General features: G+C 44.4%; 2 protein-coding genes across 3 annotated transcripts; one reads left to right on the top strand and one right to left on the bottom strand.

The window, feature by feature from the left end:
• The first annotated feature begins 1,281 nt into the window (after positions 1–1,281).
• On the top strand, positions 1,282–5,645 carry LOC143099696 (uncharacterized). Of its 2 annotated transcripts, none has more exons than XM_076262623.1 (4): positions 1,282–1,633; positions 3,327–3,399; positions 3,958–4,096; positions 4,799–5,645. In XM_076262623.1, the coding sequence occupies exons 2-4, from the start codon at positions 3,339–3,341 to the stop codon at positions 5,028–5,030; spliced, it is 432 nt and encodes a 143-aa protein (XP_076118738.1). In that variant the 5' UTR covers positions 1,282–1,633; positions 3,327–3,338; the 3' UTR covers positions 5,031–5,645. The 2 variants fall into 2 exon arrangements, with proteins under 2 accessions (XP_076118738.1, XP_076118737.1); XM_076262622.1 differs by having other exon boundaries at positions 1,282–1,638.
• A 7,591-nt stretch (positions 5,646–13,236) lies between these two features.
• Positions 13,237–66,285, bottom strand: slc4a3 (solute carrier family 4 member 3). The gene is made up of 23 exons (XM_076263729.1): positions 66,217–66,285; positions 58,219–58,371; positions 39,071–39,233; positions 33,931–34,181; positions 33,209–33,387; positions 31,650–31,870; positions 25,065–25,210; positions 24,048–24,228; positions 23,301–23,436; positions 20,394–20,556; positions 19,490–19,592; positions 18,983–19,167; positions 18,649–18,871; positions 18,073–18,291; positions 17,838–17,986; positions 17,518–17,712; positions 17,171–17,365; positions 16,946–17,035; positions 16,519–16,685; positions 15,891–16,144; positions 15,461–15,630; positions 14,865–15,038; positions 13,237–14,435 (listed from the first exon to the last, which is right to left on the bottom strand). Exons 2-23 carry the CDS (start codon positions 58,270–58,272, stop codon positions 14,358–14,360), a joined length of 3,696 nt encoding a protein of 1,231 aa, XP_076119844.1. The 5' UTR covers positions 58,273–58,371; positions 66,217–66,285; the 3' UTR covers positions 13,237–14,357.
• Positions 66,286–72,089: the final 5,804 nt, after the last annotated feature.

Here is a 72,089-nt window from a genome sequence, read left to right as displayed (position 1 = left end):
GAGAATATATGTAGGCCTCACCAAAGGAAGCATAAACAGCAATCGCTTAAAGGGTAATAAAACCAAGAGTGACTCGTACATATCACCCTGCTGTCTGACCCCTTCCAGGAGGGAGGCCACTGCTAATATTCAATGTTGCTTTTTATAGACCATATGTTGTTGACACACTGTTGGATAAGCTTCAAGTGTGTGAAAGCAATCTAAAATAATGTTTTTGTAGGCCCCTGGGTCACAGAGGCACTTTAAGTAATCGCAAGAATAAATGCATACAGTGGGAAAAAGTCTTAGCAGTAGTTGGATTACAATAATGTTTGCTCTTTTGTCCCCTGGGTAGAGAGAAAGAACAACAGAGAGGTGATGAAAACTGCATTGTAATTGTTTGCCAAGCGTACAGCTATGGTTTTGTGTCATGCTGTTGTCTCTGACAGTATTTGGAATGAAGTCAGTCATGAAGATAAGAGGTTTCCAAGCGGCCGTCATCATCTGAGAGGCACGCTAGCGACTGTCAGTCCAGTCCCTCCTGACCGCCTCCTCATCAGCACACAAATACCACACAAATGAGGGTTTGGGCTGGGCCCGAGCGCAGCCTGCGCCATGTTGGCAGCTCTTGGCCCCTTTTTATGATCTTATCCTCGGAGCTGGGGAGAGAAATTTGAATGCAATGGCTCTATCTCTGCCCTGCAGATGATTTTGCAACAAAGAGAGTGCACGCCGCACGGTGCATTCCAGGCCCGTGGACTTTTCTCCCATCAGGCGCTCCCACGCGCATGCTCTGGCAGGGTGCTCTCCTCCTCGAAGGTCACCCAGAGGTCTATTTTTGGGTCAGATTTATGGAAAACAGTCATGTGTGCAGCACCACATTCATCAGTGTTAGTTGAGCTCCGAAATCACTTCACACTCTTGCCACACTCTGAATGTGTCTTTGGCAGCTGTCGTAATGAGCTTGTGTTGTGGTTGAACTTTTCCGCTCAGACTTTAAGTGAAGCATCCAAAGTCAATTCAGATCTGGTAGATGACTGTGTTGCAATATGTGCTTGTGCATACTTGCTCTGTTGAAAGTGCATATATTTTTTTCAATCTCTCTGTCTCATGCAGTATGTGGTGTATGTGTGTGTGTGTGTGTGTGTGTGTGTGTGTGTGTGTGTGTGTGTGTGTGTGTGTGTGTGCGTGCGTGTGTGTATCCAGTAGTGTGGGAGGATACATGTGTGGGTTACCACCAGCTGTTTGAGTTGATGGATGCAACAACAGCTTGACAGTTGGTCAGCATGCACTCCTCTGCAAAATTGTCCTTTTTAAAACAGTGAGATATTCTGATCACATACTCAAGGGGCCTGCATGTCCTTGTCGCCCAGGAATTGCCGGAGCCTAGAGTCTGGAACTCATGCCTGGGAAATGGAGGGAAGGACGAGAAGTTGCATGGGAAAGGAAGCCCAAATCCAGAGGGCTAGCGCAGTGTGTTGCGTAAGAGCTCTCCCATTCCCATTGATAACACCCCAGAACGCCAGCGGGTTTAACTAAATGTTATGGAAGCCCTGCTCGTCAACAAGTAAAGATTCTGACCAAGGCTACGCCGTTTCTCCACTTCGATGGATAGATCTTCGAAGTGCCATGCTGATTTAGAGAGACCACAAATGTAAGGTATGTGAGAAACAGTGAAACAGTTAGTTGAGAAGTACCATGATATATGCTGTGATATACTGTAATGTACTGATACACTGAAAGCTGATATTGTAGCATACACATTAATATTGCAATAAAGCATTGGTATTTTTAAGAGTTGCAGGATAAGATAGTTAGTAGATAGAAACATTCTGTTGCTGATGGCGTATTCTCACAGTTTGTGGACATGACATGAGTTGTAGTAAGGCCAGTATTTTTAGGAGATTGTGTTATGAAATTAAGATAAGTCATGTAATTCACAATCTTAAATTGTAAGTGAACAATGCAGAACAGCAGCAATGTGTTCCACATCTGTTTTAATGCGCAGCACTATCCCCAGGGATACATGCATTAACTGGCATCTTGTAAAAGCAGAGGGGAGAAATGTGCTAGAACAGTATGTGCTATATGTACAATATGTTTGAGAAAAAAATGGGAATGGTAACACACAATGTAGCGTCTGACTATTCAAGAATATGTGGCCTCAGCTGCAGTTATCTAATTACTCACATTTATATGAGGCCATGGCCACAGTTCATATTACACTTTCGGAAATTGAAATGTCAGTGTCAAAGAGAATGCTGGGACATCCTGCTTAGAGGCAGCATTGAGCAACCATGACATTAAATACAATGCTGCCCTTTCAGATTTATGTTCCGTAACATATTGAGGACAAATTCAAAACAAGGATCTCATTGGTTGAGGCCTGTGTGTGTGTGTGTGTGTGTGTGGAATTAACATTTTCCAGTGAAAGCTAATTTTCTAAAGAGGTGATTAATATTTACTTTAAAAAGGAATACACTGTATGGATTTACAGGCCAAGATAATTTACAGTTTATTCTCTGCTTGGTTTGAAAAAGACATTTTTTGCTCTGTAAGCCTCAAGTGTTTGGGCAAATAACTCTGGCCTCACATCTAATGGTTTATAATTTATTATTTTGGAAAAGCAGGGAATTGGCATTCAACCTGGGATTGTGTTCCAAACAAATGAAGAAATGCACGCTGCCTTTGAAGACAGCATGCCTTTTAGTTTATTATTCCGAAGTAAGATCATGCTCAAAGTATTCCCCAGATAGCTATTACAACCATCGTAGAGAAAACTTAATGGAGCTGTTCAAGCGATCATATTTTTGAGCCATGCCAATGTTACGCGGAGGAATATGGCCCGGTGTGATTGAATCCCTACAAAGTAAACGGCACCAAATCCACTCTGATGGTTCCAAGGTCTTCGTCCCACATTTAAGTCATGCTGGAACAAAGAGTCCGCAGACAAAGCCAAATGCATATCCTCGGATTGTTTGTGGATGTCAGATCTACTTTCGATCTAACTCACAGAAGCATGTAGACACACACTAAACAGAGGCCTCTCTGAAATGTGGTAACACTAGCTGATGGAGTGCAGTCATAACATTGTCTGGACAGCTTAGAAATCATTTAAACACGCATCTTTATGAGTCTGCATTTTGGCCTCCTCTCGTGCATTTTTTCTTGAGTGACAGAGAGATTCTTCCATGGTCCGTTTTTTTCCCTCCGAACCGAACCCCCAGCTACGTTCCCGGCCAAATGCAGAGTGCAATCAAGCTGAAACTCTAGACTGCAACTTTGACCCAGCTCATGGTAGTAAAAAATAAATAATTTGTTTTGATTATTATTTATTCTTTTTCCAGAAATCTTCTGGGATGGTGAATTATCTGTCTTCCCTGTCTACACATAGCCTCATCATCTGTTTGGCGATTATTGGTATGTTGTGACACATATTTAAGCGGGGGTTGAGTAATCTTCAGAATAGAAAACATTCTTGTCTAGAACAGCATGTAATAAACTTACAAGGGAAAGATAAACTTAAAGTTTGGAAGTACTGCGTTCACCAAACAACTTGTACTTTTTCTCAAAACATGTACAGGTTTTTTGTTGTGTTTTTTGGAATTTAAGAAATGTTGACAGGAAAGATTTTCATTTGACGTGCATATCTGTTTGGTCATATAGATACTACAGCAAACCATGTACAGTAAATCAACATTATGCGATATGTGTACAGGAATCTGTTTGAATTCCCTCATATTCAATGAGAGACCTCAGCTCCTGGCCCCTCTATGGACTAAGATTTTCTCAAAAGCATTTGTTTATAGAGTAAATTAATATTTACAGACATGAAATCACCCACACTCTGTTATTTACAGCTCTATCTAATAGCTGTTTTCTAATACATTTGGGAAGCATTGGCTTCAGTTAAATCTGTTTACTTATTCCAAGACCTTTATCAAAATATTTTTTTTTTCTTCCTTTTTTTCCTCTCAGGGCACATGGAAGCGAAGCATTTGGCTGTGTGTGACACACACAAGTTTCACACATACGTCCATCATTGTATTTCTTACTTCAATAACACCATGGAGGCCAGCGGCTATCAGAATAAATGTCCTTGGCCCACCAAGCGAGGGTAAATGTGCAATGCTTTGCTTATGGGTTATCTCTGGTGTTACTCCTCCCTGTCTGCACCAACATTAATATCAGGGGGTAGCAGACTATGACCTCACTGATGACGTCCTCAGGGGTGATGACTGAGGGCAGAGGACAGCCTAAAAATAACGCCACTCTGGCATATTTACGACACCTCATTGAAGATATATGATCTTTAGTCATGGGAAAATCATGGATTTCCGTTCTCTAGGGTGCTTTTTTTTTACCCTCCCACCAACCCCCCCATCCGCCCCCTTCCACGGTACTCTCCAGCTTTAACTGCAGGCTTTAATTACCGAGAACCACACCAAAACACATGACTACTTTGTTTGGACATTGAGCATAAGACATTTGCGTCATATGTTGTTCGAAGCAAAGATGTTAAGATGTTACTGGCGCTACTGGTTTGACTCATTAGACTTAGAAGTGGATGAGTCGATGCCGTTCCTGTTATTTTGCATCATGGCGTGAACAGAGCAGGGTGGTGTCAGTGTGTGTGTGTGTGTGTGTGTGGGGGGGGGGGGGGGGGGGTGGAAGGCGGGACAGCCTACATGACACACGCTTCTGATGTCTGATCTGGTGTGTGATTGTTGAGTGCATGCCCTTTAATGAGCCCCTGTGATTTCCGGCCCCTTTCGCCTACCCCTCCACTCCTCCTCCTCCTCCTCCTCCTCCTCCTCAGGGAATACATTGTGCTGATCCGTTGTCTGGAGCGCGTGGCCACCCACACCAGGTGTGTGGAGCCGTCCCTGAGGGATGGCATCTTCGTGCGGCTGCACCAGGCCTACTTCTCGCTGTGTACGCGTCTGCCCCAGGACCCGGCGCTACCCGTGCTTCTGCTGCTCATCCTGCCCTGCATCGTCACCACGCTGCTGCTGCCCTGCTGCTGCCTGCATATCGCCAACAACCAGTGATGTGCACACACCGCTACGCGCCGGAGCCCCAACTAACACACACACACACATATATCTACACACGCACACACAAACACACATACTGTACACACACACGCACACACAAACACACACACACATATACTGTACACACACACACACACACACACACACACACACGTATGGGGCGCCAAATGTAACATGCCTTATTTCGTGGACAGAATGACTTTCGTGTGACGAAATACATATATTCATTACGAAACCATGTTACATCGTAACGCCTTTTGTCCACGGAATGCACAAACTGGTTTGCATTGTGTCCACGAAACACTGAAGAGAGTACATAATTTCGTGGACGAAATTGACTGGTGGCCTTTTCCTTTCGTGGACATAATGCTGAATGCAGTATTCACTGACGTAGACGAAATGTTTGGTCAAAAGTAATTCTGTCTACGTAAATACGGAATGCACCTACACGCACCATTCTGTGCATCCTATTTCAATTTCGTCCACAGAAGTATTGTGTTGTGTTACAGAAATGCATTCAGTGACATATGCTCATTCTGTGGACGAAATGCATAAAAGAATCACGAAATCAGTTTTGTGACCTGCTACAATACATTACGTGAGTCAGCAGTTTACCAAATGAATTACGTGTCAGGATAATTTCATTATGTGCACGAAATGCATGACAGAATCACGAAATCAGTTTTGTAACCTGCTAAAATACATTTCGTGAGCCAGCAGTTTGCAGAATGAATTAGCCAGTGGGTCCCATTTAGAAGTGGCACTCGCGCCTCCCGTTATTCACAGAGCTGCGTGAAATGTATTGCAACTTTTCGCCACGAGGTGGCAGCTTAAGTCCGTGGTAAACGGGACAGCTGGCTGCATTTAGAGGCTTTGCAACGGCAGTGTGATTGGCAATCCGCGAACCGGTGCCAGACCGTGCTGGACCTAGCCTAGGTCCGCGAAAAGCAACTGCATAGGCTTTCTCTGAATTATCTATGGTCTATGATCTTCAAACTATGAGCCTCTTCGACGAGTAGCCTAGATTGCTGGTCCACTGGACCACGAATTTAGGCTAGATTAGGTCTATGCCCGGTGCTTCTGTCTGTTAATTTTGCGGCACAACTGCTGGAACCGTGGACCGAAAGAAAAAGAAACTGAATGTTTCCCTGATCAATGCATACGCTTAATTCATCAAATATAGAGGCATAATATTAGCGTGGTAGTGGTAGGCTGTGAGTGCTCATTCAAAGTCTGTGCGTGTCTGTGCAAGTGAAACTGACAAACTCGTGGGCTAAGCAACGATATTTAAAACAATGAATGAAGTGGATTCCTGTAATGTTAATGAAAACAGTATAGCGTGTGTGCATATGTGTGCATGTAGGCTACTAGCCTACATGGGGTGGTCGGGAGGATAGCTTCATTCGTCCATTACAAACAAGCAACGTGAAAGTCTAGGATTGGGGAGAGCGCCTAGTATGTGTATAAGCATGAAGTTGAACCTTTAGATGAAAAACAACACTTTAATAATAGGCCTACAATAAATAAACCACATGACATTTAGGCTACTTTTGACCATCCCATTTATTGCCTGTAACTCCGTGATAAGGACCTAACAGCAAAGTATTTGGCTGAGCAACGTAGGCTAGTATAGGTTATATGTTCTGTTTTGTCCACATGATATAGGCCTATGTCTAATCATTGTTGCACTCGAACACTCTGAATCATTGTTGCACTTGTTGCATCATTCGTCCTCCCTTTCAATCGTCCCGAGCGGTCGTTCTCTCTCCAAACTAACTTTATTCTCAAAATGTTGAGTTTAATGTCGACACGTCGAGATTAAAGTCGACATGATATTTCAACTTAATTCTCAAAATGTTAAGTTTAATGTCGACATGGCGACATTAAAGTCGATACGTCGAGATTAAAGTCGATATTACATTTCAACTTTATTCTCGAAATGTCGAGTTTAATGTTGACATGGTGACTTTAAAGTAATCTCGTCATGGCAAAAATATTTTTTCCTTCATGTGTGGCCCTAATACTCCGTCGTATGTTATGCATTTCGTCCACGTAGGCCTAATGAAATTATCGTGACACATAATTCATTTCGTAAACTGCTGACTCACGAAATGTATTGTAGCAGGTCACAAAACTGATTTCGTGATTCTTTTATGCATTTCGTCCACGTAATGAAATTATCCTGACACATAATTAATTCCGTAAATGCTGACTCACGAAATGTATTGTAGCAGGTCACAAAACTGATTTCGTGATTCTTTTATGCATTTCGTCCACAGAATGAAGCATTTTAACTCTGCAGGCCATGATGCCAACATGCAAGCAATAACTTAATTAAGTTTATGGGCTTAGAGTTTGTCAATCGGTCTCCAAGACGGGGAGGCCGTGAAAACCGCCTCCTGCAGCGAGAGGCTTGGTATATTTTTAACTTTAACACATGTATCCCGAATGGGATGAATGAAGAGCTGTCACTAAGCTGTTTCCTATGAATTCATATGTGGATTGTATGTTCACTTTTAATATGTTCAATAATCTTTGTATTTAACGTGTTTGAAACATGGTGACATTATTGGAATGTGTATCACTTTAACAGCTTTGGCGGGTGTTTATATGGGTGTGTTAATGGGTGTGGGTATATAAGATGGGCTACATTGTTACCCACTGAAGAAGGCACACGCCGAAACGCGTATGTGCAAATAAAAGAGTATGTACCGTATGCATAGTGCGGCCTCTCTCCTATTTTTCTTGTATGTCCACAGAATGAAAGCATATGTCACTGAATGCATTTCGTAAGTTGTTAAGTTACTAGGCCTATTGCGTGGACGTAATGCCTTCTGTAACACAACACAATACTTCTGTGGACGAAATTGAAATAGGATGCACAGAATGGTGCGTGTAGGTGCATTCCGTATTTACGTAGACATAATTACTTTTGACCAAACATTTCGTCTACGACAGTGAATACTGCATTCAGCATTATGTCCACGAAAGGAAAGGCCACCAGTCAATTTCGTCCACGAAATGATGTAGGCCTACTCTCTTCAGTGTTTCGTGGACACAATGCAAACCAATTTGTGCATTCCGTGGACAAAAGGCGTTACGATGTAACATGGTTTCGTAATGAATATATGTATTTCGTCACACGAAAGTGATTCTGTCCACGAAATAAGGCATGTTACATTTGGCGCCCCATACACACGCACACACATATCTACTCACACACACACAGGCGCACACAAGCGAGCCTGTGTGTGCGTACAAACAGATAGCACTAATTCATATCGGAACTCCCCCTATTACCGTCGGTCCCGTATTTCCGCCGTCTTGCGTGTATGTGTCACTTAATATCAATTTCTATACAAACCAAGACGGCGGATTCCTAAAGAGACGAAAGCACCCACACCATAAGTGTATCTAAATAAGCTATGTACCAAAAATTACATTTTACCATGACTCGAAGAGCTGTAAACAGTGTACTGCGTGTACACATCCGCTTGGAGCTCCAGTGGAATTTTAATTTCATGACGAGAATTCTCGGTCTAACCGTTAATGTGCCGTTGAAACGGTGTAAATAGGCGACCCATCAGGCCAGCACTACAACTCCGAGCATGGTAAACAAAATCGGATATTTCAGGCAGTAAATGCTCCCGTTAAGAACCAACCCTAACACACCTATGGCTACTGAAAAATGTAAGGTTCATTTAGCAAATGTTATTTTGAAGTGTTAAAAACATAGTTGTTTTAGAATTTCCGAACAAAAGTGGTGATAATTGGGGGTGTTACGATACAGATGTGAGACAAACACACCGATTCATCATGTCAAAACACGTACACATATTCTTTATGTAGGCTACCTAAAGAAAAACACTCACACATATTCTTCATGTAGCCTACCTAAAGAAAAACAACACATCCAGGAAACCCAACACAAAGCTGAACTCATTACAGACACTTTTTTTTGTTTGAAACACATAATAAATATTTATTTTCAGACAAAAAAATAACAATTTGTTTTACAGTGGTTTGAAAACGTCTTTACAATAATAGCATGTTTATCTGCTATTAGAATATCCACATAACATTAGTATTTCTGGTATTGCTAATGCTAAAGTAATACATTATTTACCATATATTAACTTACAAGAAATGTTTGTCTTTTTTATTTTATTTTTTTCTCACCGACAGACCACACCTCTTAACAGGTTGAGATTAACAAGAATTCTGGTTGTCACTCACATGTTCAACAAGGTGTCAGACAGAAAACCAACACACTGGTATTGCATGTAAAGCATCACTTTTTTCTACATAAAAGATCACCCCTCCTGGAGTGTCTGGAGTTTGTCCATTGTGGGGAAATGGTGGTCTTTAAGTGCTAGCTCTAGGGGCGGCCTATGCAAGACTTCAATAAATGTGTAAGTTACTAAATAGATAGTAGTTATTCCCTGCTATATATTAACAATCAGAAGTCTAGGCCATCGGAAATACACATAAATTACACTTGTTATAGCCTAGGACAGATTATCAGTTCCCCACACACTACTGTGAGGCTGTGGGGTATCAAGTGGAGTGAATTGCCAGTAAAACAAAAAAGAGGAAAATTAACAAATCTTTGCTTTTTGACAGAGTTGATGTATCTCACAATTCCCTGTGTGTACACTGTAATGATGAATGGTAAGTGGACAATTAATGTAATCTAACTGCTAACATTTTCTCTGATTGTCTATTTCTTACCAAACATATAAAAAATAGAAATATATATCCGACAGAACAGTAGGGAGCACATTCCGTGTCCACAGTACTCAGTGAAATGAGAGGAAACTTGAGGAACGGCAGCTGATCCAGAAAGCAGAACAATAACACATCACTTCGTTTCTTGAGTGGGTGGTCTGTGCTACCAGGGTGGTATCAGCCAATGAAACACAACTCATTCAGATGCTGTGCATGCCAGGTACTTTCACCAGGCCCACTCTTTCCTTTTTTATCTCCTGGTTCCAACGTTTGAAATAAAAAGAAGAAAGAAATCACACACACTTAGGAAATGGCAATGCTATACCTTTTATTATCTCAAATAATAGCTCCACTTTTCTCTGGGCTATTTTTCTTTTATTTCTTGAAAAGGAGAAATATGGGTGTTCGTTTACACCACTGCTCTGCACCACGACCTTGACGTGACTGAAGCAGGTATGACTGTTGCAACTCCGCACACCCTCCAAAACCCAAAGACCCCTTCACCTCCCCGAGGGGCCCGACTCCCTGGGCTATTCCCAATTTCGGGGAAAAGCAACCTGTCTACAGCCATGGCAACCATGACTGCTGCTTAAGATGTGTCAGATGTGATGCCAACAGCTACCATTCTCTCAGAGAGAGCACCTAGACTGATTCAGCCAATTTTTTTCTGTTTACTCGAGAAATTCTGTCGACATTTCGAGACATTTCCCTGTAGTTGATGCATTCACAACTCAGGTTTCACAAGGGTGGTGCTCGCTAATGCCATCTCTCAGCAAACTGCAAAGAGTGCCACAGCCTTGGTGTGAAAGCCCAGGCAAAAAGTGACAAGTCAAGAATAACAATATCTGTATGTCTGCACTATATACATTCACTATGTCACACCTGCTGTGTGCCTAACCACAGTCTCTTTGTTCAAGGGCCAAAAATGCTGGACTGCCTTTTTCTACTCTACAACTCACCAAAACCACTTCCATCATAATAACAGGTGAAGTCACACCTCTTAAAGCGTGAATGGGTGCTTTGTGAAAAGTAATATTGAAACAATAAATAGTATAGATTAAATAATGGTATAAAACAAATAAATAAGTTCCAATTCTAAAAGGCGCCGATTTCTCACCATATCCTCCTACCTAGAAGGTTGGTACTATAGATGCCAGGCTATTTCAAACCCCCTTCACATGTATACAAACCACAAGTATAAAAAATCTGCTTGCATTTTGTGTTGCTCCATAGGCAGAGGCTGCTGATTTAGAACTGAAAAACTTGAGGTATTGTCTCTCTCACTCTGTGCATAGTGGCTCATGCAGTGGAGGAAAGTCCCCTGCCAAGCAGGAGAAGTACAATGGCAGTGTTGTGTTAGTAACCTGGGCCGGCACATAGGGGGGGGGGGGTGATGCACGCGCTCATGCACACACACACGGGCCCAGCTGTAATCAGGGCCCAGAAATGAGATTACATCAGAGGAGGCATGACCTTGGGCAAGCTCTCGGTTTTCTCTGCAGAATAATCCAATCCAGCGCTTTAAGGCAGGGAAAGAGTGGCTTGAGCTATCTAATAGTAATGTAAACTTTGTCTTGCATCTAGTGGATCCAACACATGCCCTGTCCTCATTGGAGCTATAGCTCCTATCAGTTCTGAGATAATGTTGGTTTTAGGGTGTCTTAGCATGAAACAAACATGCACAAAGATATATTGCAGTGTGAAAAATGGAAACGACATAAACAACACCTGGAAAACACAACAAGGCAGAAAACATCAGGAGAATCCAGTCCGTTGTGTAAAATATAGTCATCTGTAGATTGTGGAGCTAGCAACCCCGTAGAACATCCACTGTTTCATGTTCATCAGACTGAACTGGTCCAAACAGTGCAAGAAAAAAGCAGGCCCAAGTTTTTTCACTCTATTAATGTGGGATGGAAGAGGGGATTAGCATATCTTGCACCCTAACTGACAGGAGAATTGTGCCGGCCCTGTAATTAACAATGCACATCCTCAGTATTGCCATTTCTCAGTGCCTGCAAACCTCTCGAGTTCATCATGTTCCTGTCAGAACGCACAAACCAGATAGCCACTGAGGAAGCTTGCCACACTAGCCTGAGCCGTATCATTTATTTTCTGGTTTGGCAGGCACTCCTAAAATTTGAGCTCATTCAAACATCATCGCAAGCCCATAAATCAACTGGCGTAACAAACTCGCTCTGACCTCCACTATGGCATCAGCGGTACAGTGAACACAATGAGCGGGGATCTTTTTGGCGTCCGAACCGTGCCCCGAACCCCAGTGGAAGAGAGTGCGGTCACACAGCTGGGGGATGCTTTGTGGACTGACTGGCCCGGGACCATACGCAGCACTGCCATACCCTGCTGAGCAGCAAACAAATCCAAACAATGCAAAAGCAGTCATTTTCTAATGTGCTTTACCAAACACCAACAGCCATGTTCCTCCCAAACAAATGTACAGTAACTCACTTCTAGTCCTTTCATGTCTAGTCCCTGTCACCTCGTAAAACAAATACTCATTGCACAAGCTGCCCTGACACTCTTCGCTGGGGGAAGAGGACCAAACAGTAACACTTGGGTGTGTAAAATGCTTTGCAGTAGGTTGGATCGGTCCGTGTGCAACCTGAAAGATCCTCTGTGGGACAAGTCCCAGGTTATGTACACAACCACACAAAACGGACGGCAAACCCATGGACATAAACTATTTACAGTCTAAAGGGCAACTTTCTCTGACTCATGCTGTTAGTTGTCACACCAAGAAGGGTAGCTTGGTCTGTATCTAGAAAGCAACCCACACTACTGGCACCTACGTGGAGGTTTTGGACAGGAAAGCAGCAAGGAGACACAAAATGAAGTCTCTCTATATAATATTTTTGACCACACCACTGTGTGAAAATGACAAAACCACTCGACCCTGTGACATGTACATTTCTCAGGCTCACACCTCGACACCGACTCAATTCTGTCACTGATTGAGAGAGCAAAGACATCTAGACAACACATCTCCAGAGGAGGCTGAGGGAACTGCGAGTGATTAATCAAGAAACTACATTCACATTCTTTGTCACACTCACAGGCCTGGCCACGGCATCGGCGAAGGCCTCATTTTCCAGCAGTGGGGCTCTGCATCCAGAATGCAAGACCATAAATCTTTTGGCTGTGCAAAACCAGGGTCTGGAATATGGTCTGGTCACACAACTCCTTCACTGCAGTTAAAGTCTGACAGATTAGACGGACGCCAAACGTGTACCCTCAGTGACCCCTTTCGGTGATCTGACAGGCCGGGCGCGGTGGAGCCAAGTACGGTGCCAAGGCGAGACAGGCGGGAGAGAGCGGGAGCCATTCAGTGCATCATTCAAAATGAATCATGTGAAAAAGTCACGGTGACGACTGATTGATGAAGCAAACCAAATTATCCACATAACAGCCCAACCCCCCCCCCCCCCACCTACCTGTATTACTATGGCTTCAAATTATTTTGGCAGGACAGTACTATCAAGTTATTTACTTAAGCATACAAAGTAAAAACAGAAACTCATTCAGGGTATTACATGTAAAGTTAACTCACACCATTAAGACAATGGTGGTGACTTCAAAATCTCATATGGGAATCTAAATGCTGACCGTTTTTTAATAAAGAAAGACACAGTAAAAGCTACCACACACAAGAATGTACGTGTCTAAAAAAACATGCAGTGCATCTGTTTTGGGTGGAGCTGCACTGGAATATAATGGCAGAGGAATTAGTATAAATGCTCTATGGTGAGTAAAAAAGAGAAGCTTAATGTGTCGAGCCTAAGGGAACGACCTCAGTCCAACTGCACAGCACTACTGCATAAAACCCACCATACCGCACTAAGGCATACCGTCACAGGAATTGCACACAGAGACTGGCCTAGTCCTTCCCTTACCAATGGTATTACCATTAAAGTTCAAGTGCTACAGAGACATTCAAACCCTATGGCCAGTGCATACAGTACATAAGAAAGCACATACTGGGCTTTAGATTCAACAGACTCAACTGAACACGTAGAAACATGTTCAGTGGTTTTCCAGTTCACTAACTGCCTTACCTATATATGGTCGAACAAAATCAAACAAAACAAGAGCCGATTGAGAAGCCGAGTATTTTGTTTACGTTGCCATGACGCCATACTCAACGGCTCCAAACAAATTTAGTCACTGACCAGAATTAAATGAGAGTCTGTTTGAACTATGGCGTAAGGAGTTTAAGGTGCATGGTCCATATCTAATGCTTCTAAATTGGGAGGCCACTTCTTTGGACAAAATACGTATTTAAAAAACAGTAAAGAAGTAAAAAGACATAAGCAAAAAGGAACAGTGAAACATGGTACTTCAATTCTTCATTTTCTTTTTTTACATGGACTAATTACAAGCTGTGAAGATTCACACTCAACTTCCCTGTGTGTAGGAGTGTTGCTACAGGCTTTGATGGTAGTCGTCGCATACTTCCATGAGATACACATACCCGAGTCACAACAAGAGTTCTCGTTCGGTGGCTTGCTTGGATTAGTCAGTGTTGGTGGTAGAGAGGCTAGCTCACGAGGGCTTGGGCTGTGACTGTGGCTGTGGCTAAACAAGCATGTGAATCTCGTTATACTCATCGCGGCCGTCCTCGTCGAAGTTGGGTGAGTCCTCATCGCCGTCCAACTGCAGAGAGAGAGAGAGAGAGAGAGAGAGAGAGAGGGAGATAAAAAGGGAAGAACGGTGGCTTTTCATTACCCAATCCCGTGCGTGGCTGCGCTTAACAAACATACTCCCCATAATCACATCAGCATGCAGGCCTGACTCAAACTCACACCACCGAACAGCCAAAATTATGTGAGACACACACACACACACACATGTACACGCACACACACACACACACACAGAGAGAGAGAGAGAGAGAGAAAATGAGTGAAAGAGAGAGCAAGAGAGAGAGCGAGAGCGAGAGAGAGGGAGATAAACACGAGAGAGAGGGTGAGGAAGAGAGATGCCAGGACAGCTACTTAGCATGTGTCACACACACCCTCCCTCCCTCCCCCAAAACCCACACCCAGCCACATGAAGCGAGACCGGGGTTCGGGCTCCACCCACCGCCTGGAGCTCGCGCTCCTCGAAGATGCGCGCGAGTATGAGGCGTCGCAGCGGCACGGTCATGATGAGGATGAAGGGGAATGCCAGCGACGCCACCGTGGACTTCACCACCCACAGCAGCACGATGCACAACAGCTGGATGATGGTGAACATGTTCATGCGCCAGGTCTTCACCTGTGGGAGTGCGACAGGGCACACGACTCATGTGATCATGGCTAGAATATGGCCTCGGATGGGAGAGACATCAAACACACCCAAAACCTCATGTGCTCAGATGGGTGAACCATCCTTTAGAGCTGAACTGGTGAGCAGACTGCTAAACAAGGTTGACTGTGTGAAAATGTCATGCGTTGGGCACCACCTAGTGGGTACACTTACAAAGTTTCCTCTCTGCTTGGGGCATGTTTGCCACAAGCACAATTATGCTGAAATAATTCATTCATTTTGAAATGAACACACAAGTTAAAAATGAATTGTCATAAATCATGCAACAAGCTTGAGCTGGTTAGCATTTGCTTTACCACAGTATGTGTACAATCATGGCTCAGATTGCAGTGTTTGTTTACACAATCTCATTTGGGAGGTCTGCCACCTACCTTGGTTACATAAATGTGATCAGGGTGGTGCTTGGCGGGTGTGCACATAAGGGTGATGCGCTCATATAGCTGGATACCAGTCAGAGATGTGACCCCCATGTAGAGGAAGATACCAAACAGCACAGCCAGGGGGATGATCCGCAACAAATCCGACAGCACAATGGACATGCCTGCAACCAGGACGCAGTAAGGGGGTCATCGGAAGTCATGTGATGTTCTGAGAAATGTTTTACTAAACAACTACATTCTTGACTGGTACTATGTCACAAAATGGCCGCCTACCCACTAGTATAGTCAACTCTTCTGGGGGACTCTTTATGTTAGACTTTTGAAAGTTAAACATATAAATTTCACCCTAAATTAATTTTTTATCTAGCTAATGTCACAATTTGTCTTCAAATGTCACAATTTTTGGAAAATGGCCACTTACCCACTAGAATGGACACCAACATCCCTGTCACCCTCTGCTCTTTGACCTCTTGGATCATGGGCTTCTCCCCAGGAGCTGTGGCCTTGCTCATGACGGTCAGGGCGTTGACGTGAGTCACGGAGCGCACAGTGGCTGCGGTGAGCCAGGGCAGGCCAAACAGCGGGCAGATAGCACCCAGGATGACGATGAGCAGCAGGTCCAGGTGGAAGCCAGAGCCCTTCACCAGCCGACGCTCCTTCTTGCTTACGATGAGCCTGGAGGGGCGGGGGCAGAGCAAACAGAGCGACATGGCAGAGAGCAGCAGCATAGCCTTGCAGAACGCGGCAGTGGAGGTGCAGAGCAATGGCCTCCAGCTAAAGGCTGTGTTTGAGATCATGTCTCACACAAGAGCAAACATGCTGTGATGCTACATGGAGCAGAATATGGCCCAAGGTCAGGACCCGACAGAACACTGTGACATGGAAGGACTGAAAAAAATGTGCTTTATCCTAAACTAAACAAGTGGTTAGCAGTTTTAAAAAAAGACCCTTCGGACCAATCATGCACAAACAGCTACACAGAAATAGAGGCCAGGTTAGCGTGAGAGGCCCCAGCTGGTCAGGAGGGCCTTTTGTGGAGGGCTACTCACGTGGTGATCTGTGTCTCCATGAAGATAAGGATGAAGACGAGCAGGGCTGGCACCACCGACGCACCCATCATCCAGACAGGGAAGGGCTGTTTATCGCCGAAAGGGCTGATAAACCAGCCTCGCTTGTCGGGAGATGTGACCGAGAAACCCGAGGGCACGTTGAGCTTCTGCAAACCGCAAGAACACAAGCACTCACATCCCGGGCCTCCAGGGCTAGCCAACTCGCCAAGCATTCACCACAAACTAATACAAGCTAAAACGAAAAGCTGGGTTCAATTACAGAGTAGTATTTAATAACAGTTCGAGGGGAAAAAGCATTGGAGAGAAAGAGAAGCTCTGTGTGGACTGGCAGCTCAGTTTGATTTAAGAGGAGGTGGGGCACACAGCTGCAAGGGGGGGTGCAGAGGCGATAGGGCTCTGTGTTTACCTGGGTGTAGGTGTCAGGGAGGGAGTAGTCCACGATTACAGAGAAAAGGATCGAAATGGGAATGCCAAAGTCTCCAATGATTCTTCTAGCCTTCAGAATTGAACAGGGATAAAAGTATTTTAAAAAATATTCTTTAAGAGGCTTCTTGAGTGTTTTAGGACATTAAAAAGCTTCTGAATTTATAGACAAAAAAGACATGAAGAAACAGTTCACTCTGCTGATTACCTTCCCGCCTAGGAACCTGCTGTTCCTGAACTTTCTGAGGAAGAAGGCCACAAAAAAGGTGCCAAACATGAGCACCAGGGAGAGCAGGGCCGTGTTGGGCTGGTTGAGCAGAGGCTCTGGATGCTCCGGGTCAAAGTAAGCCGCATCTGGCAGGCCCGCCGGGTAGCTCTTCATCAGAGGGTGCTCCTGAAACACCTACACATACACCAACCATAGCGCTTAGCACCAGTGAGTGTTACACCAGGTCCATCAACCTTCAACATCGTAGCATTATTTACAGTAACGATACAAACATCAAACAACAAACAAGTGCACCCCAGTGCTCCACTGGAGAGCTGAGGCACTACCTTGATGAGTTTGGAGAAGGTTTCGTAGATGAAGATGAGGGAGATGAGGAAGGCGAAGATCTCCTGGGTGAAGGGCGAGATGTAGCGCACCAGGAAGCTCCCCTCGGCTGCCACCATCACCAGCACGATGAAGATGAGCCAGAAGCCGATCCAGACCCGACCGGTCAGGTATTCAAAGCCCTGAGCCTGACAGAACTGGGCGTGTGGAAAAAAGAGAAGGAGAGAAGAATTGCATTGAAAACATTAGGAGGAGGCTCTAGTATTTATCCTATATGAATACAGCATCTCAAAATAATGTAGCAATATTTAATGTTTCATACCTTATAGAAAGCCTCCTCAAAGACTAGCAGAGGTCCAGAGAAACCAATGATGAGCAGTGGCTGACCAGCTAATAGTGAGAATATTATCCCCACAGTTGCCGTGGAGACGATGAGCTCAGACACTCCCATCATGCCCTGTGTTTTCTCCCCTATATGAGTGATAATATAGTTCAGATTGGGTCAGCCATCACAGTTTTATTGACGTGTAGAATCTGTAAAAGACTCTCCCACTCACCCAGTAGACCCCCAAAGGTGATGGTGGGTGACAGTGCAGCAAAGTAGATGAAGATGACTGCAGCCAGGCACTGGGAGTCCAGGGCATCCTTCAGGTCACTTACGTAGTGGGGGTAACGCCGACGGATGTCATGGATCAGGCCTCCGAAGGGGATCCCAGAGCGCTTGAGTGGGTCCACGTCCAGCACGTCCTCTTCCTCCTGCTCATCCGTACTCATGTCTGAAGACAAAGTATGCTTCATGAGTAGTGCACTGTCATGAGTAGTGCACAGTCAAAGTCATTCTGAGTAGAGTGAATACGCTTGTTTTGTCCTGTTTCCCAATTCAACCTGATGATATTAAGGCTGACTTAAGATGTTGAAGCAATATGCAACAGTGTAACAAATTGCATTGTTAGAGAACAGAAAATATTGTTAACAGCTATCCAATAATAAATAATACAATTTATCACCTGGAGAGAAGAAATACTCCGATAATAAACTATGCTAATGTCAGTGTGTGGTGTACTGATAGAGAATGACTAAAAATAACTAAGAATAGGAGGGAAAGTATTTGAGGTTTAAGAAGTCCTACTCACCCTTAGCCTCTTGCTCTGTTCTCGGCGCTGCATTCATACACTTCTTCTGCTCCCTCTCTTTCCTCTTGCGGAGCATCTGTTTCTGGAAGGAGGCCACGGTCTTCAGGAGGTCTTTGCCCTCCACGTCAGAGGGCGGAATCACAATGCTGCAGTCCAGGAACTCATTGATGCCATTTAACAGGTCCTGACGATCATCGGCAAAGTAGGCTACCTCATGAAAATTCTGGAACATTAAAATAGTATAATTAGGCATGGTAGGGAAACATGGTAGAACTTTCAAGTATACCTTCTTAGTGCATGACATTCAGTAATAGTGACTGGAAAGTTCCCTTGCCTTGTCAGACATGAGTGTTGAGAAGGACCGTCCAATTTCATGGTAGTCCATATTGGATTGACTTGGGCCCAGCAGTACAAACAAGAAGCGGACAGGAACTGGCACCTCCAGAACTGACTCCAGGAGAACCGATTCGCTGAGCCGAACAAAAGCCATGGTAGGCTGCTCCAGAAACTCCATGCAGCCTGCACACAGAAGCAGCAATCACCCAGGTGAAGTAAGGATAAAGCTCGCGGGCAGCCAGTCCGAGTGAACGCACTAACAATACTTAATGACATGACTTCCACTTAGAGAGCATTTGGGTTATGGTCAGGCACGCTTCCCAAAATTGACTCCAAAACCACTGTGACTCTCAGCGTTGCGCATTGTTCCCCCTACTATGCGTTCATGGCCGAGTGCTCTGTAAGTCGGACATACTGGAGCCCCATAAACAACGTTAGATGACAGTCTGAACCATCAGTCGTGGAGACAGATGTGAGCGGGAGGGGAGAGTGTGAAAGGACTTACCCACGAGGACCACAGTGGCCTCAGCATCTTTGGGAATCTTTGCCATGAGCTTCATGGACCTGGCTGCGGCGTGGCTTTCAGCGGGGAGAGGGTGGAGCGATTTCTTTTGATAATAAAAAAGCGAGTGGTCAGGGAAAAAATGTGTGACATTCTGATTTTTGTAACGGCAGTAGCAATGGAAAGCGTTGGCAGGCAATGCATGCAACGGCTCTCTCCTTACAGCAAAGCAAGAAAAGCAGCACATAAGCTGGCTCTGCTCGCAGGGTTAAGGAGAAATCGCTTCTTCTATGTGCCCTAATGAGGAGACACACCTGCCTGCTATCAGTGGATGTGAATCTACAGTACCAGGTGACAAAGGCACTGAATGGTAAATCACTTTCAATCAATTTAATATGAGCAGATTTTTTTCATTTTTCTTTACCACTTTTATGAGCTGTTCCAAATTTGCCAACATTTTTAGCCATGGGGAACATTAAATGTTTCACAGCTAATGCATCAAGAAGTTTTAACAAGAAGCACCTGTAGACTGACAAAGAGCTCTAATGTAGCACATGTGGGGAGCCCAGGCTTTCTGCGGGCCAAGCACTACCGGCCTACTCTACACACAACCATTTACAGTACCACTCAGCGCAAGGCTACAGAGCTCCAGTGCGTGTTAACGCATGAATGCCAGGCACGTAGCACCAAGAGATCCCTCTCATTACGCCAGTCTGGCATAGAAGCACCACCTCCCACTGGTTGAAGGGTATCGATGCCCCTGGTGCCAGAGCAGGTAAGGTCCTGTGCGACTACGTGCTTGCGCATTCCCCACTGCCAGCGTTAACCCTCTGGAGCTCTGAGCCCCTATGTGACACATAGCATAATGCGCGACAGCCAAGCCACTCACAAATAAGCTAGCAAACACCTCTTTATCGTGGTCTATCGCCTTGCTGCTGCGCCTCCCGGAATGGTCCTCGGGAACCAGGGGCAAGGCAGTGTCCGGCACGTGGTTATGGTTACGGAAGCTCCCCAGGCTGTTGACCGAATGGTTCCGGTGGAAAAGGCCCTCTTTTTCATCGTTTGGGTGGCTGTGGAGGGAGAACACAATTTGAATGTTGTGATTAGATGATAAGATGAATGGACTGCTATCAACTCTGCATCAACTTTCTATCTCTTCAGAACCAACGGCACTAAGCCAGTAATAAAGCATTCTCTCACTCTTTCCAGCACAAGACCAAGATCTGTGTTGATTTAAGCCCTTCGAGGGGGAAAAAAATTCCCCTTGATTATGAATAATAGATATTGAAAAAAGGCAGGTTTCCATCTCTGGTTAAGAGATTTGCAAACCAAAAAGCAAACCATACCTCCCCATATAAACAATGAAACTGCAAACCAAACCACATATCTTGAGTCGTTTCAGGACAAAAGTGCCAAAGCAATCAATAAAGACATTCTTAAAACGACAAATATAAATATGCGGTCCGATTGCATCAAGAGATATTTGATGGGAGAAAAATAAGTACTCTAAGTAACGGCAGACCTCAGAGACATAACTTAAGAGTGCGAGAGGCCCTGTCTGAGCGGCGCTCAATACATGTTTTTTGCGGAGAGCTCGGTTGAGTCCACCTCCCCACCCCCCCCCGCCCCCCCCCCCGCCCCCCGCCTCAACCCCCTCGCTCTCTTTCTCGCTCTGAAGCCTGGCTCGGTCCAAGGCGTGAGGGGGACCAGATGGAGCCGAGTGTTCCTACAGGCCCACGCCTCGCACAGACAGTTTCATCACTCCACCGCCCTCCAAGGCAGTGACATCAGCCACGCTCATTAAGACTCCTCGGGCCCCCGTTAGAGCACAGGCCGGCGGTCGCCACCGCAGGTTCAGAAAAGCGTGAGAGAGAGAAAGAGAGAGAGAGCGGAAAAAAAGGAGACAAAAAGAGGAGAAAAAAACAAAGAGGAAAGGTGTGACACAAAAAAGGAATTGTGCTCACCCAAATTCCAGGAGATATTTTAAAGAGGAATGACTAACTGCCATGCTAAGTTATACTGCACCTTGAAGTATTTCTTTCCACATCATAAATACATATCTTGGAATCGCGGGCTAATTAGACACTTTTTCCCATGGAAAGGCGTTGATGAGATGATGGGAAATGTTGCAAATTTTCAGTTGTCACTGATCGCTTGTGTGTGTACACTACACATTGGATTTGTGTTTCTCTGCATGTGAGGGAGCACATTTGAGTGTATGCATGTCTATGCGTGTGTATGTGTGTATGAGTGTGTGTGAGAGTGTGTGTCTGTGTGTCTGCGTGTGCACGTGTGATTGCGTGGGACTATTTTATTGCTGGGCAGTGCAGCCCTTTGCAGTGATCCCCTCTAAATGAGCACAGGTGCTGCCATCTGGCCTAGAGTGGGTTGGCGGGCTGAAGACCGCCAAATCGCCCTCGTAAATGAGCCTATGTCTGGGGGGGAGGGGGGGGGGGGAGAGGTGGCACTTTGATGCCACCTCCGATTCTGGGAAAGGCTCAAACTTTTATAAACCTATCAGAGATCCTTCAAAAGTTGTTATATGGACTCACTAACAGGCCCACACTCTTTTAAACCTATCAGATATCTTGTAGGGCATTTTTCTTTTTGATTAAACGAAAACAGATCTTGAACCGGTTCTGTTCAGAATTCTTAGAACCTTGGTGCTTTCTAGTGAACCGTCCCGCATTTCCACCAGTTTTGAACGAAGCCAATGATGCATCATCAACAGAGTGTGTTGAATGGAGGAAATAATAGACCTCAAATCAATTAAAAGGCCCATTCAATTCCATCTGTGCTCGCATAACCAATGTCACACACTTCACTGACACCAAGCACCCTAATTCTGATCTATCAGAGGTTTCTAATGCAGAAGAACCAATCTCAGGCAAAAAAGTCAAGATAAGCAGTGACAGCGACACTACCAAAGCACTTACATCAGCCTTAGCAGTTGAGCACCCCATGAGTAAGTCAGTCTCCAACTGTGTAGCCGTAATTGATCTATGGCACAATAGCTATTCCAGAGATGTCAAGCCAGAGAACTTTTGATTAACCTCGCACACCAGCTGTATGTTATTAATGGCCTTTATTAATTTCCCAAAGGTATGCTGTAATCAAAACCAGCATCCCCACATCATCGGCAAACCATGAGAGCATCCCACCGAGCACAGTGGGGTAGGGCCATGCACTGTTAATGTTGTTAGTGCACTGCACACATACACACACTCTTACACGCACGCACACACGCACACACACACACACACACACACACAGATACCATTTTGATGGCACTGCTGGGTCCAGTGTGGCCACCTTGGCAAAGTGGTCATGGCTGAGCACAAAAACAGAAAGAGAGAGAGAGAGAGAGAGAGAGAGAGAGAGAGAGAGAGAGAGAGAGAGAGAGAGAGAGAGAGAGAGAGACTGTAGACTTTAGTTCACTTATGTGCAGTGACCAACTAAAGAGGTCAGGTTCCAGCTCTGGAAACAAAAGCTGCACTACCCCCCATACCCCCCCCCCCCCCCCATATCCCCAAGTCTAGTTGTCAGCTGGACATATTTTTTTAAAGCAGATGGATGAATTCCGACAAAAGATTTGGCCTTTTTGTAAAAACCCCTCTACGGAACTGCTCTTTTCAGAAAGTGTATAAAAACTGATCATAACTCTTTTATTTATGTGCAAGCATCGCTGGTTGTGTAATCTCTTTTTCGATCCACCAGGAAGCCATTGACAGCAGCGCTCCTGGCAAACGGCATCCACAGTGCAGCGCTCGATATGGGCCCTGAGTGGGGCTATTGACGGGTGACCCTTTCTGACCTGTGTTTGAGCAGCAAGGCCCGCAGAACGTTGGCCCGGTCTTCAGCCCTTATTTGGTCCGAGATGATCATTGTCTCCACCACCAAGTGGGCAATGCCTGGCAGAGTGGTCTGCTCCAAATCCAACAATATGGCACCTGCAGAAAGAGCCAGAGGGCTTGAGACAAAGAGGCAGCTCTCATGCTGATGACAAATCACTTACATGTACTGTAGCTGATGACAAATCACTTACTTTCAGTGTCTTTGGTACAGCACATTGAATAAATATCACAGTTTACAATCACTTAAAAACTACAACAGCAATAAAGCACACCTACTTAATGCCCATGCATGCCATTTATCAAATAATTAAACAGAGAGAGAAGGTATGCAAATACAGTTTGCCAGTAATCATCTTGCTGGCTTGCCAGTTGGCAAGTTTGGGGTAAGCAATAAAAGTTTTTATGGAGATAATGTTGTGATACATTTTTTGAAGGTAAATGCACCTTGCATCTGCCAATAGCCCTGAACTTTATAAGCATTATGCTTTGCATTACGCCCATCAGTCTTAGAATCTTCATTAGATCAAAGTCTTTAAGTTTATGTGTTGTGTTAAGTTAAGTTTACATGTTGGATTCAGAGTCCACCCAACTCAGCATCAACCTGAGTCGCAACCGGCACATTATTGGTGTATTAGGACGCTCAGCGTAAGCCATGTTTGAGGTTTCTCCACCTATTTAGCGCTGCAGCCTTGGCTGTGGCTCCTCACCGTGAGTGATGGTCCTACGGAGCTCCAGGAGACTGCGAAATGTGAGCGAGGCCACATGGGGCTTGCCCCAGCGGTCAGTCTCCTCCTCTACGTCCTCCTCGAATTTGATCCAGCGTGCCGTCTCCTTCCAGCGCATCTCCTGGTTCTTGTCAGTGATCAGCTCATTAAGCTCCACAAAGACCTGACCCCGAAAACACCCATGCATGCACACATACGCGCACACACACACACACACACACACACACACACACACACACACACACACACACACACACACACACACACACACACACACACACACACACACACACACACCAGACACAGCATGAATTCAGAATGGGCCTTGTTAAATCCATTTCTATGATGCTTTCACCAACAGCTTTGACAGCCTCTGAAGGCCAATGGTTTTCCAGGATAGAGAGGCCTGGTGAGAGTGTGGCTCGATCCTAAAGGAAGTCATTAGAGTAATGGCCCACTGCTTAAATATCTAATGCACACACAGGGCAGAATGAGCCCACAGTGTTGATTGATTTAAGAATTAGGGGAAGCTGAGATACTCAAGCCCACACTTCTACATGGAGCTTCCACTGCTCAGTGACTGACAGGGCGTTTATGTAAGTAGGCAGTATTTCATATCTCACATTGACTCAAGTGGGATCACTCTACCTCTTGTTCTGTCTTTGAGAGTCTGTGTGTGTGTGTGTGTGTGTGTGTGTGTGTGGGGAGACAGTGTGTGTGTGTGTGTGGGGGGGGGGGGCAGGGGGAGAGACAGTGTGTGTGCGAAAGTGAGAGAAGGAGGATCAATAAAGACCTGCCAAGAAAGGAAAGATAGCAAACTGAACTGAAATACCTTCACTGAGCTTCCAGCCCACACCTCTATTAGCACAGCTAATCTCAAATATTGATGTTGGGTTACAGAAATTGAGAATTATTAAGCTCACTTGTAGCCAGGGAAAGACAAATGTCTGTGAGGCCAAGTGTGCATTCATCAGAGCTGGCCAGTCCTTCGTCTCTTACCTCGTGGGTCTTCTTGTCGGCTGCCCTCTTTCTTTTCTTCAGACTGGTAAGAGGAGGCGAGCTGTTGCTTGTCCTGGGAACCAGGCATCTCGAAGACTTCTTTACCAGGTGACGCCTCACCCCGGGATTGTCCTCAAATCGGTGACCTGTGAACAGCACGGCAAAGACAAAGAGCATGAGACTTCTGTTGATTGGAAATTTGCACACAATTTCAACTTAGGGCACAAACAATGAAGAGGAATGTCTATGGAACAAAAGAGTGATAAATTACATTGTTTAGAATAGCCTCTCCAATTATGTTTCCACATTTGCACTAAACACTAAACAGCGGCTTCTTTAAGTCTGATGATGAGCAATCTTAGGCAAAGCAAAAAGTAATCGACAGAGGGAATTACTTTGGGTGGTTGAGCCCTGAGGCCACTCCAGTCTCCATTTTTCCCCCTTTTTTTCATCGAAGGAGCCATGATTTAATACTGTATCATTTCAACCCGCAAACCAGGGCTTTTATTGAATTTTGGATAATTGAAGGGGTGTGTTCCTGGGAGCCCCTCTCTCTCTCTCTCCTCGGCTTCTCCCAGTGCCAAGCTCCAAGGCCTGGGGACTCGAGAGGAGAGGAGAGGAGAGGCCCTTGCCAGGCAGCCCCGGCCCCCAGCTGGTTTGTGTTGTCACAGTAGTCACAGGACATGGGGTAAACAAAGCGTAGAGAGAGGGAAGGGAGGCAAGCAGGGGGTGAAATGTTTGTCCTGTCACTCTCATCTTTCTGACTGCGGGTTTCATGCTAGCCCTCTGCACGGTTCGCCTGCTGCGTTTTACAGCACATGCTCGGCTCGCGGGTTACAGCCTCCCATGGGGCCCTTCTCCTAACTGCATGGAGGAGATGGCTTTTGGCTGTACTCTGGCTGAGCCATTCCATTATGGCAGCGCAACAGCAATCCTGACGAAGGACCGACTGGCAAACATTCAGCTCAGAACGCCGAGCAGATTTGAAAAAAAAAAAAAAAAATCAGCTCTATAACAGCAAATTAAATTTGCTGAAGTATTGCTTTTTGAACGACTGAGCAATCCCTCATTCTACGGAATTACAGAAGTGGCAACAGCAGGTCACTGATGGAACATGTCCCTCTCCAAGGACAATCACTGTAGGTATGTTGTGTACACAAGTTCAAACATGTTTACATGTTTAAAACAAAACAAAATTGAAGCCTTTCATGTATTTCCTTGTGGCTTGGACATATTTCTCAGGGTGCAGAGACATTGGCAACTGGATGCCCTTCAGACTCTAGTTCTCCTCATGAGGAGTTGTGATCTCCCTGAGGAGCCAGAGAGGCTCAAGGGCTGATAAAGAGTGAAGAGTGGGGGATGAGTCTCTTGGGTAATACACTCATTAATATCCAGACACCAACTGGAAAAAAGAGGCAACTCTAGAACATGTCAAACATGCACACATTCCCAAGCACCAATGGCATTGCAGGAGAGCAAACATTATTTTTTTGCCCGCTGCAGCAAAGCCTTTCAGGCAGGGCCAAAAGCATCCGTGTTCTAACCTTCAGAGCCTCTAAAGCTTTCAACGCAATGGCGGTCAGGCTCTGGCTCATCAACACTTGTCAATGATGCATGTGTTAACGCTTGGCCGGTGCAACAGAGAGGCCCAGGGCCGTGTGCCGGGGCCGCAGGATCAATACGGGAGCTGAGCAGAGCAGTGCCATCACCCTGGGCCCAGAACAACGAGCTTTGATTGCCATGCCACAGAGTAGGGCACAGTGGGTGGGGTGTGCCTTTAATTAGCTTGTGTTACTCTAGGAGATCGATGCAGCAACTCGATTCAAAACTCCCACTGATCGATCATCACCATCAGACACATCCATGAAAAGAACGCAGAATGGGCTGCTCGAGCTACCACAATGTCATAATAACAGCATCTAAACGGAAAAAGCCATTAGATTCCATTGAGTGATGTGCCACAAAAGCAGACCGCAAATGATGTTTGTGCAGGGCTCTTCAGCGTTGCCTATGGTATTTGCCACCCAAATGTAAATCCTTTCAAGAACAGTACACTCAATCCCACTTTATGTTTTAAATGGTTTGATCATATTTACTAATATCCATAGTTTATGTACACAAACAACTGATTTAAAAATATGTAAGTGATGTAAAAGAATGTAACTGATAATGTCATATACCTACTTCCTCCTCTGACTTACGAATAGGATCCACTGGGGATCCAAGATGAGTGTGGATTGATTCCAACAAATCATAGTCATCAAAGTCTAAGACAAACTCCTCAAAGTCCTCAAAGCCCTCCACCGAGAAGAGACCGCCATGGTGCCCTTCCTCGTGTCCACTCCCCGCGTTGGGTTGGTGGGACGGGGTGGCACTAGACGAGCCCCTCCGGGCCCTGTGTTCCTTGGCCTCCTTGTCTGTCATCTTTTGGGCCCGTGCGTCCACCCCTCCCCGCTGCAGGTGGGTGCCCTGCTCATCCAGGGTGCGGCTCTCCCGCTCCCAAGCGTCTCCGTCCGTGTGCCCTCGGTGTTAGCAGCCCAGCCCAGCCCTCTGGCTTTCCATGCAGAGCTTCTCCACACCTCAGAGCAAATAACCCCCCCCAAAAAAACAAACAAAAACTGTGGAAAAGAACAGAAGGTTCCCCGGAGAGCTTGACCTCTGCTGATGGGCTCTATCCAAGAGGTAGATCAGCGTTGTGAGTTCTAGGAAGTCCACGGAGGAATCCAAAAGCAGCTTCAGCAGAGGGATGCCCCAGAAAGCCCTTTCATTTGTCAATTTAGCTGAATGAAGCCATCAAACTTTCTCAATAAGGCAGTACGGATGACAGCCATTCCAAGAACCGCAATCAACCTGAGGTGAAGGACACAGAAAAATCAGATGCAGCCCAGGGAGGATCGCCAGATGTCCAACAATGCTTTTGGTCCACAGTCAAGGACAGTGAGAGCGAGGGTCTGGTCCTGATGTGAAGTTCCCAACCAGGCACGCAAGGCCCGGTACCGTGTGGCCTGAGGCTCTGCGATCCAGCCAGCCACCAAACTGGGAGACGACGCGGGATCCAGGTGAGAAAACAGCAGGGACACCAGAGTAGCTCAACAGTCGGCGGGGGAACTGCGGATACAGGCACAGGGTTTTTTTTGGCTCTCCACTAACCTATTGGCAGCATAGCATGGTTTCCGTGACGTTGCCAATTGATTTTGTAGCTGTAGCCGGGACTGGTCAGCAACCCTTCCCCCCACCCACCTTCCCCCAGCGCCGGTGGCGCCCTCCTGCCGCTCACCCCCAATCTGCAGCCAGACTAGCGTCGGCGTGCAGCACACGAGCAACCCGCCGATGAGTCACGCGCTGCAAAATCAACACCCACACCAGTCTTGGTTGAGGAGAGAGTAGGGCAGCAGCAGATCCACAAATATGGGCGCTCGCTCGATCTCTTGCTGCACTGCCACACACAGACGACACATCCGCACACTGACCAGAGATGACGGCAGAGGCCCCGGTTGGGCCTGAGGATCTCTCTGCCACGACACCGGCGCAAACACAGGAAACGAGAGAGAGAGGGAGAGAGAGAGAGAGAGAGAGACGTCGTCTCGGCGTCACACTTAGTCAAAGTGCGTCCAGATGCACAACATGGTGCTTGGCGATAGGCTGCACTGTCTCTAGATCCCACGTCTCCATGGAAACCATGATTGCTACTGGAGCGCTCCCCTCACTCACTCGGCTGGTACCTGCACGGCACCGAGCCTCTTCAGGCCTCGCCGCAGGGAGAGCTGCAGCGCTCGAAAGAGCCACTACACCTCAGGCACAGACATAACAGAGCACCTCACAAACACCACACAAACAAACACATACTGTACACAAGCACACACATGTGCCATTATGAAAGATGGGGGTTTTAATTCAAAGATATATTAATTGGGCTGAACACTGCAAAAAGGATTTAGCATTGCACAATGGAATGGATTTTTTAATGCTCCCACAATTGGAATCATTTGGAAATTGGCAGATAGATTCTCCCGAAGTAAATCATTGAATTATCATCAGACTTATTTTGTGCATTCATTTGTTATTTACTATGTGTTGATGTTGCAACCCCGATAACAGTGAAACAGATGATGCATCCGACATCAGTTTCAAATGTGTGGAAGTGCGAGGAGAATGGCGGTCAGCCGCACCCCACGCCCACTGATCCATGAGCTGTGGAGCCACTGAGGTGGAAGGTGGGGGGCGGATATGAGCAGCAAATAGCCATCCTGCCATCCCATGCCACCGAAATTCAATCGCTTGTTCCAGAGCAAGGTCCCAGTTTCCGATTCCATCTGGCGTGGCAGTCAATGAGGCCTGCGCTCTGAAAGCAGGAAGGGCCACAAGCGGGGTCGAGCCTGCCATAATCGATCTGAGCTACTGTGTTAATTACAGCCTGAGGCTAGTTCACTGAACTCCCATCCCATCCGCTCACCTAAAAGAGTGGAGGGAGAGAAAGAGAGAGAGAGAAAGAGAGAGAGAGTAAGCGGGAGAAAGAGAGAGAGAGTGTGTGAGAGGAGGAGAGTGGACCTATGTGCCCTTATTCTCCATTCACAAGCCACTCTAACACACGTGTCCTGTGCAGCTGGTCTGATGTTGCACAATCTGATGGTCATGAGGGAGGGAGGCGTCCACGGCTCCCCAACCCTGGAAGTGTGTCAGGGGTGAGACAGCATGCACATGCAGGGGAACTCTCACTCACTCTGACACACCTGGGCTTCAGGCACCATGAATAGGCTGGTTTTATATGATAAGTGAGTAGCAGTGAGTGATGTGCATGCGGTTGGGTTGAGGAGAGTTAATCCTAATTTATTCCAGCATGTCAGGATATGGTGGGGTAGAGCAGATTACAGGCTGACTGACTAGTGTGCCTGCCAGTGGAGGGCAGCCATGGGTCTAAATCTAAAATGGCTGTTTTACAATCTAAAATCACTTAGCTATTTACTAGTTTTCTGGTTGCAGTGTTTCAGATTGAAACACGTTCTGTGAATTATCTTTGCTTTTAAAACAAGATGTTTATCAATTAAACATCTGCAGTTGTTTTCTTGATCAACAATCCAGATGTAGAAAAGTAGATGGCAAGACTAATTTCCCACAGGTAAAACTTGACGTATACATTTCAGGGGGGGGTGTGTGTGTGGGTGTGTGTAGGGTAAAGCAGGGAATGGTTTCCCAGCCCAGCGACACAGCAGGACAGGACCATATGGCTGGCTAATGAAGAGTTGTTTGTAACTGTTCCCATGGCAGACATGCCACCACAAATCTCACAGAGCTCACAACAGCTGGGAGGGCAAGTGGAGGAGCATGGGATCTGACTGGACTATACCCCCCCCCCACCAACCCCAACCCCCTCGCATCAGGCAGAGGGGATGCTGACAAAGGCTTTGCTGCAAAATCTCTGGAAAGAAATCCAGCAGCATGCCCCCCCCCCCCCCCCCCAAGCACAGGAGAGGAATACGTAGCATTTAACGCATAGCAGTGGTTTATCATGGAGCTTAATCCACATCCCATCTGATGAGCATACATTAAATTTAGCAACCTCTTTAGTCCACCATGACTTTTAAAGCTGGAGGGGTCAGTGATAGGGTCTGCTGATTATAGCCTATCGCTCAGCATTTCATTACTTGCACACAACATTTGAGGTTTGTTTAGCTATGCCCGGGGTCCAAAGGAGACTGTTTTATTACAGGCGATCATGGGAGGAAAATAGCTGAAAGTCCAATTGCCATATGGACACAGGGGCCCTTGGTGACCCCCGACCGCATCTGAGAAATCTCAGGGTTTGTTTACTCGTGTTTAATAAGGCTGGGATGAGTCGAGGGCCCACTGACTGGATGGCCCATGCCAAGGAGATGAGGCTGCAGTTACTCTGACCGCCACAACACATACATGGAGGACGTGCCCACAGACCACAAAGCCGTCCTCCCCTTTCTCAAACAAACCAAATGGCTGGCTTCTAAGTTAACAAACAAATAGCCAGGCAAGACCACTGCTGTCCTTGCTTCGCTGCATGGCCTCGTAATGAGGCTTTGACCAACAGGGCCTGACGTTCTTGGGTTCCACCCTTCCTAGAATCGCACAGCTTGACTTTTAAAGTGATCCCCCAGAGACGAGACCCAAACTACTGCAGCCATCCCGCTTCGTCGTCAACACTCCAACAAAAAAATAGAAGTAAAGAGAAAGATTAAGAGTAGATTAAAGATTTAATACTCTTGGCATGCACTACACTAATCCTCACAACCACACGGCTTCCTCAGACCACTATGATGACTCTGTCAGAGCTGCAGTAGCGGGGCAGACTTTAACTGAACTTGAAAACACAGGAACCAGAACTCTGACCACACATTAATACATCCCTCAGAGCTGAACCGGGGACTGGAGTCACTTCTGACTGCATGAAATTCATAACAGACACTGCAATAAAATAAGGAAAGGAGGTGCAAGTCATGAATCCAATCAGCTGACGCAGTGGCAGGAGATGAGAGGAGGTGAAATGGGGGAGGACTTTTATTTTGTGACTGAGAGCTTTTTCCCTTTGACCCTCCTGCCCCCTGCTGGTCTGCTTACTCTTCATGTCGTCCAGGTCGGCGCTGGCCAACATCTGGGCTTCGGCCTCGTCGGTGGGCACCTTCTGGTAGACGGCCGTCTCCATGGCGGTCATGCTGCCGATGCAGATGCGCTCCCGCAGGTCGTAGCTGGTGCGCTGGGCTCCCGGAAGGCGATGCAGGGGCTTCCGCCGGAACCAGCCACGTGTGCTCACGCTGGCCGGCTCCACAGCTGGACTGAACCTGAAGAGACACAACACAGAGCACAGAGACTTGACTATAGATACAAACAAGTGCATGATACAAAGCATACAGTAACTTTACATGTGATTGACAACTACACATAACAGACTGATTTTTGTTTAGGCACCAAATCTAGGAATCTTGCCCAGCTAGACATGCACTGACTGCACATTATTTACAAGTTACGGGTTACCATAAATATCACAATGCAGCCTTTGTAAAAACGTGCGTTGTTGAAAGTTGAATGTTTGTGTTTAAAATAAACATCTTCTTTGGGTCTGCACCTGTGTATGAAGAGACAGTATGAAGTTTATTTGTTGTAAAAATATAAACAAATTGCTACCACAATTCTTTTGATTTATATGTTTTAGGTCCAAATAAAAACTTACACAATAAAAACAAGATGCAAAATATATACATGAAATTTGGGAGAAAGCAGTCTATTCATCATATCCACAGAGTTATTTTATGGTTATAACTATATATGCATTACACTGTTATTGACAACAAAAACAAATGCTCCAAAGTAAACCCGCTAGACTAGATTGCACGTTGCAAACAGCAGATGGCGCTGCAACACTGGCATCCCCTCACTTCAGTGCTGCATCAGCAAAACCACATGCCACTTTTACTCGTGTTATTGTACAACAGCGCTGCATCCTATTGTCCTCATTTTCTTATGTGGCTCAAAAAATTCTAAATAAATCCACGCTGAATCTGTGGATTAGTGCGTTCAGATATGAAAACAGACAAGTACCTGAGCATCACTGAGGACTGGAGATCCACAGCTTGCCCTATACATTATGCATGGCCTTACCCAATAATTTATATCCTGATTGCCTTGTGTTTTTATAAGCCAGATGGGTTTCCAGACAGAGCTCACATGTATGCCTCTGGGCAATTACCACAATGAGCATCGTTTATATCCACACAGATCTGCCTGGGCACAAAACACACTGCAACCTCATGTTCTTTCACAAAGTGTTACTTTCAAAAATAATGTGTCAGCTGGCTAAACAGCCAATGGTTTTTAAAAAAGGAAACCATAGATAAATGATGAAATAACTATGATTCATAGGCAAAATGATCTCTTCTTTTCTCTCAAAGCCTATTCTTATCTGTCAAATCAAGAATCAAGAAGTGAAAATAAGGGATGAAGAGGAGAGGAGAGAGGAAGGGATTACAAGCAGACAGGATTACAAGCAGACATTGTGCAAATGCTGCACATTTGTCACACCTCTCACCTCACTCAATATCTAAATCCAGCTGGTCAAATACAACAAAATAAACTTATTTTGTTACAGTGTTAAGGAGTGGAGACTAGTGCAGGAGCTCTACCTGCTGGGGGCCTCGTCCTCCTCTTCCTCCTCCTCCTGTCGCTCCTGCATCTCCTCCTGCTCCTCCGAGTCCTCCTTGGCAGGCGCGGATTCCTGGGGGTCCGGGGGACGTTCGCTCTCCATGTGGAAGCTGCTGGAAGGCAGGGGAGCTGCCAGGTCTTCCTCACTGCCCAAACTAAACTGAGAGGACAACACACACCATTACCCTCACGGAACACATAATTTCCCTCTCATTCTGTCATCAATACAGCAGGCAGCTTTCAAACTTTCACTTTTATTCTTATGAGGTCATGTCTACACTCCCAGCAGCTCTCTTTCTTTGTGTCACTCTATATTGGTGTATCGCTCTGTCTTTCTGGGCAGTTACCTGTTAAACATACACTCAGCAGATTGCTATCTATTCAGGTGTCAGCTCTTTGTTCAGTTCTCATCTTACTGTCAGGGAAAGGTGGCAGTTGTCATTGCCATGAATCCTCCTTCAAAGCTTTGCTTGAAGTGTCTTAAAATGGGGGTTACACTTACATGCTGAGGGTGAAACTACCCATAACACTGTGTACAGACTTGACCTGATCCCATCTGTAAACAATGTGATGCAATAATGCTCTCGACAAATATACCAACTAATACAAACAAACAATTATGCAATACAAACAAACTCGAGTTTTTTTTCTCGAGAGTAAACCATTGACCAGTGTTTCAAACAGGCATCCCACGTGGGCCTACCTGCGGCTGGTCCTCAGGCGCCTCCGTGGGTGTGGCTGCAGGGCCCTGGCCCTCAGCGTCGGACTCGGCCTCCTCCTCGTCCACCTCGTGGATGGTAGGGGTCACCTCGGAAGGGGGCATGGAGGTCTTCTTTTTCTTGCGCTTCTTCTTGCGCCGGCGGTCCATGCTGAGCACCCTCTTGCGGAGGCGCTGGGGTGGGGGGAGGTGGGTGGAGAGCGGGTGGTGGGTGTGGTGGAACATGTGCCGGTGGTCTGGGGGAGTAGAAAGATGGGAGTGAAGCAGGGGGTGAGAACATGGGAGGCTTTGTGAAAAGCATGTCAAGAATTTTTCCTGTTTTCATGCAGAGTTCCGAACTGCCCAGTCCTGGGCCTCTGTTAGAGGAAGGCTGCTAAACACTGGGAGAGCGAAGACCAAACAAAGGAGGGACCAACAGATCATCTTGTGTGTTGGCAGTTACCAGTGTTTCCCATACATTGACTAATCTGTGGCGGTGCGCCATGAAATCAAAATCGGCCACCACAGATTAATATTCTATGTTTAATTTAATTTAAATTCAATTAAATATAAGATCAAATCCTTGCATTGCCACTGAGATGCGCTTTTTACGCACGCAGCCTTTCCTTACCCCGCCCCGCTCTCTCTCATAGCCCGCTGCCTCTCCTCTGCATGTGCATTTAACAAAATATTCACGATTGTTAAAGGATTGTTGTTGCCACATAGAAGACGTCCGGCTAAATTGCTATTAAATCCGCTTAGCATAGTGACCATTTGTTAAAAACTGCTGCATTGAAGTTAACTCTGCTAAGGTCTTATCACAACATAGTAGGCTACATTAAAGAGACTAAACTAAGTTAAGTTATGCAATCAAGCAGTATCTCAAAGCTAACGTTAGAACAGGGGCGGAGCTTGAGGGGGTGCGGCACGCCCCCGGCCCGGGACCCGCAGGGGCCCGGTGCAAAGGCGCCCCTCCCCCACCTCCGGGTAAGGTGGGACTGGCCTCTCCCACCGCACAAGGCCGAAGGAGCTAAGATCATGCGAACGGTTTCATTTCAATCATTTTCATCAGAGTGGGACATATTAGGCTTATAGGTTGCCCCAGTCAGGACGAGTTATGACTCACGGTTGCTGAAAAGTTTTGAAATTTACTTTGATGATTTAGTAGGTGTAAAATATTGAATAAAATGTTCTGCTGTATGACTGGCTTTATTTTAACTCTCATATTGAACTTTACGACGTGCAAATTTACAAAATTGGATCAACGATATTGTCTCCTACAGCAGGCGTCAATGAAAGAACACTTACACTTAGCCTACATGATTTTGGTTTCGATTTTCTAATTGTTGTAAGTCTTTGTGACAACACGTCATGATACATTTGATAATGTTTGATCGTTGTTTTGGTATGAAGCATCTTTTAGCCTAATGAATGCGCTCTAGAAAGTGAAAGTAGCCTAACCTAACCTAGGCCTATATGCGCTCTGTGTCTGAGCTGTCTGTGCACGTCCGCAATTGATTACGTTCCTCAAATGGAGAACACATCAATCCCATGGTATTTTTTGCCCTAAAATGCATGAAACACGCAAGTTCAAAATCCCGCCGGTAGCCACGTTACATCTCCGTTTCATATTTGCCTAGGCTACAAGCCTATAGGCTTGTATACAATAAATTGAACGAACTCAACTGCAGATATAGGCTATATCTACTAATTCGGTCATTGAAACTATAGAATACAGACTACAGAATACAGTACAACAAACTCTCTGTCTTTCTGAAGTTTGTTTTTGTATTCCGGGGTACAGTAGGCCTAGCCTAATTGCATAGGCTAATGTCTTGACAATAGTTTTTCTTACCGGCTTGCTGTTTAAACTGACTGCGCCGCTCTGAACTTTCCTGCCAGGTTTATGACGTAAACCGCATCTCCTGGCATTGCCTAAACTCATCGTGTGGGAAATCAGATTATCTGTCAATATTGTGCTTTGAAAGTAAGAGATATTTGCTCAGTAATAGTAGGATAGGGCCTACATTTTGTAACATTTATAGAGAAACCGAGGGGAAGTTAAATTAGAAATTAGAATCGTTGGAAATTGAAAACACATACAAAAAAGATTCGGGGCTTTTGAAAAGAGATTCGGGGCTTGAGCCCCCGAAACCACCCCCTCGCTCCGCCAATGCAACCACCCAGCAGTAACTTCTGCATTCAGTGAGATTTGCACCGCCCTAATTTTATTTTTGACTCTTCCCGTCACCGTTGCAACCTCTGAGCGCTCATTCTCCAAGTTAAAGATCATTAAAAACCACCATAGAGAATGAGAGAGCAAAGAAAATGGACATACACAGAGCATCGTGGACGAGTTCGTGGAGCGCAAGGCTCGTCTTATGCCCTTCAAATAGTGCTGCGTATTATTGTTGTTTTATTATTAGGGGTCATGTAGCCTAATGTTTTTGTTGTTGTTCTCTTGGTTAGGCTACACTTCATGTACGTTCATGGACTTCAAAATGACAAAGTTGCTCTCCGTGGCGCTGACGCTTGTAAGACCAGCTGTTGTGGGCATGTGAAGCCTATGTTGTAAAATTATGTTATGATGAGTTTAATAAAGGGCCCGGTCATGTGACCCGCCCCCGGCCCGGCTCTAACTTGTTCCGCCACTGCATTAGAATACTGTTTGGATGTCGAATTTAGCATGCGTAGCCTAGGCTACTTACAGCTGCTTGTCAATTTCGTTGAAGGGCTCATTTTATTGACTGACACTGAATGTTTACAAAATCCCGATGTAAATGGAAAAGTGTTTTCCAAAATTCAAAAGTGCTTGTCCCAAGGAGAAGTAACCTTTATTTTAACTATGTAGAAAACGTTATGAATTGCATCCACACATCAGCAGCCTTTTAACTGTGTTACTCACGAAAGTCTTAAGTGACTGGCACTCAATTAGACCTATACACTACCAAGACGATCTTAATACCCCCCCATCCTACAACCCCCCCCCCCCTTGTCCAAGTCAGCTACCGCCACAAATGTAATCCAATTCTGTGGGAAACACTGAGTTACAGACACGCAAAATCGGGCTACTGTGTGAACACATTTGTGAAATACAGCAGCTATTGTGTGCTACATTTCACAAGTTTTAGTTATTGGAAGCACTGGGTTTCTGATAGTGGTACTGTGTAAGCCCAGTGTGTGTGCACGTGTGTGTGCGCGCCTGTTCTGTGTCTGTGTGCATGTACGTGTGTGTGTTTGTTTGTGTGCATGTGTGTACTTGCATGCGTGCATGTGTAATAATAATTATGATTTTTACAGAAACAATAGGGCTTCACACCTTCAGTGCATGAGGCATGCCACATCCTGCACATCCAATGCTTGGGCTATTAATTGGGAACTATTTACCTGCCACCTTACACGACTCTTCAGATTAAGCCTGATGATCAGCTCATCTCTGAGAAAAGGATCACCTTTCAGACAGAACTGCTATGCTATACAGTACTGCATTTGATTCCTTGATTCTTTACGGGCCAATGTAGTTGCTTCAACAGCCTGATGACTCAATGACTAATCACCCAAGACTGCAGACTGCACTGTCAACATGGCACCCTCATAGGGCTCTAAAGGCCTACCACATACCAGCCTAAGAAACAGTAGAGAGACATCCTGTCCTGAATGTACTCTGCTTTCACCAGTCAGAACTTTGATGTCAGAAAGTTACTCCTTGGGTTGTCAGTCACATACCTGGAGGCAGGTGTCAGTTGGTTGACAGCAAAACCCCAAAGATCTCCAGATGATGGAACATACAGTAAAGGCCTCACTCTGGGGTATATCTTCAACTGTCTCTCTTTCTGTTCATGCTGAATGACTTTAGTTACAGTGCATCTGTGATGTCCTCAGAAATTCTCCACTGACACAGAACCTACAGTATACTGAGCTGAGGCAGCCACAGACAGCAGCTGGGAGAAGTGAGCTCTGCCTCTGGAGGTAGTCTGAAGTTGTGTTGAGGCCAAACTCGTAAAAATCAGGCAAAATGACTGGATAAGTGGAATTTCCTCTGTAGAAAATGTTCAGTGTAATGTTCTACAATGATTTACTAATCCTCAACGGATTACTGGTTGAGACTTCACTTTCTATAAAGCCTCTGAGAAAACTAACTTACAAATTAAACAAAAAAAATATAATGACAAACTGCACAAGGACTTGTCCACACCTATAGAAGAGCTTCCGTTATTAAAAGTGATCAAAACATCAAGATGCAAGTGGAAGCATCCCACCCATTTAGACGTCCAAGTGCCCTTGGTTCAAACCCAACCTGTGCTTATTTCCCTATCCAACTCTCAATAGCTCTCTTCCCCTTTTTCACATTTTTCACTTTCCGTCTCAAAAAAAGCAAAAGCCTTTATAAAGTTATACAGTTTATAATGTTTAAAAATTAATCATAACAAGTTGTAAATTTTAAGTTCTTCATTATTTATATATAAATACTCTTGAGAGCAGTTATAACTACATCTCACATCTGAATTTAGTGTAATATCTATTGGATATCTTATTGTGTACATAGTGTATGTGGTAAATATGTACACATGCATTATATGTGCCTGTTTATAGATGTTTTATTTTACTAAAGTACTCATCTATCTTCTAACATAATGACAAAAACATTTGTGCACAAGCAGAGCAGACATGCAAAGTTTCAATAAAAGTGCGGCAGACTCAGTTACAAGGACAAGATTTACAATATCTGTGGCGGGCGGCCAGTGGCTTAGCGCAGGGCTCCGAGAGGGTCAGCGGAACAGAGCGGAGCCGTTAAAGTGAGGCTCCGTTCCTTAGAAGCCAGGCCTTGACAAGACTCTCACAGTGACAGGGCCATTAATCTCACCCAGGCAAGCTTAAGGGACGAGACGCACTGAGCGGACCCTTAGGAAGGTCCACTCGCCCATGAGTGATAACGCTTACAAAACAAAGATGGCAGCACATTTGCAAGTTTTTGAAAGTCAATGTGTGTGTGTGTGTGTGGGAGGGGGGGGTGGGGGGGTCTGTGTAAGTATGTGTGTATGTGTGTGTGTGTACAAGAGTCACTGAATCAACCTTTGCCTTGTAGTCCTATTCGCACGCCCTGTGGTTGTGACTCCCCTCTGGCTGTTGCCACAACACCACTTACACTCAAAGTCTTTCTCATTGTAGCTGCGGCCCATTTTCTCTGCGCCATTGGCCGCGGTCTCCAAGATGATGTCCCCAAAGCGCTCCACAGACAGGGCCTTCTCCAATTCTTCAGACTCATCTTCCTCTGCTTCAGTGGGATCCCTCTCCTCTTCAGCCAAAACCTGCAGTCAGAAGTCAGAGCGTTAGCAAGCTAGCTCTGAAAACAACACCTTTCTCTACCTAGAAGTGCAAGCTTGATTCTGGAATAATGTAAATCTACCACAGAAAAGAATATTTTCAAAACACAGATGCAGCTGTAAACAAGATTAAATTATGTTTACTCTGTCTTTGCAAACAAGTCTACAGTGTCAACACTATGTTATGTTTGGTGAGCTATGTGAGAGGAGGTGTATAAAATGCCAGCTTCCTCATGGGAAATCTCCCCACTACCTTCTGTTGTTGTCTGTCACTCCACACACATCAGCACCTCCTGCTCTCCCTTGGTGCTGAGGCCTCCCCCGACCCCCAGTCCTCTCACGCCTGCGCTCAGGCGAGGACCTCTCCTAACCCCGGGCATCTCCAGGGACCCCTGCCTCACAGGCTGGCGGTGCCTTGGTAACTGTGCGGGCGATCTGGCGGGGAACGCCTCTGTACCACAGAGTTCTGGTTTGGAGCTTTGAAGAGGCAGGGGCCTGGTGATTGGGGGAGTAGACAGGGAGCTGGTGGATCAATGAGGGGGAAATGTCACTTGCCCAGCTGGAGACAGCAGCCTTGGAGCCACCCTGTCACCCACCCTGCCGATGACACCTATGATAATGCCCGAGCTGGCTCAACACTTCCCACCCCACAACAGACATCATGTTGGTGGTGATGCTGTGGACTGGACCCTGGTGCAGCAGGTTATGGAGCCCAGTCAGCACAATCAGCCCAACAAATGTGGGAGTTCAGATGCGCCGGAGTGCCATTATGGCTCGGGGGGGTGGCATTAAAGTCTTTAAAGACGCCTGATTTCCCATGAGGAAGCTGGCATTTTATACACCTCCTCTCACATAGCTCACATAGTCGTTCAAAAGAGACAAGTCTGAGAAGTCTCTGGACAATTCCTGCTTCACTTCCCACAAAAAGGAGGCTCTTGAGGGAGCAGATTTCGGCGCGGAGTGGAGATCAGCGGCTCTCTTTAAGTGGCGGTGGATAATTAGCCGGCAGCAGATGGGCAAAACATGACCAACCGGGGGAGTGACGGGGGCGCGGCAGGCCCATAATTAATGAAGACAAAGTCCTCTTTGTCAATTGTGTCCCATTGGCTTTGCAGGAATTAATGGGGACAACATTTCATTAAGTGGTGAGCTCTCGTGTCCACGTGCTGTCCCTTTCATCTCTATTCATACTGGTGACTTTAATGAGGCCCCTGACCTGTGAAGCCAAATGATAAATGACTGTTTCTGTAATAAACAAGAGATGGATGCCAGCCAAATCAGTGGCATTCACCACGGAAAGAGTGGAAGGGAGAGGGAGCGAGTGGGAGTGCAATAGATAGATGAGGATGCCCGTTTTTTTCCGTAAAGCAATCAAACAAGGTCCCTGACAAACAAACAATAACAGTGGAGGAGGAATCGCAGTTGCAGGTAAAGGATGACGTGAAGCTGTTATGTGGCTTTAACTGGCTGACAGTATGATCTCATTCTCTCTGCGGAGCGAGAGAAAAAAGGCCACCGCTGCTCTATTTCCTGCTCTCAGGAGAAATGAGTGTATGCAGCTGTAATAGCATCTCTTCCTCTCTCTTGCTCCCCCTTTCTTTCTCTCCCTCTCTTCATGCCATACTCTCTCTCTCTCTCACTCACTCACACACACGTACACACACGTGTACACACACACCCACACACACACACACACACGCATGCACGCGCACGCACACACACATTTTCGCTTGCATTCTGGCTCTTTTACTTTCAATTGTCTCTCTAAATTATCACTGCACAATTGCAATGGGACAGGGCTCTTTTTCTCATGCAGCTCTATCGCTTTTATCATTATTGATTGCAGCACGGGCACTAAAACCACACCTCACTGAATGACAAAGAGGCCAAGGGGCCGAACACAGCATTTGTCCAGCTCCTGTTTAAGGCAACACATTGTGCAAATGTTAATAGCCCACACAAATGTAGCGCAGCTTGTTTCCCCTGTAAAGGTTATGGATTGCATCTCTATTCAGCGCGGTAGCGAGGCAAACAGTGGTGCTGCAAATGGGAAATCAGTGTGTGCCAACAGATGCGTGTTTGCCGGCCTTTCATAAACGCCCTGGGTAAACGGCAGATAGAAGCTGAGGATATCCCAGCTGGGCAAAAAGGAGCTACTAGACAACTCACAATCCCACCCACTCACCTACTGCCTCTGAGCTCCGATCTCGTGCACCTGATCCCAGGTCTGTATTTCAGGTGAGAGGCATCCCCGGCGTGCCACACACACAGGAGGAGAAAGAGCCGTTTTCAAGCTTTCACTCAATCCAATTCATTCTGCTCTATTCAGGTCGTGCCTCAGAGTGGGCGCCAAAACAGGGCTGCGCCGCCAGGGAGGCTGTGCAGTGGCACGAGAGGGGAGTCGCTTACAGAGCAGAGGCCACTGGTTCAGGAGCTTACAGAGTAGAGGCCACTGGTTCAGGGCCTTACAGAGCAGAGGCCACTGGTTCAAGGCCTTACAGAGCAGAGGCCACTGGTTCAGGGCCTTACAGAGCAGAGGTCCCTGGTTCAGGAGCTTTTGATGTGCATGTGCTTCGCTACAACAGGCAGCCACCTGAAGGCTTTGTATCAACACTGAGAATAGGGCAGTCAGTTCCCTTCTCTTCATCACTGGCAAGGATGGGTGTCACGGTTCTCTCCAAAATAAAAGTGTCACTGAAGCCCTGAGCAGTGGGGAGGGGGACCAGGACGAGGCATGCCCTGCCTGAGCCCTCACTCAGCTGGCACTGATCTCCTGCCACAGGGGGGACCGTGGCTCAGGAGAGTGCGGCAGCGAGCCGGCGGGAGGGGGCTGCCATGTCACAGCAGCTTAGTCAGGTCGAGTGTAGAGCAGTGAGGCAGAGCAGACGCCGGTGCCGTGCGGCCCAGCGGAGACAGACAGTCAGTCATGTTGAGGGCCGAGCAGGCCACTCGCCGGGCCCCGAGCCGCTGATCTGCTCTCGTTAGCCGCGGCTGACGCAAGGCCCCAGCTGGTGACCGGCAATAAGGATGATGTTGCCATGCCAACCCCCAGTCCCAGCTGGAGTGGGGGGGGGTCATGGCTCCACAGCTTGCTGTTTACGTAAAACCTCTGGAATGGAGCGTGCAGACCGGAATGACGGGAGGGGAACGGCTGTCCAGAGGCACTAAACTACATTTGCCATCCAGGGGCAAAAAAATCACCAGACTAATATGACAAACACCATGGGAATGGGACTTATCAGAGGGCCAATTAGCGTGATAAGCACCAATTATAATAATAATGCCATTAAACCCTCGAGAGAACGATTCCTTGACCATTTTTCCCCTCCACTCTCCTATACAGCCCCCTTTTTGCATACTCAGCTGACCCTGCATTGGGAAAATGGAGAGAGGGAGGGAGAGATGGAGAGATGAGATTCAGAGGGAAGGACATTTTCCACAGGGCTCACAGATGACTCATCGTTCCGCTGCAATATTTCATCTCTGTACCTCTGGTCTGACGGCACACAGTAAAAAGCATAATTAAATACAAATAAGGGATCTGTCCCCCACACTTGGCAAGACAATGGAGCTATGGTAACGGAGGATATGGGAATAGATGGTCGCTGTGCATAGCAGGGAAATTGTAATCTGCTGGTAACCAATGGTAACTCCTGAGCAGGTGCAATATTGAGAATGACTCCAGCTCTCAGAGATTAGAGGCTGAGCATAAAGGCCCTTTTCAAACCAAGAGTGAATTATCTGACAAAATATTTACACAAAATCACGTTGGTAATTAAATACATGTGTTCTTATTAGTCTTTAAACATTGAGGAGAAGGTTGCTGGATAATAAACGGATAAATTAACTATTATAAACGGTTTTACTCTCAGTAACAGCTTGACACACCCTAGGGTATAGCTAATGTGTAGATTTCTCAATGTGAATTTGTACAATAAAATAAAATAAAAACAAACCCAGATTATTTTTGCTTTCATGCATGACATGCATGCTATATGACACACATACAGTAGCAAGTAGCATTCTATAATATAATATGGATCTTCCACAAACTCAGACTTAATGCTCTTAAAAGAGCCCAAAAGAGGCCTTAACTCGTGTACTAGCACAGCCATCATAGCCATCCAGCGTCACCCATGGACCACAGAAGCAACTGCTGTCTCGAGTTAAAACAGCAAGACTCAAAGATAAACTTTTAGGAGAAGTAGTGCTTACAATAGTTAAAGAAGCATTATGCGACAATTTTAGCAAAAAATACCTTAATTATGCAGGTTAAGATTCATTCTGATGGTTCTACAACACTTTCTGGGTCGTTTGGTGGGTGCTTCGTCTCCCCCTATTAGGGGTGGGCATATCAATCCAAATATCGATAATATCGATACCAACATTGGTATTGGTATCGGATCGATACCAGCGTGATGGGATCAATACTTTAATTTCTGTTCACTTCCAATATCTCTCAATTTGTTCAAAATGCATTGTTCCTGTTTCACCAAGGGCTAGCCTACAGTCATGCAAACACCATTCCTTTCACATAATTTCATGCCCGCTTTGCAATGTTTTGTTGCTGAAATATTTGTAAATTATTAACAGTGGAAATCATAAAATCATTAGTGCATCAAAATGTATTCAAATTAAGCATTTCGATGTTTTATTCACGTCATAAATCATGACACACTGTTCTCCCCTACATAAAAGTATATAAACGGCTTTTAGTTACAAATATCAGTATTGGTACCGGTATCGGCAATACTGGCCCTATATTTAATTGGTATCGGATCGAAACCAAATTTTACAGTATCGCACACCACTACCCCCTATCGCTTCTCCGCGGAAAAACCGAATATGCAACTTTCTGGACCCAGTCCGGGTAAATCCGGATGTGACTCAGCGGAAGTATCCAATCGCGCCTTGAAAATGTAGTCAGATTGTAGTTTCGAAGAAGACTACAAAACGGATGTCAACTTGGCTTTGTTGCTGTTGAAATTGTAAGTAGGCTAGCCTACCCTTAGGTGAACTTCGTCTTTGTAATGTGGTTTGATAGTCTCTTGAACAATGTGTTTGCTCGACCCAGGGGCGGACCTGGACACTTTGAGGCCCAAGGCAAAGGACTCTGAGCCACCCCCCCCCCCCCCCCCCAACCCTAAAACTAAAATACACTTTTTTCTGTAATAATGGGACGCTGAGGCATACTCAAATACAACAAATATTTACTGTATTGCCATAGATGACAATCAAAAAAAGGTAGTAAAAACCTTTGAAAGTATTACAATTATGAATGGTGTGTGTGTCTGTGTGTGTGTGTGTGTGTGAGAGAGAGTGTAGGGGTTTGGGGTCTGTGTGTGTGAATATACTCTATGTATGTATGAGAGTCTGTCTGTGTGGGTGGGTGAGAGAGAGAGTGAAGCTGTGTATGTGTAGAAGAGAGAAACATTTTCTGTTTATTTTTTCTCCATTTTTTATGGTCATGTAATAATGTTCAACCGTAAATCTTCTGGGTGGTTTATCTGCATTTTTGGGGAATTCAAAGTTCTTACAGTTTTTTCTGAATGCTTAAACACATTTTTTGTAACTATGGCTTTTTTTGCAAAACTCTACACACAAATGGCAAAACCACTCACTGAGTTCGCAAAACTAAAAGCACAAACACTGCTTTGCACTCAGTTTGCAATTTTGTAACACACACTTTGCACAACTGTAGGCACAATGGCTATTATTTACACTATTTTGCCAACTCTCTGGCTCACTTTCTCATGTGAAAACTGTTTTAGATAATTAGTTCACTTTGCAATCAGACTAAGCACTATAAATAAGCCACATGTAATGTACAATGGGTACAATGGAGTGAGCAGGAAGAGTGAGAAGAGAAAGAAATAGCCCTTTTACAGACAAAAAACAGTCTACATGTGGGGATATTGTCATGTCAGGCCTGGATACGTCATTCCAGAATATATTTTTCCCAGTGCCTTGGACTAGGACATTGCATGTGATGTAGACAGAATTTTGAGAGACGACTCGATGTAGACTGATTTGTTTTATCTCAGTGAAATGCTATTTTGTGTTTTGACTTGGAAAAACACACTTGTGTTTGTTTTGATGTGTGTAAATAAACACTAATACTTGAAGTTTGGATCCCTGTATGTGTACAGAATTATGACAAAAGTATGACCTCAAACTGACATAGTCTACCTTGTGCACAGAGAAAGCAAAAGCCAGATGTGTTTTTTATTCATACCATCAGTGTGTTGTTGGCACATTGTGTGCTTACTATTGTGATGGCTTGTGTTTACTGTTAGATACGAAAACACAATTTTTACGAAGGTGTGAAGAGTTAAGCAAGGTGTGTTAGCTTTTGCAAGAGAACTACAATGTTTTGCTGATTGGGTGAGAGGTTTTGCCATTTGTGTGTAGAGTTTTGCAAAAAAAGCCATAGTTACAAAAAATGTGCTTAAGCAATCAGAAAAAACTGTAATTTGCACAGGGCCTTTTTTTTAACGATTTCAACTCGCTCTGCATCTCTTACGGTGTCTGGCCATAACGCAGGGTCGTCACTGATAACTGTAGTGCTAGGTATCGTGTTAGCAGACATCCCAACCTGCCAAAAGTCATTTCAGGGAGGTATCACGAATCCGCCCCCCCCCCCCCCCCAAAAAAAAAAAACTTAAATACAGATTAATATGTTCAATAATGTCTAGTCAGTACAACATATAAAGGAAGGCCTATAGATAGAAATTGTGAAAATAAAATATGTAGATAGTTTGGTCTTTTCATGTAGCCTTGGCAACTACCCATCTAGTAGGCTATAGGCCTGAATAATATGCACATGAATTGACACTTGTTAAACTCACCTCAACATGTTTTTTGCAATCATTTAACCCACCATGGGCAATGCTAAAGTCACTGTTACAAACAGTGCAGTGTGCAAGACTAGGCTTATCATTATGTTTTACTCTTATGAGACAAGGGTAGCCTACACTTTGAAATGGGTCTTACATTTTCCTTTTTTTGAGGCACTGACTCTGCCATGACGCTCCTGTTTCTATACACTGAACTGATTCATTAAGTTCGGGAGAAAAGAGATAAAAGCCCGCCTACACTGAAAACTGATTAGTTGATTTAGCGAAACAGGCCAATCAGGATGCTCTCTGTCTTGGGTGCGCTCAGACACTCATAGTAGAGTGGCTACAGGAAAAATCGTGCAAATTATGATACAAGCGTGGAATTCGGCAGGTATGTGCTCAAGGTCAATACAATCAAATCTACCTGATTGGCCACTTGAAATGGCGGCCATTTTCCAAGATGGCTGCCAAAAAAGACCCCAGAAATTGATTTATTGCTCAGAATTGACCAAAGATATTATGATACAAGCATGAAATTAGGCATGTATGTGCTCAAGATCAATACAATAAAATCTGCCTGATTTGCCATTTTTAATGGCGGCCATTTTCCAAAATGGCCACCATGAAAAACTCTAAAAATGGATTTGTTGTACAGATTTGACAAAGGAAATTATGATACAGCCATGAAATTTGGCAGGTATGTGCTTAAAGGAACACGCCACCCAATGTCAGTAGTAATATATGTTCTTACCTTAACTTTCACAAGTTGAGTCATACCTCTCCCGTGTCGGTACGTGCACTCAAACGCTCTGGTGTCTGTGTTAGCATGTTGCTATGCTAGCGGGCTCAGACGTAGAAGTAATCAAAAACATCCACGTTTTCCCGACTTAAATACAGTTGCACGAGTAGTTAATAAAAATGTCTACGGTCACACAACATGAAACGTGGCGATTTTCCAAGCGAATAAACAGGAGAACTACAATGTGTGGGGCAATAGCACTGGGAGTACTTCGACCTAGCGTAGTAATATTAATTAACACCTAATTGTAGATCCTATCCACAGAGTTTAGAATCCATGCTTGATCGACCCCTCAGCCTCCCCCTCCCTTCTGAGCGAGAGAGAAGCACACACACTAGAGATGAGCTGATGGGCTATTATTTCAACCATAACTGCATAGCAAAACTTATCATCCATCAGCACCAACCAATTTTCAAAACCGCACCCCGCCCACCATCCGCTAGTTGTTCTAATGTAGCCTAGGCTATATGGATGATGCAGCGCTGCTGACGTGAGGCTAGAAAGCCCTTGCCTGTTCTAGAAAGACTGATCCAATGCAGCAAATACAGTATATTAAAAGGCTAAAGTCGTTCATTGGCTATGTTGTAGCCTATCCCCAGAATATCAGCAGCAAACTCAGTCTCTGTCTCAAAACAGTCTCCAAATAAAACGCACATCGGCCTGTTGCCTATTCTGCCAGCTTGTGACAATATATCATCCAAAATGCTTGATTGCATTGCATTCTCCACATTTTTAGCTAAATTTTCATGTACCACATCAGCATTTTTGTTCAGTGAATCTTTTGTAAATTGCTTTACAATAGCGTTGGGCCCTTGTCAGCAGCCTTCGGCTTGCCTCTTGCTCACTATGTTCATACATTCACCTCCCCAAATAGAACCAACTTGACATTGACTTCAACCTGTGTTATATCCTAGATGAGACTGCCTGGTTATTTTGTTTCGATATTAACCTATATATAAAACACATAGTAATTGTAGCCTACCATTCAGGGAATAGCCTAGGCATTGAAAAGAGAGACAGAGAGTGATATGACTCAGAAATGACATCGGGCGATGGCAGTGCAAGATGTTCAGAACGTAAGAGCTAAAACTTCTACAAACTCAATAACATCCACAGTGGGAAAAGAAGGTAAGAAAAATAGTCGGAAAACTTAGATGTGTAGGCTAAGGCAAGCAAGCAAGTTTGGCGGTTGTTACTAAAAATGTGAACATGCACGTTGCACTGTTGTGCGGTGGACTTTCAGGATGAATGGAGTCGGAGTTTCTTTTAATATCGAGGCGTCGTTTGGCCAATCGGCCTGCTGGTATAAAATAAATTGCGCTGTCTGTCTGAAAAAGACGCGCTCTCTTCCCGTGCAGTCCAAATGAATGGGAGTCTTCAGAACAGGCTTGTGTCACCCTGACATGACAGTGCGTAAAGTAGCCTATGTGAATGACTTGTTATTTTATCAAGGATTTCTTTCTTTTTGCAAAAAATAAAGTACAAAGGCATTAATTAGTAGGCCAGGAGCATGTTGAAATTAGCCCTATGTGGCAAATTGCGTTTTTTATTACAATGATAAAATTGTAAAAGGACGTGACCGAAGCTGCGGCAAGCCATGCAATAGGCCTATAGGCCCAACAGTAATTGTAAAGCAATTTACAAAAGATTCACTGAACAAAAATGCCGATGTGGTACATGAAAATTTAGCTAAATATGTGGAGAATGCAATGCAATCAAGCATTTTGGACAATATATTGTCACAAGCTGGCAGAATAGGCAACAGGTCGGTGTGTGTTTTATTTGGAGACTGTTTTGAGACAGAGACTGAGTTTGATGCTGATATTCTGGGGATAGGCTACAACAATGTACGACTTTAGCCTTTTAATATATTTGCTGCATTGGATCAGTCTTTCTAGAACAGGCAAGGGCTTTCTAGCCTCACGTCAGCAGCGCTGCATCACCCATATAGCCTACATTAAAACAACCAGCGGATGGTGGGCGGATGCGGTTTTGAAAATTGGTCAAAAAACGTTGGTGCTGATGGATGATAAGTTTTGCTATGCAGTTATGGTTGAAATAATAGCCCATCAGCGCATCTCTAGTGTGTGTGCATCTCTCTCGCTCAGAGGGAGGGGGAGGCTGAGAGGTCGATCAAGCATGGATTCTAATGTGGTGGATAGGATCTACAATTAGGTGTTAATTAATATTACTACACTAGGTCAAAGTACTCCCAGTGCTATTGCGCCACACATTGTAGTTCTCCTGTTTATTCGCTTGGAAAATTGCCACGTTTCATGTTGTGTGACCGTAGACATTTTTATCAACTACTCGTATTAAATTGTAAATGACGGCCATTTTCCAAGATGGCCGGCAAAAAATGCCATAGAAATGGATTTGTTGGACAGAATTGATCAAGCAAGTTATTATACAAGCATGAATTTTGGCATGAAAAACAAAACAATCAAATCTACCTGACTCGCCACTTGAAATGGAAGCCATTTTACAATATGGCCACCAAAAGACTAATTTTAGCCCAGAAGTGAGCAAGAAAATGATGATACAAGTATGTAATTTTGTGTGTTTGTGCTAAAGAGCAATATAATCAAATCCACCTCATTTGCAACTTGAAAATGTAATATGGCAGCCATTTTTAAAGATGGCCACCAAATAAGACACTAGAACTTCATTAATTGCAATTAATTTGCAGATGTGGCCCAAATCAATGTTAACATTCACTACATTTCTGTTTCCTTCTGATGAAGTCATTGGAAATTCAATCAAGCAAAAATCATCTTCAGGGGAAAGTCCGTAGGAGTCGATTGCTGAGTGTGGAGTAACACGCTCTGGAAATTCACAATTTCGTCGACGTTTTTTTTTTTTTTAAAACATAGTCCAGTATTTTTTTCGAAATTGAAATGAAGTTATATGGATTGGACTATGCTTTTTTTTTTTTTTAAAAACGGCGACGAAATTGTGAATTTCCAGAGCGTGTTACTCCACACTCAGCAATCGACTCCTACGGACTTTCCCCTGAAGATGGCAGCAAAGATGGCAACATTTCCGGAAAGGTACTGGCTTGATGAAATTCATTCTGGACTCTCTATCCGACCACATAAAGACCTCGGGATACTTCGGTTTGGCTTTAGGGACCCTCTACTCACTACCACGTAAGTGTAATGTTGTTTGGAACTGTAGAAGAGGTATAAAAATAGCGGTTTGTAGCGGCGAAATGACATGCCCGCGTCACTTCCAGGCTAACAAGTTTTGACTAAAAACAGTAACATCGAACTTTCTCAAAACACATCCTAATGACATGATTTGGATGTCAACTCAACGTATGTACTCCCAATCATCCGTAAATTGATCTGAAGTGCATTTTACTCCGGATAATTCCTTTAAGGAGAGTGAACAATTATTTACACCACATTTGCAATTTGCACATTTGAAATTTGCAAATTTCTCGGGTCTTTTTGGACACCATCTTGGAAAATGGCCAGCATTTCAAGTAGCAAATCAAGTGGATTTGATTGTATTGGTCTTGATCACATCCATGCCAAATTTCATGCGTCCATCATAATTTGCTTTGACAATTCTGTGCAATAAATCAATTTCTAGGGTCTTTTTTGGCAGCCATCTTGGAAAATGGCCACCATTTCAAGTGGCCAATCAGGTAGATTTCATTGTATTGCTCTTGAGCACATACATGTTGAGTTTCGTGCTTGTATCATAATTTGCTAGGTCAATTCTATGCAATAAATAAATTTCTGGGGTCTTTTTTGGCGGCCATCTTGGAAAATGGCCGCCATTTCAAGTGGCCAATCAGGTAGATTTGATTGTATTGGTCATAAGCACATACCTACCAAGTTTCATGCTTGTATCATAATTTGCACGATTCTTGCCAAATTGGCCTTGTAGCCGCTCTACTAACACGCACCACCCCTCTCTCTCTCCCGTCGTGTGCGCGCTACACTCAGATGCACACGCGGTCTCTCATGCGCGCTCTTGCGCTCACTCTAGATTCCGGGAGATTTTATCTAATTTGCGGGCGTCAGGGTGCCGATATCAATATTCGGGAGACTCCCGGAACTTCTGGGAGACTTGGGATGTCTGTGTTAGGGCTACTCACGTTACTGGTTTCTTTTGCACCCAAAGCTTCTGCTACTGAAATGGTGTCCGTAGCAGCACCACCAGCAGCAGTGTGGACTTCGGCAGTGACAGTGATCTTGTCCCTCACGACTGTTTCACTTAGATCAACATCATAATCATCATCAGTAGAAGAATATGTAGTGCAAGTTTGAGTTGCCGGTGGTGGTGCATCGGTGGCACTGCTGCTGCAGCTAGCATTAGCTACACCACCAAGCTCAGCAGATGTTGCCGATGTTGTTGCATCACTATCCAAATTACTTTCTTCCGTGGAAGAATTCTTCGACTGGATCAAGTTGGTTAATTTAGGCAATTTCTTTCTAAATTCTTCCTCCTACCTTTTTCTTTTTCTTTTATCACTTCCACTCTGGAAACGTTTCATGGCTGCTGTCAATCGCTCAACTCCACACCTCACCGAGACCTCTTCAGACTAGCTAGTTGCTGCTATAGACCTCTCCGGAATAAGTCCCGCCTCCAAAAAATCCGTGTCCACCCAACTTCCGGTCTTCAAATGTCTATGGGAAATAACATGGCGTTTCGAAATATCGTACCTGTCAAACTCTGTAGGTGGCAAAGTAGAAAAAGCTGGTGGGCCGATTGGCCTACATACTTCTGCCATCTAGTTTCCACTAGATTTTTTGATCGTCGTTAAAGTAGTAAACGATTATTAATGCTAACTGGGAGCTAGTACGCGGGCGGAGGAGGGCGTTAGATCATTTGATTTTATGATGAGTTTATGAGCAATCATGAGGCAAAATATATTTCAATCTTTATTATGGATTAGAATATATTGTTTGGATGCGGTGATCATTTATAAAAAAAAAAAACGAAATACGATACGGGGATGACGAGGCCCCCTGGTGGCCGAGGCCCAAGGCAATTGCCTGACCATGCCTAATGGCAGGTCCGCCCCTGGCTCGACTGTTTTATTGTGAGCCCTGTATGTGTTTAGCTTGGTTTATTGATGGCTAGCTCGCTAGCTAGTTGGGGTTTAGCGTAGCAGTCACTTGCTACCGAAGCTGCAGGGGGAGCTGTGTAGTGAAAATGCAACAAACAGCGAAGGAATAACCAGACCTGCATAGTGCTTCTTTAATGGCAAAATATCTAGCATAGCATGACAAAATATCATGGTGATATGATAATCTGCAATTTCAAGTAAACAAATACATCTTGAGTAGGTGTAGTAACATACTACTCTATCAGGGGATATTTGAATACACCACTCTCAAACACTCATTGCCCAAGTCTGATTGATCTACCCTTCGGAAGAATGGTGCAGTGCATTATGCCTACATATCGCTGTGTTAGCAAGTAAGCAGGAGCAATCCTATGGTATATGGGCTATGGCAATTCATCTGGAATATTCTCCAAATTAACAAAAGTTAAACCCCTTGAAAGGAAATTGTGCCACTGGAATTAAATGCTCAGTCAGCGGGAAATTTATGTCACCATAAATATGGACACAATATTTTTTTTGTGTGCTTCTATTGACATTTTGTAGTCTGATTAGACTACAGCAGAAAAATAAACGCTGCACCACACCATTGAATCTTTGACCAAAGATTAGTTTTCAGTTGCAACAGAATGCAGAAAGAGTTGCATTCAGGCTGGTGTTCAAATTCATCAACATAAACATTACTTAAATGGGATTTGTTTTTATAAACAATCTAAGTAAAATATAAGAAAATCTAAGTAAAATAGTACACCAAATACACTTTTTTGGATATTTGGATATAAACATTACTTATAATAACCTTGCAAACGGATCCCTGCTGCTCTTGTGTTATATGCATCATTATGCTTTCTGCACCCTTTCCCTGTCACTGAGATATCTACAGATACAGTCACCAGTAGCCTCACACTATGCAAAGTACTATATGGACATGTTCCCTCTCTCCCGTTGAACCAATACTAAGCTAAACGTTCACTCATCTGTTCAGTTCAGTTGGGGTTCTGGAAGCACTGACTGCACTAAAATGTCTAAAGTTTGTTCCCAGAATACTCCTGAGTAGAAAGCCATGTAAATTGGGAAAATTACCAGTTTTTTCCTCTGAAAACTTTAATTTCCGTTAAAAATAGAGCTGACCTTTCCTGCTCCCACAAGCTGCACAGCAGTGAGTGTCAGAGTGTCTGCTGAAAGGTTGAACACTTTAGCAAAGATGTAAGCTGTACATTTTTCATTTCATGACCTAGCTCATAAGTTACAAATGTGTTCCATTTAGGTTATTAAATTTAATATGTATTTGGATATCTACATGTATCTCATGTTATGCAAGTTTGGACATTTACATATAGGCCTAAATAAAGGCTATGCCATCTTGTGCATGGATAACTGAATTTCCAATGCAAACTATGTGCTTATCCCAACCAGAAGCCATGGATTAACAGCCAAATTTGCTTGAGTCTGAGAGAACGCACCACATTTAGAGGATCTATACAAAAATATCCAGTTACGACCTACGGAAAGCCATCAAAGCCGATAAGAGATAGCACAGTGACAAACTGAAAACAACTACAGCGGCTGGGACTCGCAGCACATGTGGAGGGTAGGGTTGGATTTTTACAGGGTTGGATATTGTTTGGGTTTTATCCAATTCCAATGCTAAACCGATAAAATAGTAGGCCTACCAGTGCCTGAACTTGAGCCGTTACTTTAAAAAACTAAATTGCCCAAACAGATAATTGACAACAATGTAAAATTATTATTTTAAATTGTATTTTTTAATGTTAAAGCACAGCCACATTTTTTTTCCTATAGGGTTTTCAGAGCATGCTAGAACATCATAAGAGTCAAGCCAAGGCATTTTCTATTTTGAAAAAAAACCTTGCTGTGAAACGTGTATGGCATGACTCCTTTAAATGATCAAAACCCATTTTTACAGGCTCAAAATCATATACCCCGATTAAAAATATAAAAGGATGCTATGAAAGGATGCGGCATTTTAAATAATCTCTGACAAGCTACAATTATGAAACAGAAGAACAAAAGAAGCACTACAGTTTATTACTTGTAAAAGCACTTCTGGAGATCTTTATCCAGAACCCATGGCAATACTGGCATCTTCTTACATTGTAATCTCATCTGACACATTCAGTTTAGGGGATTGTCTAGCAATGCTTTTGGTCAACTTGAACCAAACCTTTCACTCATGTGCACGTCTATTCACTTCTCCCTAAGCATCTATGTTTTTGTGCCATAGTACGCCTACACTGCTTTTTTGCCATTGTTTTTTTCCTAAACTATGTTGTACTTGTATGTTGGACATCACGATCCGGCCATTAAAATGGCTTCATGTGTTTTACAAGTGGAAACAGTTGTCTCCCATGGGAATGGCTCTTAAAAGCAGAAGTTAACCCAGCCAAGGATGTGACTGTCATAGGTTTGGCAAACTGCACTTCCTTTGTTTCTGAGGGCCAGATGTACTAACACTTTTGCGCCCACTTCAGGCGTATTTGTTTCGCTATGTGCGTGTAAAATCATTGCGAGGTATGTACAAACAGGCCGCAATGATGTAAAATCGTAAACTGCCTGTCGCGGGAGCTGAAAATGGCTAATTGCGTTATTCGTGTCATGCATATTGATTCATGGGAGGATCCAGGGGAAAGTTAGCCTGACGTTGTCATACTCAAATTCTAGTCAGAATATGAGTCTGATACTGCTCCATTGGGACGTAATTATGGGGCGTGTTTCAACCGATACAGGGGGGGAATGCCTCTGCACTCAATTGGATAGACCTAACCAATCAGAGCAACAAAATAGCTTACCGTGGGGTGTAGGAAGAAAACACACGAACCATCCTTCTTCTCCTATATCCTCTCTGTTTTTAAAAATAATTCTGTTGAACAGTGATATGCTACAAACATGTTAAACAGATAAATACGATGGAAACTTGGGTCTGACAGCGTTCGCAATCTGCGGTTTGTCTATGACGCTGATAACGCTACGTTCGCAAATGTACGTACATCTGGCCCTGAGTGTGATGTGTGATAGCAGATCGCAGAACACTTTTATTTTAGTTAAAATTTGTCCCTCTGGCTAATTGCATTACAATTTGTTGAGTCTTAATTAGTCTGACATTTTATAAGTACATTCCTGTGTGTAATCAGCTGTGAAGGAAATAGACAGAGAAGTGTAAATTGGTAATAGTCCAATTTTAACTTGGTTTTGAATTTTACTCTCACCAAGCTTTAAAATCAGGCTTTGAAGGAAGTCTTCGAAAGTAGAAATAACTCATATTTTTTTTTTATAAGAAGACATCTGTCTGTGCTTGATCTGCATAATTTGAGAGATTTGAATAATAATGTGAATAATAATAATCTTTTTAAACAGTATCTATTGTCCTCTGTAATACCCACAGCAAATTAATCACAACACATTTTTATCTTTGGCCTAATCACTTGACCTGTTCCACATAGCAGCCTCCTGAAAAGCCTTCTAAAATAAACCAACATGGGTGACTGACCAGAGCAGACTTCAGACTATAACTCTTCTCACAAATCTAATATTGTCCAAAATGTTTACACAACCTTAAGGAGATCCCCTCACCTCAATAATATGATCTATAGTGAGATAATTAATTATTTGCCTAAGCCTATAGGGTAAGCCCTACATAGCTATACTCAGAATATGACAGGCCCAGTAGCATCTTTTATGATCAGCATGGAATGAAAGTATGTGTGTAGTGTCTCAACTCCAGCCCCAGCCCAAGAAACAAACAGGCTAGAGGAATTTGTTCCGTTTAAGTTAGTGGCCAGCTCAGGGCCAGGCAGCTTTCTAGAGTCTTTATTCCCTCACATTAATCAGAGATCAGAGACATGGTGATTTGATGGCATACTGATCCTCCATGCACTTCTCACCACTGTAAGAGAGGCAAAACCCCATTCATTTCCCAAGAAAGAGTGACATCAATATGGGGGATGAAGGCAAGTCCCTCATCAGCTGACTCTTTCTGTTGCGCTCAGTGTGGAAAACAGCCTACTTTAGTTGCTTCATTCATCATTAATAAATTCAGCAGCAACCAGGCCCCAACAAACTACAGAGAGCCTGAAATAAATTCACTATTTTGCTTGTGGAGGTATTTAAAAAACAGATGTGCACAATTTAGTATAAAACTACAATCTACGCAACACACACAAACACACACACAAACACAAACACATTCCTTAGATGAACGTCTTTCACTAATGTTACTAAACTATCTGTGATGCTATCAGAAATGTTTGCCTTTTCTCATTACTAGACCTTGAAAAGCATACTGGGCGTTTCAAACTATATTAGCTATTTGTCATGCTATATTAACTATATTTCCCCCTCAGCTTTGAAAACATATTTAGTAACAGCACTTTTGATGATTTTCCCAAGATATTTTCAACGCATGCAAATATTCCTGCATTACAGATAAAATATTTTTGATTACAAATCTTAATCATGATTTTGGCTTCTTCAGTTAATTAAGCATAATTGCAGAAATGGCTCAGCTAAGGTTAGCTATACTGGGTGCATTAGCCTATTGGCAAATGTTCAGTCTTGGGTTATGACTGATGCATTAAATCAAAACCTCCTCATTCATATATTCTACCTGTCTAACCAACTGAAATCCTCTTTTTAAACACAAGGAGGAAATATCTTTCATATATTGGTCAGAAAATGCTGTCAAGAGATACAATTACGTGTTTCAGCCGAGCTCCAGTTTTTCTTATAAAGGTCAGTCTGGGTGCTCTTAGTGCTTACAAAGATGCCAGAAAGTTCAAAGCACATCAGAAAGCTAAAATAAGGGCTGAAGGCTAGAGGCAAAGGGCAATCACCCATTTTGTGCTGTTCCACAATGTTTCTTTTCATGGCCAGTAGTGTCTTTGGTAGAGAATAAGATCTTCATCTCAGCAAACTAAACCTCACCAAACCTAGTCAGTGCAGAAGTGCCTGGTCTTCTCATGGCTATCTCAGTGCCAGCGTATCTCATAGCCATGGATCAGCAGCTCCATTAAGCCTGGGTCAGGGCCAAGAGCAGAGGGACATGGGCATGGTGCCCATGCCGGACATCGCCCAGACCTAACAGGCCAGGACATCTCCCACATTGGACAAACCAAGGCCTTTGTGGTAGTGTCGCTTACACTCTTACATAAGTTCCTAACTAACACAACCACCAAGAAGCGCACACTCCAGTGAGTAAGAGCCCTCTGCTCTCCAATTTCCCCCAGCCCATTAAAGGACATTCACTTTCTGTCTCGTGCATTGATACACTGGATTGCATTCTTCATTACAATACAGGGAATGGTGCTGCTCATAACTCAGAATATCAAATATAGTTTGAGATTTTAAGGAAAAGTAATTGCGCGCTACCAGATACTAAATCGGAGCTTAACACTTAAATCAAATCCTTTATTAAACTGATTTTGTCATATCCATCAGCATCTAAAACATGGCACTGACCACAACCACCGTTTGATGAAAATGTGCTTACCTGACACAAAATATGCTTTCAAATGTGGCCAAATCTGTTAAGCCAATAGCATCTTGTTTTCCAACCATTAGACAAACTGATTCATGTTACCCCTGACAGATTCTAATGACATCTGTAAACACATATGTAGTCTGCAGTATTCCCACACACATATGACTGCAACCAGAGAACAGAGCTATGAAGTTACTATGGCAGATGGTACTGTTCTCTGCATGGCTTCCTTCTTCTCTCTCTCACTCACTCTCTTTTTCTCTCTCATATTGTCTTTTCCCCCTCTCTCTATCTCTATTTTCTATTTTTTCTCTATCACTCACTCTCCTTCTGTGCCTCAGAACATGTGACTTAGACACTGGTCTTCACTTGGCTGTTGCCCGGGCGACAGCACGGCCATGGAGCCTAATTAAGTATATTTAAGTCATTTTACTTTATCAACATGAACACTGTCACCCTTTGAGTGCACAATCACACGGGCTGCTCCTGAGGATCACTTAGCCCCAATAACAGAGTTCACCTCTTCAAAACAATATGCAGTATGCAGTATGCACTTCCATCCTCTCCCTTCAATAAACCATGACGGGAAATAAACACACACACACATTTTCCCCTTTCTGGCTTCTTAAATGAACAGTGTGATGGTGTGGCAGAAAATGCACTAGCTGATGCCTGAGCTGAAAGTGAGGCTGGGGGAGGGGTTAGGGGTGTTGCGTTGCGTTGCGTTGCGTTGTGTTGTTGTGCTGTGTCTTTACCTGATGCAGGTTGATCAACACGTCTGTCTCGGGGGCATGGCCTCCTGTGGCCATGGGGACCGTGAGGGGCGCGGCGGTGGAAGCTCAGGGGTAGGGGGATCAGCCCTTCTCTTTCACTGTTGGACTTCCAGTCAACCTGTGGGGTGGCATAACCTGCAGGAACACACAAACGGAGAGGGCAGATAAACAGGTGAGCACCCCGGTACCTAGCCTATTCCTACCCACTCCATATTGCTGACCTCTACTAGAAGCAGACCAGCAAACCGATGAAGTCTCTTAGTCTCTTAGTACTAAGCTTTATAAAAGTAAGGTGAGCAGCCGTGCTCATTTGGCTTGCTGTAGTGTAATGCACACTCTTAACTGAGAGCCTTTGCTGAGAGGGAGAATACACTCCTGCTATAGTGGCACCATGACCCAGATTGAGCAAGATTAACAGTGGTGAATGGAAGGGAGGTCAACCATTTTAAAAAGGCAACAAAACAAACCTCAATCCTGCACTAGACCCACGACCAAGATAAGAAGCCTGGGTTGTTTGGCATTGCAGTTGAAGTATTTGACTCCCAATGCCGAGGCTGCAGTTTTAAACCTTGTGAATGGCCAATGCTCCCTGTATTAAAAGGGCCCCTGAGTGGGGGAAGAAATGAGGACTAACTGAGCAGTTTCTCCCATGCTGAGTCAGCCTGGATTTGCTTAGGACCCATTTTTAGACAGCTGCATTCTGGCAGGCACTCTCAATTTTTTATCTCCTGCTCTAAATCCACTGACCTTGAAAGGATTGGGTGGAAGCTTCCCAGATGCAAAAAAAAAAAAGGTTTGCGAAGGAAAAAAAGAAAGTACCCAAAACCCAAAGACCTACTGCCTTGCTAGTGGATACAGTAGAACACAATGGAGCCTCTGTGATGCTGTGAGGCAGATGAGGCCTGTCTCCTGGAGCTGAGCAGCGCTACCTGACCAGGTGTTCACCAGCAGGATCTGATCCGGCACCGGCAGATCACAGAGCACCTGACAAATCTGCAGCTCTAAGCCTCCAGGGAAAGCAAAGGCCACTCTTGCTATCTCTCTCTCTCTCTCTCTCTCTGATCCAATACAACATGAGGAAGGATTATAACAGGGAGAAGATTAGGCCAGCCGCACAGAAATAAATAATAAATAAATTAAAAAAACACCTCACAGGATGAGCAAGCACATCTCGGGACAAATCAAGCCAATTTGAACCACCTCACGAGGAGACATACACAAAAAATGTTACTCATCCACCTCTGGGATCCACCACTCTGCAACTGACTTGCCATCATTAAAAAGAGGACCACAGGACAGAGCAGAGAGCAGCTGTGGCCATAATAGCAGAGGCCAGTCTGCATGATTCAGGGGTGTGATGGCTGCTTTGCTAGTGACAGTGGGAGCGCTTAGCGCGGCTTCTGCCTCAGCCTCGTCACAAACAGCACTGATCAAGGGCCCGGTGACTCACTCCTCCATCTCAGGCTCGCTGTTAACCGCAGCTCAGGGGGCTGCTGCTGCAAGGAAACCCGCGCCGTGCCAATGCCAGTGCTGGGATGAGCCACGCATCGTGCCATTTTATGAGCCTTTTCCGTCTCAATTTCTGCAGGGGGAGGGACTGATGGGAAAGAGAGACAGAATCACTCTGTTCCATGACTGTTATTCATTCAGAGTGCAATCAGCATCATACAGGAACAATCCGCCTTTCATTTGTAGCCACGAATAAACCAAACAACCACTGCAGCAGATCGGACATTGGAACTTCCTAAACCTTCCCTCCAACACAGCCACAAACCAAATTGCGGGAAACATTGTATATTACATACTTTTGCAAACAAATGTATTATTTAACAATGAATGCAATTTAAATTTGCACATAAAAATGGGTAATACACTGACATTGAAGTTTAATTTAGCTTTACATTTCTGGGTACTGGAACTCATTTACATATGAAATAGAATTGTTCAGCCCTTCATGGGAAAAACAGTTCTTTATAGGCATTTCTTGGCGACATTCATGATGTCACTGGAAATTGTCTGCCTGTGTGTATTTATAGGCCCCCTATTCTTCAAGATGATTCATATGGCCTCTGCAATTAGCCCGTGTCTGAGTGGAAAACTGCTATTAATGCAGCACTACACACACAAGGCATCCTGGGAACACTTAATAATCCCAACGTTGCCAAAACAGACTGGGCTGGCTGGCGCTCGCCTGGGAAAGCAACAGGTGCCCCTCATCCATGCACACATGCCAGGCATGGCTGCTCTGCAATTAGGCCCAGGGCAGTGGGAGAGAGGGCAGGCCCAAAACTAATCGCCCCTCCTCCCTAGGACCCACTCCAGGGGCCTGAGCCAGAGAGTGGTGGCATCTTTGTTAGCCTCAATGTGTGTGGGGCGGATGGGGGGGAGGTCTGGTGGCCTTGAGACAGGACTGTGCCCTTTGAAACAGACTGACAGCAGCAGAGATGACATGAGTAATTGGAAAGAGTAACAGCTGGTTCCTTGGACTGTCAGATATTATCCGCTTCCACCTCCACTCAATAAATCTTCAAAGAACTCAGTTAACTAGAACTCTGCGTCTTGTGAAAAGTAAAAAAAGTCTATAATGACACACAGTGTATTGGATAACAGGAAGTCTTGATGTTGTATTTGATTGTTTTTCCTGCCAAAAATCTATAACATAATCAATAGAAGGGCTTAGTATCATTCTGCCTTAGATTTGCATGTGCTACATAGTCAGCATATTTAGCAGAGTCAGCATCTGCATAGTCCATCATGGCTCATACATACACAAGCTCTCTCTCTCTCTCTCTCTCTCACACACACACAGACAGATTTATGTCCTTCAGCAATGAGAGGAGCTCTGGGTAACATTAACTACCAGAATAGTACCAGAGTAGTAATAGTAGTACCAGAGAATACTCACATCACTTCCCAATCATAGCACTGAATAAGCACACAGCAGCTGTAGATGCAAGAGTAGGAGTTGTAGAAATGGCAGCTTTGAGTCATGACCTGTCACAGCTGGCCACAGATATTCCACAGTAGCCTCGGCACATGAGGGTTACGTCCGAGCTCGCCTTAAATCATCGCCCTGCACCGCACTGCCCTCCACCCCATAGGTCAATCTCTTACCACTAATGGCTCTTTTACACTAGTGGCCAGACACATTAACACAAGGACACGCTCCCATAATGACTTAAAAGAGGGACCGAGGCGGTGAGCAGAGGCTTGCGTGAAATAAAATGCGCGTCCACGCTGTAAACACAACACAAATCTCCACCCCGCGAGTGTCCTTGAGGATCCACTCTGACTTAGGCTGCGAGGCTGCCCACTCACACTGAGGACCTCATTACTGCTCTGAATGACAGGGAAGCACTCCGCCTCACACAGCCAAGGCAGAGGAAGACCCAATAATGTAGGCTGCATCAGTGGTGCCACGTACATTCCCCTGCACTGGAATCCCCTGGTCCACCGTTACCCTGATGGCCAGGGCTTCCTGCATGCACTTCCATGGCTACTTACGGCACAAGCCTATCTAGTCTCCAACTCCCTATAGCTTTCAGGAGCTTTTAAGCCATGCAGAGCACTTTAACCCCTTACTGAGCTTGAGGCACATACCTTATTGTTTTCCAATAGACAAGAGCTTCCTCCTTGTTTTTGACCAGCGGAGAATGTATCTGAGATGTCCACTGTAGCCCCTCCTCCCCACCTCCACCTTAACCCAACCACAACCACAAACACAAACACAACCACACACACAACCACACACACAACCACAACCACAACCACAAACACAACGCTCTCCCGCTCCCTATCACAGGCTCAGTGAGGCTTTGAAGCAGTCTTGTGTAGATGAAGATGGAATGTGTGGTATTTGTGTGTGTGTGTGTGTGTGTGAAATTGTATGAGATTGATGAAATGTATACATCAGATGAAAACATCCTAGGATGATAGATGCCAAACAGAAGGCACTATTAAGGTACAATGCCTCTCAAAACAATGCCTCCCTGTCACAGTTAAGTCTGAGCTGTTGTTTAATTTCATATCATACACCGTGAGGGTGTAATGGTTTACTGAGAGAGGAAAGCACATTACTGAGGTGATTCACATTCCTCCATGGACCACAGTTCTAAATGTGTCACTTGTGTGTGTGTGCAGCACTTAAGTAATTAAGGGGACAACATGTTGTAAGAGCTAACACACACACTTTACACAGACACTCTCAAATAAATACAGACGCAGTCGTAAATGCATAGGAGTCTGAACATCATAACATCGTTGCTCCTGTAATCGTACTCCAGCATTGCCTGGCACTTAATTAAGCCCATATCAAACCAAAGTGCACACTCTCCCAGAACAAAAGAGTTCCCGATGCCTGCGGGCATCATGTTTCCTGTCTGCCGGAGTCCCTGAGCGCTCCTGTGTGCTCTCATGACAGGTGTGACCACCACACAGGACCCGGAGACCTGCAGACGGCAGCGTCTCTGCTCCACAAGTCACCTCTGTGGCAGCAGCTCTGTCTGGGTGGGGATGAGTGATGATGGAGGTGTGTGTGTGTGCGTGTGTTTGTGTGCAGGTGTGTGTGTGTGTGTGTATGATAGTACTCCCCTCCCAGGTCACCAAAAATGCTATTAATGAAAAGCAAGCAGTTAGAATTTTAATTTAATTCAGCTCTTTACAACAGCCTACATAGGCCTTGGTGTGATATGTCTTAGCTATATTTGCTAGACCTTAACTCTGTCACTATGTCTGCATTCATTGCTGTGTCCCCTGGTGACATCAGTTTATAAAATATTGGGGTTGCAAATATCTAACATGCTGAATGGAAATTGTGGCTTTTGTTTTCATTTGTACATTATTTGTCTACTTTCTACTTAATGCTGTTAATGAAAATGTAGTGGAGTAAAACTATACATTTAATTTAAAAAATGAAGTAGGAAGAAAATAAAAACAGAAGTAAAGTACAGATACTCCCCATTCATACTTTAGTACTGTACTTAAGTATTTCTAGTTAGTTACTTTACATGTCTGTTCATAACACACAGCATTAATTTCACTCACTATTCATAATCTGGAAATGCTCAGGTATAAGGTAGACTCAGACCTTCGGATGCTGAATGCCAAACCTAACTATCCTAAAAGACATGTAGGTCAGGTGTGAAGTGTATATCATATTAATTGTGGCACACAAGATTGAAATAGTTTGTCCAGAGGGGACAAAATGCATCATACTACTGCAGCAAACAGACACACAACGCACAAAGTTGAGAGACTTCTCAACTATCCATTTTGCCCATTCAATTGATTAGAGAAGCATGAATTAAATCACTGTGCAGGATGAAATGGTTTAACAAAGTACTTCCACAGTAATCTACAGTTGGATTCAGAAGCTACTCAGAGTAATTCACTAAGAGTATCACAGGGTTTCAAATACAAGGCATAGTGGTTCTAAAATGTCACCAATGAATTAACTAATATGTCTATTTCACTAATAGTACAATTACAAACTTTGGCACAGGCTCATTCAAGTAGAGGCTGCACTCCCACGGGAAGAGTGTGGCGCGGGACTTCTCAAAGTAAATGGTAAAACTAAAACAAGGGGCTACATTAAGATTTTTGAAGGGAAAATATCAGACAGTCTGCCGAGAGAACTGCCCCAATAGGCTCCTTTGGACCATTAAACCACACAATGATCCAAAATATACAGCCAAAAAAGGCAAGAAATGGTTAACAGAGAACAATATCAACATTTTAGAGTGGCCCAGCCGGAGTCCAGTCCTCAATCTGTCAGAAAAGTGAGCACAAGGCCAGAGTGATGGCAAATCATCATTCCTGTCTAAAAACCTGGATTGCTGCTAAAAAGATGCTGTCTAGAATCATTGTGGAGACGTGGAGAGGCTTGGTAGGTATTATAAGAACCATTTTGAGAGCTGTGATGGCAAATGAAGATGTTTCCATTAATTATTTAAAAAGATGAAAAGTATGAATAATTTTGGACACACCATTTTTCATAAAAGAAGTTTTTCTGATTCCATGTTTCTACCACATTGTCTTGCAACCTTTTGGCATGTGGCAGTGTCATTTTCAGTCAGAACAAACATATTGATAAAAAGAAAATCAACATTAAATCAATATTTACCAGGGGTATGAATAATTTTGTTCTTAACTGTATACCTATACCTCGATCTGCTCTGTAGTATGATCTAAAAATGTTTTGTACTGCAACACAGCTGGAGGCTGCGGCATGCTACACTTCCTGTGCTTGGGAGGAGACATCCGAATTCTCTGTTGTTTCAATATGCTTTTCTGATATCTCTTCTGATTGTATTTGTGGGCAAACATCCGTCTCTGCAGGCCTGATCTGTGTGGAGGGCCTCTGGGTTGTTGTAAGAGGCCATGTGGCTGGGCAACAGAAAGGCACATGCTGCATGACCTGGAATTTGAAGACAAGTGCAAAGGCTGTGCTCTCTTGGATCTTCTAGTGCTCCAGGTTTGGTCTACCACTGCAGGTGGCCCAAGTGGACAAACTGATGTGAAATGACAGTTGGTAACATGAAGCATTTATGAACATGCTTCCATAGCCCATGGCATCATAGGCTGAATGGATTAGAAGCATGAGCCACAGAGTAAAAATGTGAATGAAAGACCAGCTATGTGGGTCCACTATCATGCTTAGAAAACCTCCCAGTTTAAACCCAAACTACAGTTCCTCCCGGTTTAAACCCATACTACAGTTCCTCCCAGTTTAAACCCATACTACAATAACGGACTGGCGGCCAGTCCACATGAAAGATCTGTCTGGGTCATTTTCAACCGAGATAGCCCAGGCATCATAAAGTCCCAGCTGGTGATGTATGGATCTATATTTAGCCAATGTGTGGGTAGTAGACACAATGTAAGTGGTCATCAGCTGTGGACCTAGACACACTAGACACTTGAGAGAGCATGTCTGGTTGGCACATCAAATAAGATGTCAGCTGTGATTGACAATTGATGCACATTGTCATATCCCTGTGAATGAATGTTGTCAATCTTGAGAGATCATATGATCCACACATTAACACCCTTTCCCTTTCATATGATCTAGTGACTATCAGCATACAGCTTTCTCTGCCATGCTCGTATTACTGAAATGACAGTGACAGATATAGACAGTGACTAGTCATTAATACAGATGTTCTGAAAACATGAAACATGGCAAGCTACCTAATGTAGCCTACCAAATACCCCTCTAGGCTCACCTACGTCGCCAAAATAATTTGCCTTCTGCATGTGTGCAGGTGACAGTTGAGTTTGACAAGGCACCGAAAGGAAATTAGCCAGCTGTCAACGCACTATCAAACTCACGCCTGCAAAACTATATGCATTCTATTTGCAGCTATTAATCCGTTTAGGACGGCTCTACAGTCAACCCCCACAGGCATGAAGGCTACAATGTGGTTTTATTCAAAATCGGCAGTCCTTTGTTTCTACCTAACATGAGACAGGCGCACCATGTATCGTTTAGATTTTTTGTCCATCGTTGCTTCTTTAACGATTGTAAGTAATTGCATCGTGTTGCAGAATCTAGTAAAGATACTGATACATCATTCATAATGAATAGACAAAAACTCCCCCGCAGCTAAGCATGCTTCACCTGCTTCCGATTTCCTGTAAGCATATTATCCACACATCTCCAGATCTGTGCATTAATGCACGAACCTTACGCGCGGTTCGGGCGTTCTGGTAGGTATCGAAAGTGGACCTTGGCGAGTCTGTAAACCATCCTTACAACAATGCTCATGTTTCTAGTTCCTGCCTTCCACTCTGACACACATTTCCGCTATGAGGGTCTTGAAAGGAGGGAGCGCCTCCTCGCACCAGTATCCATGCTAGGGAACTTGATGGCTGTATCCTTCTGTGCAGTGCCGAGACACGCGTCCATTCCCCATCTTAGTGTGTGCATCTTACATCACGGCTTCCACGCCTCGCTTTCTGATCTCGTGTTAGCTTGCTTACCTGTGCGTTTGGAGTGTTGTTTGAGCAGAATGAGTCGGTGGCGATATGGTCAGGCAGAGCTGCAGCCGCAATGATCCATAGTGAAGGCTCTCTCCACCTTCCAGCTGCTTGCTGGCATCTACAAGGATGCTAGCTTCGGCCACGTGATGCTGAGGACCAACCTCCCCGTCCAAGAAGTCCAGCAGAAAATATAAGGATGACTCTCGTCATTTAGTTCAGTGTTGTTAAGGTGTGTGTGTGTGTGTGTGTGTGTGTGTGTGTGTGTGTGTGTGTGTAAAAATGGATTCTAGGTCCTTAGATAATATACTGATTTATCAGTCGTTATTTATTGTGACAATATCATTCATTATTTATTATAGTATTTTTGAAGATGACTATTGTTTTTGGACGATGGGGGATTACTAGGCAATAACGCTGCAGCCACACCCTAGGCAATTCTGACAAGTAATCTTCTACACATGTCTAAATATTTATATTTGTTAGTAACAACTTACAGTTGCCCCCCCTCCCCATTATTCTATACTGGAACTCAATCAGAGCAGACTGTCATAGCTTCGTCTTCATGATTCAGAGTCCATGCTACACTCCAAGGAGAATGCACCTCTTAGATGTAATAAGAATGATTTATTGATGAGCTGGCTGACAGATGAAGCATTCACTCCAGAGCTTCTCTCCAAAGTAGGACACAGAAAATTGCACTGACCACTAAGTGTCCACGACAGCCTCATTTGTGTTTGTTGCCTGTGTTTTATTACCGGCCATGTTCATTTTGTTCATGGCTGAGTTGGCATACAATGTCAGTGGTAGTACATACAAACATTATCTTTTACTGATGGAAAACCTCAGAGCCCCAGTCCAGTAATGTGCTGTATACAAAACAGTAATTTACCACATATAAACTTGAAGTGTATTATCACTTTTTTTCTATATTTTTGGGTCTTTTATCATTCTCTCAAAAATTATGAGCTTTGATCAAATGCATGCTGAATGGTGGTTGTGATATGTGAGGCTATTTGCAGTTTGCATGCAGGTGTTGAGCACCTGAACTCTTTACAGCAAGTGGACTTGCCATAAAGCCTGCTAATGGAATCATTCCAGCTCGCCTCCCACCACCTCGACCATAGAGTTAAGCCTTTACTGCCTCCTAGTGGCGATATAGAGCAGGTGTCATCGAGTTTCCCCAAAGCTTTTGAATAGCACGAGTATTGTTGACTGAGACAGGTACCCAATGGATGTCCGATATAACCAAACAAAACATTTACTTAAACTAAAATTTAGATTTGATCACCAGAATAAATAATGTATGCTTCAAATCCTACTGGATGATAAAAGTATTCAAATAAGTCTGATAAACAGTTTTTAGATGTTGTCAACATTTGACCAGTAAAACAAGCTGACACAGAATACTAATTTGCATATGATACTTCCATTCATAGAACACTTGCTCTAGTGCCCTAGTGGTCATGTTACATTAATTGGGGGTATTAAATACCTTGTAAATCAATGATAAATATGTGCTCTGACTTTGACACACCAGAGAAAAAGGTGTCATTAACCATCCAGACAAATCTGAATTAATAAAACCATTGTAAAGTAGGCCTATATTAAACTAGATGTACCGCATAGTGGTACAAAATATGACCGCCGCTCAGTCCTGTACATCCGTTCCGCGAAAATAAATCACACTTCAATTTGTCTCCATATTTTACTCCATCCCCCACTCTTGAAATTGTTGTGTATGCTTGTTTGGCATGCCTGAGTGTGTGTGTGCGGCTGCACAGAAAGTAGCCTACTGGTGCTGAAAAGGTGAATAGATTGTAGAATAGCCAAAGAAGATGTAGCATTGTTATAAAACCTTTAAAATCTCTAAACAATCACAAGTAGGGCAGTTCATCACAGTTCATCCATTGCAACTGGATTGATGAAAGGTCACTTACACCTGTAGGCTACATTGTATTTGGGAAAAGCAAAAGGTATCAGCATAATGTTATTTATTTATTTATTTATAAACAAAAACATCTCTGTCAGTTCCATGCCGTTTTCAACAGCTATCAAAAACAAAGGTCATTTTTGGATGGATGGATTTTTGTGTGAATGTTTCTTCTTCTACATAAGATTTTAGTCATCTTTAGTTCATGTAATACTTTATTGTCAATGCACAAATTAAGTAACAGTAGTCTGAAACGTTATTGTTAATGCACAAATTAAGTAACAGTAGTCTGAAACGAAATGCTGTTTTACATCTAGTGGTGCAAATAACTGACATGTCCAAATGGGCCTTGATGAAATGCGTCGCTAGACTGTTCATATTTTAACGGGCCAAAGTTGAAGAGCTGTTGTCCGTTATTGTTCGTGCAAATATAGGCTGATTCATGTTCCCTTGCATTGTGTAACTGAGGTCCATGGCTAGTCTGGCTTTCACCAGACCAAGCTCAATCTTTTAAGAAATCAAGAAATAATAGCGGGCAGATCAGGCTGGGTTCACCAAGCCTAGTCCATGGCACCCGATATTGTTCACGCTCTGGCTATTCTAAATGCAAAAATGCATCAGGGAGTTATGACAAAACTGTAACTAACAAACTAGATCCTAATAGAAAGCTGTTAGCTTCCCTAAGCTACAGGTAGGCTTATAAGGTAGGCCTATTTACAACATAAATTGTCAATAGGCTATGCTGGCGACACAAATAAAATCTCCTTTGGAAACCAATGGCTTACGCCTTACAGTATCAAGCGGACTTAAACTGCCATATCGTGGCAAAAAGTTGTAATAAAATTCACGCAGCTCCATGAGTCAAGGAAAGCGCGAATGAAGTAGCCACTTCTAAATGGGACCCACTACACCAGCGTTTCTCAAACTGTGGGTCGCGACCCACTACTGGGTCGCGGAAACATGCCAGGTGGGGCGCGAACTGACGTGAAAAACAGGAGTTTTTTTTATTTTTTTTTATCTGTAGCCTGGGCCCAGGTAGCACCCGATGCGCAATGGACGCACTGTGTTATTCACAGGGAAGCGCTCGTGTCAAGGCAGCTTAGTTAGTCCCGACCTACATGAAATTTTGAACGTTGTTGTGAGAGTGGTGAATTTCATCAAAACCCGGGCCTTAAAAGCGCGTCTATTCTCCGCACTTTGCGAAGAGATGGTAGCTGACCAAAAGGCTGTACTGTTTCACAGCGAGGCAAGGTGGCTTTGCCGAGGTAAAGTGCTGTCGCGCGTGTTTGAGCTCTGAGCGCCTCTTCTTGGAGGAAGAGCGCATGTTTGAATCTGCAAGCACGTTCACTAATGAACATTTCTTGACGAAGCTGGCCTATCTTAGCGATATATTTGATATATCTTAGCGATACATATGAGTTAAATGTCCAGTTACAAGGCAAAGACAAGCACCTACCTCACCTAGCAAATAAGATTACTGCATTCACCAAAAAAACTTGAGTATGGGACAGGCGCCTCGATCGCGACAGTATTATGCATTTGAGATTTCTGAGCGAAATCGCTGAAACGTCTGATTGGGAGCCACTCTTGTGACCCCATGTATTAAACAGTAGGCCTACATCACATCCCTGCAAAGTTTATTTAAAAATATTTCCCAACCAGCAGTGCTCAGTATGACTGGATTATGGATCCATTTAATGCAGCATGTTGGAATTTCATTGAATATATTGTAGCCTACAATGCTGTAAAATGGCCTATGCTTCCTAATATGTTGCTGGAAAACAGAAATATGTGTGTTATGTATTTATTTATTATTATAGCCTATCTGCAGCACCAGCTGATTTTAACTCTGTTGAAGAGGATATATTTAGGTGGGGCTCGAGAATGCCCCCTTGATCAAAGTGGGGAATGAAAGAAAAAGTTTGAGAACCACTGATCTAGTTTGTTAACTACCACAGTCACGAGTTGGGTCGCGATAGTCTGTCATTTTTAAAAAGTGGGTCCCCGGAAAAAAAGTTTGAGAAACACTGCACTACACAGTAGCTTAAGGTGTGTTGCTAAAGCAGCCATAATGAAATGAAGGTTTCATTGTTTGGATACTTCACACACACGTGCTTTTTAATTTCACAGACTACAACTACCAAGCTGGAATCAAAGCACATCGATTCCCCTCTCACACCCTGCACGCACTTAAAACAAAATAAACAGGCGTCTCAGTCTCACGCATGTATAGGCAAAACTGTATCAGACCGGTGTAACGTTGGTAAATCTTCCATTGCACAGAATGATTTTTGTAGCACGTGCAACAAATGACAGTCGAAAGATAAAATTACAGTGCTGCTATCAATTTGCTTGGTATAACCGCATTTATAGTTTTCTACAAATGCAATCAATCAAATTGGCCTCCATCACTCAACCAATGCTAACGGTAACATTAGGTCCTTATTGATATTATAAGATTAACGTACCTGCAGTAAAAACCAAGCATGTCTGATAAACATCCTCAGATTTATTTCGGCTTCAAGAAGAAATGGGAATGACATTTCATGTGAACATCATCCTATCCTTATTAGACGTTCTCTGCGGTAAACTATAGTCCTTGTAGGAAGCGTCCATTGTTATTCCAACCCACGTTTAACTTCCAACAAAATTACGTCTCACTGCAACGATGCGCCATCTAGTGGACAAACGACTACTTATCGCCAATACTGGAAATGCAGCCATGATTACATTACATTACATTACATTACATTTGGCTGACGCATTTTTAGCCAAAGCGACTAACAACATGGTAAACAGTTTAAGTTTAGAGCAATTCTCAACAATATTAGGACAATTTAAAAAACATTAGAGTACAGTAAGAATAAGTGCATCAGTGAGTGCTGTTTTTAACAGTTACGTGTCAGTTTAAGACGGCTGGTGAGTGCTAGGATCAGCAAGACTTGTTGTAAGTGTTGCTATGAGAGGAGATGTTCTCTAAAGAGCTGGGTCTTCAGGAGTTTTTTGAAAATGGAGAGGGATGTCCCTGCCCTTGTAGGAACTGGCAGTGTGTTCCACCAGCGAGGAACAACAGATGAGAAAAGTTTGGATTGGCCTGAGCGTACCGGAGGTAGAGCTAGACGTCGTTCGTCTGAGGAGCGCAGCGGTCTGGAGGTAGCGTATGTCTGTATGAAGGCATTCAAGTAGGTGGGAGCAGAACCGGAGACTACTTTGTAGGCAAGCGTTAGAGCCTTGAATTTGATGCGGGCCGCCATAGGTAGCCAATGTAGCTGGATGAGTAGCGGGGTAACATGTGCCCTCTTGGGTTGGTTGTAGACCAGGCGCGCCGCCGCGTTCTGGATCATCTGAAGTGGTTTCACTGTGCAGGCTGGGAGACCTGTCAGGAGGGCGTTGCAGTAGTCGAGTCGTGAGATGACTATTGCCTGAACCAGAAGTTGGGTGGCATCTTGATTTAAGTAAGTCCTGATTTTCCGTATATTGTAGAGTGCAAAACGGCATGACCGGGCGACTGAGGCAACATGATCTGAGAAGTTTAGTTGGTTGTCGAGAACAACTCCTAGATTTCTTGCAGTCCTGGTAGGTGAAACAGACAGAGAGTCAAATTTGATGTTGATGTCGTGGTGTATGGTAGGTTTAGCTGGGAGGACCAGCAGTTCAGTCTTTGAGAGGTTCAGCTGGAGGTGGTGTGCCTTCATCCATGTAGCTATGTCTGAGAGGCAATCCGAGATCCGTGCTGAAACCAAGGGGTCATCAGGTGGAAAGGACAGATAGAGCTGTGTGTCGTCTGCATAGCAGTGGTATGAGAAGCCATGCGAACGGATAATCTGTCCCAAGGAGGTGGTGTAGATAGCAAAGAGAAGGGGGCCCAGTACTGAGCCCTGGGGGACCCCTGTGGTGAGATGGTGAGGTGCAGATAGCTGACCAAGCCATGATACGTTAAACG

Source organism: Alosa pseudoharengus, unplaced genomic scaffold (genome assembly GCF_046254945.1).
Source record: "Alosa pseudoharengus isolate Yale_2024_CS ecotype anadromous, Long Island Sound unplaced genomic scaffold, YU_APseudo_1.1 YU_APseudo_1.1_scf_3, whole genome shotgun sequence".
NCBI lineage: Eukaryota > Metazoa > Chordata > Actinopteri > Clupeiformes > Clupeidae > Alosa > Alosa pseudoharengus.
This window is presented reverse-complemented; position numbering and strand designations above follow the sequence as displayed.

Bases quoted from the DNA above. Each gene is read 5' to 3' on its own strand.
- slc4a3 (XM_076263729.1), bottom strand. From the start codon at position 58,272: ATGGCCACAGGAGGCCATGCCCCCGAGACAGACGTGTTGATCAACCTG. The intron at 24,229-25,064 runs GTAAGAGACGAA...TTTCGGGGTCAG, and splicing joins CCGACAAGAAGACCCACGAG to GTCTTTGTGGAGCTTAATGA. The intron at 16,145-16,518 runs GTGAGTAGCCCT...CCGCCCCTCCAG, and splicing joins ATGGAGACACAGATCACCAC to GCTCATCGTAAGCAAGAAGG.
- LOC143099696 (XM_076262623.1), top strand. From the start codon at position 3,339: ATGGTGAATTATCTGTCTTCCCTGTCTACACATAGCCTCATCATCTGT. The intron at 3,400-3,957 runs GTATGTTGTGAC...TTTTCCTCTCAG, and splicing joins CATCTGTTTGGCGATTATTG to GGCACATGGAAGCGAAGCAT. The intron at 4,097-4,798 runs GTAAATGTGCAA...CCTCCTCCTCAG, and splicing joins CCTTGGCCCACCAAGCGAGG to GGAATACATTGTGCTGATCC.